We start from the raw sequence: 72,089 nt of genomic DNA, 5'->3' as shown, positions 1-72,089 counted from the left end.
ATGAGTCACTGGATAGTAAAAAATACGCAAGCATGATGGCGTACCTATTTTTATTCAGAATTTTCTTACAGATAAAGCTAACATTTATCGAGCCCTAATTATATCCCAGGAGTTGGAGTATGTTCAAAACAACTCTGAGTGGTAGGCACTAGGCCATTAAAAAAGGAAAAGTCCATTGTGTACATTTAAACCCTGGGACACTACACTAACGTCACCAGCGGGACCTGGGTCCTGCTCATTTTCCATGGTAGACTTAAACGCATTTGCAAAATGTAGATAATTCTTTGAAAGAAAGTTATGAAGATTAAATTATATATGTATGTGTGTATACACCAAAGTTAACTTTCATCTCTTTCCCTATTTTGAACAAAACTTCATACCTTAGCCGTTTTTCCATCTTGACATGATGTTCATGTTATTTCCCCTTGTTTTTCTCTCCCACCAAAAATCTTTATATTTTTGAAGAAAATATAGTCAATGTATAGGTTTTTTTTTTGGAGGCTGAAAGGAAAAACTGAAAAGGACATTTCTCGTTCAGTAAATGTGAGCATGGTGGGTGTTGGGTGATGTCAGAGACCTGTCCATTGTGTTAGATGTGATAACACGATGATCCAGGAAGTGCCCTGATTCCCAGAGAGTCACAGTAAGATACATCAGGGTGAAGTTTTTTTCATGATTTTCATTAAAGAACGCCAGCAAAAAAAGCGGGGGAGGGAGGGGAATAAATGAAGCCAAGTGTGACAAAATATTGATAAGTGTTGAATCTCGGTGATGGTGTGCAGACATTAACTTTATGTACTCCTTTTTGTACCTTAGTTGAAATTAAAAGAACGAGCAAAAGTCTTTCCCTTTATCTTTGTGCCCTGAGCTGAGGTTGCCGAATGGACTCTGCCTTCCACACCTACAGTTTGAATGGGCCCACTTACAGTTGAATGAGCGTATTTCTCTCTCCTGTCTTGTCTAAGGAGATGTTTTTGATTAGTCATTAGATATTTTTGATTTTGGGCTAGTTTCAAATTTCTTGAGTTTTGAGAAGCTAGCTATCATTGAACTACAAATATTAACTGTCCGCTTCCCTAGAATTGAGTGCAGGGGCCAGCCCTGTGGCCGAGTCGTTAAGTTCATGTGCTCGGCTTCGGCAGCCCAGGGTTTTGCCGGTTTGAATCCTGGGCACAGACACGGCACCGCTCATTAGGCCGTGCCGAGGCAGCGTCCCATATAGCAGAACCAGAGGAACTCACAACTGGAATATGCAACTGTGTACTGTGGGGCTTTGGGGAGAAGAAGAAGAAGGGAAGAAAAGAAGATTGGCAACAGATGTTAGCTCAGGTGCCAATTTTTTTTTTTTTTTTTTGAGGAAGATTAGCCCTGAGCTAACTACTACCAATCCTCTTCTTTTTGCTGAGGAAGACTGGCCCTGAGCTAACATCCGTGCCCATCTTCCTCTACTTTATATATGGGACACCTGCAACAGCACGGCTTGACAAGCGGTGCCATGTCCACACCCCAGATCCAAACCAGCGAACCCCTAGCCACCGAGAAGCGGAGCGTGCACACTTAACTGCTACGCCACCAGGCTGGCCCTGAAACCAGAGTGTTTTTAAAGAGACTGGCCAGCTAACAACAACAAGAGGGTCAGCTCTCCCAGATAATGCTGAGAAGCCCATGGACGTGAAAGGAGAGATGTGTCCATTAAAACTGGAGGAAGTGCAGGGTTTTTTAAAAATTAATTAATTAATTAATTTTTTTTAAGGAAGATCAGCCCTGAGCTAACATCTGCTACCAATCCTCCTCTTTTTGCTGAGGAAGACTGGCACTGAGCTAACATCCGTGCCCATCTTCCTCTACTTTGTATGTGGGACGCCTACCACAGCATGGCTTGCCAAGCGGTGCCATGTCCACACCGGGGATCCAAACTGGCCGCCCCGGGGCGGACGAGAATCAGAACGTGTGTACTTAACCACCGCACCACCGGCCGGCCCGGAAGTGTAGTTTTGGGTGGCTTTTGAGAGGGTAGGTTTGGCTAAGGTATCAGAGTTGAAGCAGGATTGGGGTGCTTTGTGCAGTAAATAGGTATTGTAGACATCTCTTAAGAAATTTGGCTTTAGGGGCTGTCCAGGGGGGCAGTGGTTAAGTTCGCATGTTCAGATTCTCGGCAGCCTGGGGTTCACTGGTTCAGATCCCGGGTGTGGACATGGCATCACTTGGCAAACCATGCTGTGGTAGGCGTCCCACATATAAAGTAGAGGAAGATGGGCACGGATGTTAGCTCAGGGCCAGTCTTCCTCAGCAAAAAGAGGAGGATTGGCAGCAGTTAGCTCAGGGCTAATCTTCCCCAAAAAAAAAAGTGTAAAAAAAGAAAGAAATTTGGCTTTAAAACGCAGGAGAAGGGGCAGAAGCAGAACAGGCTCAGGTTTTTATTAGTTTTAAACAATTGGGAGATGAAGACAACGGGAAGTTTGCAGTAGAGAGGAGAGGGGATAAGCTCTGTCTTAAGAGATCGGTTCTCAAAGTGATTGGAGGCCTCCAGAGATCTTGAGGTCTAAACTATTTTCATCATAGTAAGACGTTACTTGACTGCGTCATTCACAAGTGTTCCACAAGTTGTCCAGAGGCAACATGACCACCACAGCAGAGGGAAGGCAGAAGCAAACAGGAGAAGCCACGTGTCTTCTATTGAGCCAGACATTAAAGACGTTTGTAAAAGTGTAAAACAATGTCACTCTTCTCACTATTTATGTGTGATGGAAATACAGTTATTTTTCATTGAAATATTTTCCATGTTAATATTTGATGGATTTATTTTTTTTCCCCTCCCCAAAGCCCCAGTACAGAGTTGTATATCCTAGTTGTAAGTCATTCTAGATTTTGTGTGTGTATGTGAGGAAGATTGGCCCTGAACTAACATCCATTGCCAATCTTCCTCTTTTTGCTTGAGGAAAATTGTCCCTGAGCTAACATCTGTGCCAATCTGTGCCAATCTCCCTCTACTTTGTATATGGGATGCTACCACAGCATTTTTTTTTTCTGCTTTATCTCCACAAACCCCCTCGTACATAATTGTATATCATTAGTTGCAGGTCCTTCTAGTTGTGGCATGTGGGACGCCGCCTCAACGTGGCCTGATGAGCAGTGCCATGTCCGCGCCCAGGATCCGAACCCTGGGCCGCCGCAGTTGAGCGCGTGAACTTAACCATTCAGCCACGGAGCCAGCCTCCCACAGCATGGTTTGATGAGCAGTATGTAGGTCGCACCAAACCTGTGAACTCTGGGCCACCAAAGTTGAGCGTGCAAACTTAACCACTATGCCACCAAGCCAGCCTCCATTCTAGTTCTTCTGTGTGGGAAGCCACCACAGCATGGCTTGATGAGCAGTGTGTAGGTCCGTGCCCAGAATCCAAAGCAGTGAACCTGGGCCAATGAAGCAGAGTGCGCAAACTCAACCACCTGGCCATGGGACTGGCCCCAGTTTATTATTTTTAAGTGACAAATATTTTCAAGTGGCAAACTTTGTTAGTTGTAATTTCTCATTACAACTATTAATAGATATTATCCATATACACAAAAGCTCTTTTGGGGTCCTCATTAATTTTTAAGGGTGTTGTAGGGGAGGAAAAATAACTTTCCCTCTACCCTTGAGGTTCTTGGTTGAAACCCTACTAGTAATAAAAGATTAACATAAGAAAAGAAAGTTTAATTGCATACATATGTGTGTACATACGGGAGCCCCACAGATAGATTCAAAAAGGAGCCAAAAGATTTGGATTTATACATTGTTCTAAGCTAAAGAAAGGAATAGGGGTCTGGGGTTTCAAAATTGGGGGAGGCAGTTCATGAAGGCGAGATGAGGAAAAGGTTGACAAGCAAGGTTGCTGGGCATGCAGAGAGCTCTCTCAGGTGAGGTTAGCTCTGGTAATAGCTCTCTGCCTAGTTCAGACCCCCTTTCTAATGTAAATATCCCTCACAAAAGAGTAACTTCCAAGCTGTTTTCAGAGCTTCTCCTGTGTCTGGAATTTTTCAAAATAATCAGCTCAAAATAATCCTTATGCCACCCCAAACTGTGCCTCTTTGTCATAAGGATTATCTTGAGCTGGTTATTTTGTTACAAAAGTTATCCTTTTGTGAGAGACATTTACAACTATAAGGGAAATCTCCATTTGTAAGGGTGTTTCCCTCTGTGCACCAGGAAGAGCAGATGACTAAGTCTCTAGAAAATTCTATCAATGGAGAAGGCACGGACTTCAATCTGTATAACAACCTTACCCTTCTTTACTGTGCTTTTCCTGGTGACCTCCATAACTGGCTGCCTTCCCAATATCTTTTGTCTTTAGCTGGAGATGGTATTTAAGGTGGTGGTTTGGGCCATTTCAGGGATTTACTCAGTTTTCCTGTGTATCTCCCATGTATACGGGAGATACATATAACAAGTTTATCCATGTTATTAAACTTCTGTTTGTTTTTCTCCTGTTAATCTGTTATTACAGGGGATGGGGGTAGGAGGGAGAACCTAGAAAAACCCAGAAGGGTAGGGGGAAAGTTATTTTTCCTCCCCTATGTGGGGGATTGGAATTGGCCACCTGAAGACATGTCTCTTTGGCATGAGGATTATTTTGGGCTGCTTACTATTAAAAACAGCAGACATGAAACTGTGAAAAGTAGAAGTTACCCTTTGTTAAGAGACATTTACATTGTAAAGGAAATCTCCATCTGTAAAGGTGTCTCCCTCTCTGCACCAGGAAGAAGGGGGGATGACCTTATCTCTAGAAACTCTCATCAATGTGGAAGGCAAGGACTTAAGTCTGCATAATAACCTGACCCTCGTTTACTGTACTTGTCTGGTAATCTCCCATAACTGACTCCCCCCACCCCCAAAATCCTTCTTTGTAGCTGATGATGGTATTTAAGATGAGAACCTCTGCTATTTTGGTGAGTTACTGAGTTTGCCTGAATCTCTCCCATGTATACATGTTATAAAGCTTTGTTTAATTTTCTCCTGTTATTCTGTCTCTTGTCAATTTAATTCATCGTCTGGCCAGAAGGACCTAGAGTGGGTTGAGGAAATGTCTTCCTCCCCTACAACTACAAGTGTAAGGGGTCCTGAGACTAAAAAGTGAGAACTGGGCCAGCCCAGTGGTGCAGTGGTTAAGTTCACATGTTCTGCTTCGGTGGCCCAGGGTTTGCCAGTTCGGATGCCGGGTGTGAACCTATGCACCACTTGTCAAGCCATGCTGTGGCAGGCGTCCCACACATAAAGTAGAGGAAGATGGGCATGGTTGTTAGCTCAGGGCCAATCTTCCTCAGCAAAAAGAGGAGGATTGGCAGCAGATGTCAGCTCAGAGCTAATCTTCCTAAAAAATAAATAAATAAAAAGTGAGAACCACTGCCTTAAAGTTTAGAAGGAAAGAGGATGGAGTTCAGATCACAAGAGGAATGTTTAGCCTTTGAGGTGAAGAGGTAACTCCTTAACTTAAAAAGAAGGTGAAGAGGATGGATGATACGAGATTAGGGTCTTTTAATTCATTATAAGAGCTGGAGGGCTTTCCCCACCTGATAGACTCTATTCTTTAATCTACTTATTTATATATTTATCTACATATTTATTCACTTAAAAATTTTCTTCTTGGTATAGGGCCAGCCCTGGTGGCCTGGTGGTTAAGTTCGGTGCCGTCTGCTTCAGGCGGCTCAGGTTCCTGGGTGCGGACCTACGTCATTGTCCGTCAGTGGTCATGCCATGTGGCAGCTCACATACAAAAAGAGGAAGATTGGCAACAGATGTTAGCTCAGAGCCAGGCTTCCTCAGCAAAAGGAGGAGGATTGGCAGCAGGTGTTAGCTTGGGGCTAACCTTCCTCAAAAAAAGAAAAATCCCTATGAAGTCCCAGACAGCTCCTGAGTGGCTCATGCAAGAGGCAGATCCAAACATATAAAGAACTCTTAACAATCAACAATAAGCAAACAAATCAATAAAAAATGAATAAGTGATTAGACATTTAATCACAGAAGAGAATCAGATGGCAAATAAGCTCATGAAAAAATGCTCAACCTCCTAGCCATTGGTGAACTGCAAATGAAAAACACAGTAAGAGGCTACTACATACCTATTAGAATAGCTAAAATTTTAAAAAAGTAACAATGTCAAGTGCTGGTCAGTATGCAGAGAAACTGGAACTCATATGTTGCTGGTAGGAATGCCAAGCGGTACAGTTACTTTGGAAAACAGTTTGGCAGTTTCCTTTAAAGTTAAAGGTACACTCACCATATGACTCAGCAACCCCACTCCTAGGTACTCACTTGAATAAAATGAAAACTTCACTGGAGTGAAGGTCACACAAAAACTTTTATGCAAATGTTTATAACAGATCTATTTATCATAACTCCAAACTGAAGCAACCCAAATGTCCTTCAACTGGGAAATGGATAAACCAACTGGCACATCTGTGGAATACTATTCAGCAATGAAAAGGAATGAACTATTGGTACTGACCACACGGATGGGTCTCCAATGTATTACACTGAGTGAAAGAGGACAGACTTAAAAGGCTGCATACTGTAAGACTCCATTTATATGACATTCTGGAAAAGACAAGACTGTACAGATGGAGAACAGATCAATCCGTACCAGCAGGTAAGAGCTGGGCGAGGGTAGACTACAAAGGGGATGTAGAACTAGGATATTTTGGGAGAAAGGGCTGATGAAACTGTGATCTCAATTGCTCTAATAGTGTCCTACTGCTGCTATAACACAAATTTGTGGCTTAAGACAACAAAATTGGGGCTGGCCTGGTGGCATAGTGGTTAAGTTTGCGCTCTCTGCTTCGGCAGCTCAGATCCTGGTCATGGACCTATGCACCGCTTATCAAGCCATGCTGTGGCAGGCATCCCATGTATAAAATGGAGGAAGATGGGCACAGATGTTAGCTTAGGGCCAGTCTTCCTCAGCAAAAAGAGGAGGATTGGCAGCAGATGGTGGCTCAGGGTTAATCTTCCTCAAAAAAAAAAAGTTATCTTACAGTTCAGAGGTCGATTGTCCTAAAATCAAAGTGTTGGCAGGGCCACATTCTTTCTAGAGGCTCTAGGAAGGAAATGGATTATTTCCTTCTTGCCTTTTCTAGCCTGTAGAGGCCACCTTGGCTCATGGTCCCTTCCTCCATCTTCAAGGCCAGCAGTGTAGCTTCTTCAAATGTGACTTCCACTTCCCTGGTCATATCTCCTTCACTGACTCTGACTCTTCTGCCTTCCTCTATCCCTTATAAGGACACTTGTGATTACACTGGACCCACCCAAGCACTTTGAGATGATCTCCCCATCTTTCATGGTACTTAATCACACCTGCAAAATCCCTTTTGCCATGTAAGGTAACATACTCACAGGTTCTTGGGGTTAGACACGAAAATCTTTGGGGCGGGGGTGCGCATTATCTTGTCCACCACAGCCTGTCCTTGGGCCCCACATACAAAGATTCGCATCTGCCCCACATGCAAAATACATGATTCACCTCATCCGAACCTCCCCCAAGTCTCACCCTATCACTATAGTGGAATTGGTTACGTAACGTGATCTGCACATTGTTCACAAGTCATGGAACTGCATCTCCACAGTGAATTTTACTGAATATAAATGTTAAAACTGGGTATAGAAAAAGAGGAAACAGCAAAGGAGACTGAGGAGAAATCACCAGTAAGGTGGGAAGAAAACTAAAGATAGCGGTGACCTGGAAGCCAAGTAAAGAAAGCAAATCAAGGAGGGTGTGATAAACTTGGATGCTGCTGAGATCCAGGACAACGAGGGGTGAGAACTGGCTTAGCAGCCTGGAGGCCTCTAGTGACCTTGACGACAGTAGTTTCTGTGGAGCAGTGGAGGAAAAAGGCAGATAGAAATGTGAGTTCAAGAGAGAATTGGAGGAGAGGGTAGCCTAGAGACAGTTAACACAGACCAGTGCTATTCAGGCAGCCAGTCCTTGACTATCTGTTACTGGCCCTCCAGGAGATAAGGCGTTTGCACCAGAATGTAGACCAACACATCGCTTCCTTTACTGGGAAATCTTATTATGAGAAAAAAGTCAGCCGGATCTCAACGAGGCTTAGTGACAGAGTTGATTTACTTCTGGCTCAAGACTTGCCTTATCTTCCCATGGACTGGTGGCAGTTTGCCGAGCTGCACCAGGCCAGAGACCACACCTTGGGTGGGACTGGCAGCCTCCAGAAGTGCTTTGTTACTTTACAATCTCCACAATCTTTTTACAGTTGCTTCCTCTCCTTTCATTGTGAGTTTATACCTTAAAAAAATTCTTTACTATGATTTTAGTGGGGTTTAAGGAAGAAACAGTAGTAAATTTGTATATTCGATCCACCACCATCTTTTCTGGCAAATATCCTTTTCTTTGTATGTATGGCATATATTATTACTTAAAAAGCAGTTGTACTAAATATGAATTGTTACTTACATTTTTTATTTAATATATGTTGAACATTTATTAATTAGAAAATAATACACGGTCACTGTAAAAGTTTTAAATAATAGAGAAATAGAATAAAAAGCCCCAAATCCTTCAATTTTATTTTCTTCTCCTTGTTCAACACTTCCACCTTTCATTCTCCCACTCCATAGTCACGTACTCTTTCCAGTGTGAACTACTGTTTGTTTCATACGCTTCTGGACTTCCTTCTATCAATTTACACGCACATACACACACACACACCATTTTTAACTTAAGTGAGATGTCATGAAATTACACAAATATATTCAACAATCTTTTTTCACTTAATATTAGAGGCATTATTTCATGTTGGTATATATATATAAATATCTACATCAGTTTTTAAAATGCTGCAGCGTGTTTCATGCCATGAATCTGCCGTAACTTCTTTAAGGATTCACCTCCTGAATCTATATGCTATTCCATGTGCTTAATATGAAACAATAACGGAGTAAACCTTCACTCATAACTTTTCACGCATCAATACTTTTGTAGGAAAGATTGTTGGAGTCAAAATTACTGGGTCAAATTACCAATTATATGCCCACTGGCACATATCCACATGTCTATCTGTGCACACTCCTCCCAAACTGGATATAACTAATCTCTTCACTCCTGCTACTCTGGCTCGCAAAAACACCCGGTTTAACTTGTATTTCCCTGATGGATAATAAAGTGGCACATCTTCCTCATATATTTTTTGGCCACTGTGTTTCATTTATGAGCTGCATGTATTTATCCTTTGCTTATTGATTTTTTTTTTGGAAGATTAGCCCTGAGCTAACATCTGCGCCAATCCTCCTCTTTTTGCTGAGGAAGACTGGCCCTGAGCTAACATCCGCACCCATCTTTTTCCACTTTATACGTGGGATGCCTGCCACAGCATGCCAGCGGACCCCGGGCTGCCAAAGCGGAATGTGTGAACTTACCCGCTGCACCACCAGGCTGGCCCCCTATCCTTTGCTTATTTTCCTTTGCTTTTTTAAATCTCAAATTTAAAACAGTCAAGTTTCAAAATTCAAAAGGTAGAAAGGGATATACAATGAAGTCTCACTCCCACCCGTCTCCTAGCCACTCATTCCCCTTCTCAGAGGCAGCCAAAGAAAGAGACTAGCTTTTATAGTTTCAGTTTTTATAGTACAGTGCATATAGAAGGAAACGCATATATAAGGAAAATGTACACATATCTTCTCTTTTTACCCAAACGATAGCATGCTCTCCAGTGTGTACCCTGTTTTTACTTTTTTTAAAACATATTTGGAGCTTATTTCTTCTCAGTAAAAAGAAAGCTGCCTCATTCTTTTTGATGGTGTTATTTAACCAATCCTCCACGGATGGACATTGAATTTGCATTCCGATTTGGGCTATTACAAAGAATCATGTAATTAATGCTTTAGCATAAGTGGGAATATATCCCTAGGATAAATTCCTGGAAGTGGAATTGCTGGGTCAAAGCACATACCCATTGGTGATTTTGACAGATGTTTCTAAATTTGCCTTCCACAGGGGTCACCAATTTACATGTCCCAATAGGACACACGAGAGAGTGCTGGTTTACACAAATCCTTGCTCACAGGGAGTAGCAACACTTCCACATATCTGGTTTGCTATCTCACTGTAGGTCAACTGGCATCTCTCTTACTATGACTGAGGTTTATCATCTCAAAGGCCTATGAAGCATTTGCATTTCCTTTCCTGTGAACTCTGTCCATATATTTGGCCCTTTTGCTGGCAGTTTGTTCTTTTTCTTAGGATTTGTAGGAACATTTATATTAGAGAATTCTGCTCTTGTCTGTGTAAGGGAAAACATACTTCCTCCTGTTTCTTCTCTACTCTCAATTCTCTACTACAACACTACTTCACTTCTGGCATCAGATGTGTGGGTTTTCCACACGTACAACAATTCTGCAACATCAAGTGGGTGTCCTACAATTTAACTCAATTCTGAAACCATCTACCTGGAGATAGTGTCAGATCCCACAGGTTAAGGGTTCAGTCCTACAAGACTGCCACCCTCACCCACACACACATTTCTGAAGCCAACTGCAAGTCCTGTTTGTTACCTGTGATTCCCAGGACCCCTTCCTTGGGTTCGATTAATTTCCTAGAGCGGCTCACAGAACTCAGGAAAACGTTTTACTTACTAAATTACCAGTTTATTATAAAGGGATGTAACAGGAACAGCCAGATGGAAGAGAAGCATAAGGCAAGGTATGGGGAAGGGATGCAGAGCTTCCATGCCTCCTCTGGGCACGCCAGCCTCTCTCCATCTCCAGATGTTCACCAGGAACACCTGGAGGCTCTCCAAACCCCATCCTTTGGGGTTTCTATGGAGGCTTCATCACACAGGCATGACTGATTGGACCACTGTCCATGGCTAACTGCTTCAACCTCCAGCCTCCTCCTCTCTCCCCTCCCTGGGGATGGTGGAAGAGGGGCTGTAAGTTCCAACACTCTCATCGTATGGCTGGTTCTCCTGGCAACCAACCCCATCCTTAAGGACTTTTCCAAAAGTCACCTCATTAACAGAAACTCGAGTGTGGTTGAAAGGGGCTTACTATGAACAACTCTCCTTTTGGTGTTATGGCTCTGGAGCTATTTCAGGAATTGATGACAAAAGACCAAACATTACATCAAAAGATGCTCCCATTGCTCGTATCACTTAGGAAATTCCAAGGGTTTTAGGAGCTCTGTGCCAAATACATATTTATTATAAATCACAATATCACAGTCTGTGAAATGAATTGTAAATATTTTTTACCCAGTTCCTTATTTGTTTTATAACTTTTGTCTTGTTCATCTTATAACTGTGTTTGCCAAGGGGAAATTTTGATTTTTATGTAGTTAAATATACCAGGCTTTTCATTTATGGCTTCTGTGCAATCTTAGAAAGAGTTCCCTCACTGAAATGATTTTAAAAACCTCTCCTATTGTTTATTCTAATACTTTAATAGTCTCATTTTAAACAGTGAAATCTTTGAATCAGCTAGGGTTTAGGAGAGATGCACTGTCAGGGAGAGATATAACCTAAGTTTTTTCCCCTTGATGCTGTGCCCAGTTGTCTTAAGACCATTTACGGAATGAGCTAACTTTTCTGTGATTTGAAATGTCACCTTTTTTATACCAAATTCCTATATATAGTTTGGTTTATTTCTGTATTTCCTATTTTGTTTCATTGAGCTGATTATTCATGAACATTATCTCACTGTTTTAATTATTACTGTTATTACAATATGCCTAACACCTTATAGCATTAGTCCTTTCATAGGTCGATTAACTGAGGGAGAACCGCCAGCTTTGTGATGTAAGTTTCTAGTCGAGGACATGTCAAGCCTTTTTAAGTCTTCTTTCGCATCCTTCAGTAGTGTTTTTAACTTTTCTTCAGAAAGATCTGGGTATTTCATCTTTTTTGTTGTTATAAATGAGGCCTTTTCTTCAATTGTATCTTCTAACTGGCAGTGGTTTGTATTAAGCAACGGATTTTTATATACTAACTTTGCACCCAGCCACCTCACTGAATTCTCTTATTTCTGTATTTTTTGTAAGAGTTTTTCCAGTAGGTTCCTCTGGAGTTATTTGTGGACTCAATCATATTATCTGCAAATAACAATAACTCTGTCATTCCCTTGTCAATCTAGATAGCTCCACATTCTTTTTCTAATGCTTTGTTGGAACCTCCAGAACAGTCAGGGGGGACACACACATCTTGTTCCCGATGTTAATGGGAACATGTCTGATGTTTCCTACTAACTGTGTTTTCTGTTGCATTCTTTCTTTTGAAAAGAAATTCTTACATATGAATGCTTGACTCTGATATTCGAAATATTCTCCCATACTATTAGGCTTAGTCTTAATTTTGTATATGGTACTGAACATCTATGTCAGTATATAGAGACACACATTCTTTTTTTTATTTTTAAAGATTGGCACCTGAGCTAACAACTGTTGCCAATCTTCTTTTATTTATTTATTTTTTTAAATTTTTCTCTCCAAAGCCCCCTTGTACACAGTTGTATATTTTTAGTTGTGGGTCCTTCCAGTTGTGGCATGTGGGACCTGATGAGCAGTGCCATGTCCGTGCCCAGGATCCGAACCAGTGAAACCCTGGGCTGCCGAAGCAGAGTGCTGGAACTTAACTACTCGGCCACGGGGCTGGACTCTACACACATTCTTTTTTTTTGAGGAAGATTAGCCCTGAGCTAACTACTGCAAATCCTCCTCCTTTTGCTGAGGAAGACTGGCCCTGAGCTAACATCCATGCCCATCTTCCTCTACTTTATACGTGGGATGCCTACCACAGCATGGCTTTTGCCAAGCAGTGCCATGTCCGCACCCAGGATCCAAACTGGTGAACCCCAGGCCACAGAGAAGTCGAACGTGTGAATTTAACCGCTGTGCCACCTGGCCGGCCCCTACGCACATTCTTTTTAATCACCTGAAACTACTCCAGTGTTTGTATTATTAAATCCACTTATCATATTGAAATATTTGCCCCTCCCTCATTTTTCACTATTATAATCATTACCGCCATGATTCTCTTATGTCTTTGGGTAGCTGTGTATTATGCCAGAGAATGCTTTCATTTTTTTACTTTTAAATCTTTGCTACATCTGAAATTGATATTATATTCTAGTCAGGGGAGAAAGAAATAAAGTCAGTCAATTATATAATATGGTGAGTGGTAAGTGCAATGGAGAACAAATTAAATAGGGTAAGGGAGATGGAAAGTGCCAAGTGTGCGGAAGGCTGAAGTTGTAAACAGTGGTCAGAGCAGGCCTCACTGAGAAAGTAACATTTGAACAAAGACTTGAAGGAGATAAAGGATATGTGGGAAGTGATCATTCCAGGCAGCGGGAAAAGCAAGTACAAAGGTCCTGAGGTGGGATGTGTCTCACAATCCAAAAAATAACATTGTGACTGAAGCAAAGTAAGCAAAGGAAGAGTGAGAAGAGATGAAATAGGGGTGAGAGGTGGAGCAGATTTTCTAGAGCCCTGGAGGTCACTGTCAGGACTTGGCTTTTCACAAAGATAAGGAACCATTAGAGTAACATGATTTGATGTACGTTTTAGAAGGATCTCTTTGGCTGCTGTGTTAAACATTGATGCTTTTTGTTTTGGGGTGTTTTTTCTTTTTTTTTTTTTTTTGCTGAGGAAGATTAGCTCTGAGCTAACATCTATGCCAATCTTCCTCTACTTTATATGTGGGTCCACCACAGCATGGCTGACGAGTAGTGTAGGTCTGCACCCAGGATCTGAACCTGCAAATCCGGGCCACTGAAGTGGAGCATGCTGAACTTAACCACTATACCATGGGGCCAGCTCCTAGACATTGATGTTTTTTATGTGTGTGTGTCAGGGGGAGGTAGGGGTGACTAGAAGCTGAAAGACCACTTAAGAGACTATTACCATAATTCATGTGAAGATGACGGATTCTGGATCTATTTTAAAGGAAAAGCTAGCAGGATTTGCTGATAAGATGGTATCTGAGTGTGAGAGGAAAGGAGCTACCACAGTGGAGATGGAGAAGGCTATGGAAGACAGCTCAGCTCTGGATGTATTATGTTTGAGATGTTTTTAGACAACCAAGTAGAGATCTAGAGGGGACAGCCGGGTAAATGAGTCTGGAGTTCAAGGAGAAGACCTGGCTGGAGATGCACATTTGGGAGTGGACAGCTTGTAGACTGTATTAAAGCCATGAGACTGTGTGAGATCACCAAGGGAGTGAGTGTGGATGGAGAAGAGAGAGGCCCAGGGTTGAGCCCTGGAGCACACTAACATTAAGAAGAAAAGGAACCCGCAAAGGATACAAAACAAGAAGCCAGTGAGGGTGGAGGAAAACCAAGAGACAGTAGTGAACTGGGAGCCCGCATGAAGAAATTAATCAAGGAGGGAGTGATCACCGGAGATGAACGCTGCTGATCAGTGAAGAGAGAGGAAACTACGCACTCACCTCTCCCTTAAGCAATATGGAAGGAAGGTAACTGGTAACCTTGACAAGACCAGTTTCAGTGCAGCAGGAGGGTAAAAAGCTAAACTGGATTAGAGAGCCCAGGAGGAGAAGAACCAGAGACAGGCTTCCCTGGTTTACAAATAAACCATTCTCCTTAGGAAACCTAGGGAATGTTTTGAGATTTTTGTGATTTGTGATTGTCATATATTCAAGGTTTGTTTCCTCAAGAATTCAAGATCTAGCAGACGGGAGTTTTGTATTCAAGACTTTAAAAAGCCTCTGATCAGGCTGTGAGATCATTAAAGTAACAGTCTTTTCTGTAAAAATGATAGGGAAAGGAGAACATAAAGGTCATTTCATTTGCCATTTGATTTTCTGAATGGTTATAATACATAAGTTAATTTTTTCCATAAGTCACATTAACATAAGAGTTCTCTATGAGGTTGAACTTACAGAAGAAGAATCAAATTTATTAAGCCCAGTCGTTGGTTTATTTGTCTCTTGCGTTCACTTCCATTCTCCCTCTACTCCCCCCACCCCCTGCTTCCCTGCACCGTAAGAATGTAGATTCTATGAGAACATGAACCTTCTCTGTCTTATTGACTCCTGTATTCCCAGCACCTACAACACTCTCTAAAACATGGTCAGCTCTCCATTAAATGTTAAATGTTACATGAAATGAAATGAATGTGTATGGAGACATTTTTCGTTGTTAGAACTGGGGGCTGCTCTGGGCATCCTAGTAGCCAGAAATACTGCTAAACATCCTAAAATTCACAGGACAGCCCCCCATAACAGATTATCTGACCCAAAGTGTCAATAGTGCCAGGGTTGGGGAACCGTGCCTTAGAGGAAAAAAAGAGAAAGAATTAACTTAAGTCCTCTAAGACTTTGGTTTGAATGCCTGGAAGAAGAAAAAAGGCCTCCAGCAGAAGCCTGGGTATATTAAAATTCACTCGAGCCCCTGCTGGCTCTCACACGACAGAGGACATCTGATATGGCTTCAGGGACTCATTTGTGTGAACATCTTCACCAGCGCTGAAGTGTTCGAAGAGCCATGGAAAAGAACTCAAAACCAACCAGGAAGTGTGTGCAACACATATGAACTGAGGAATGTCCCTATATATTAAGGAAGACTAAGTTTAAGAAAAAGAATAGCCTAGGAGAACAATAAGCAAAACGCTTGAATATGCACATCACAAAAGATTCATAAAGGCCAAAGAATATGCGAAAAAAGGCTCAACCTCATTAATATTCAAAGAAATGCAATTTGAAACAATGACTGACTTTTTTTAATCCATCAGATGGGCTAGGATTAAAAAGACTCATAACACCCTCAGTCGATAAGGGCATGGGACAACAAGCAGTATAAATTAGTGCAATCTCTTGGTGATGGGATTTCAAATAATTTTTTCCTTTATATTTTTCAATATTGCCATTAAAAAATAACGAGCTTTTAACTTAATAACTCATGATGCTATCTTCATTTGAAATAAAATCCCAAAATTAACAATATAGAAATATACACATATACACACATATTTACTTTTAATAAAATGTTACTATGGCCGCCTGAGTTCAGGGCCGTACCTTTGTGCCGCCCACCTTTCCCCCACATTGTGCTACAGTCTGAGCTCTGCCACTTCCTTGCTTGAAACTCCTCAGTGGCTCCCCCTCCAGTGCAGGCCCTTCAGCACAGACAGCGTCAAGGCCCTCCAAGATCTGACACTGTCCACCTCTCCTCCACGTCCTGCCTCACACTTTTGGTTCAAGCTGTCTCCCATGCTTATGTCCGGTTTGCAGCTGTTTACCTTCTTTCCTCATTAATTTGCGTGGAAATCCTGCAGCCCCCTTCCTCCCTAGGGCACTGTGCAACCTGGAGCTCCTACAGCACCTTGGTCTGACTGCCATTATTTCACTTAGCACAGATCCTAGAAATCTTAGTCCTCTCCCTCCTTAGAATGGAAACTATAAACCAGGTTCTGTCTTACTAATTTTTGTATCCACTGTGCTAGCATAGTACCTGACTGATGAATAGAAAGCTTAACATTTAAATTGTTTTATTCATTTTTCTTTTTTGCTAGTTCTAATACTTACTTTCATTTTCTTTTATTGTTTGACTTGTTCAATATTGAGTTTAGAAAAGAGTACTGGTGGGGCCGGCCAGGTGATGCAGCGGTTAAGTTCACATAATCCGCTTCTGGCGGCCCGGGGTTTGCCCATTCGGATCCCGGGTGCGGACATGGCACCACTTGGCACGCCATGCTGTGGTAGGCGTCCCACATATAAAGTAGAGGAAGACGGGCACGGATGTTAGCTCAGGGCCAGTCTTCCTCAGCAAAAAGAGGAGGATCGGAAGCAGTTAGATCAGGGCTAATCTTCCTCAAAAAAAAAAAAAGAGTACTGGAGGTTATACAGACACCACATCACAACTATACTTTTCTCTATAAACCAAAGTTCACCCCATAAACCTTAGAAACTAAGGTCCAAATTGAATTTAAAAATAAATAAGAATTAATTATCGGTCACCAGTGCTTTCCTCTTGAAACACAAAACGGCTGAAGGGAAAGTTTATAGGCTCTTCCAGAACATAGACACAGATTTCTGGAAAGCAATAGCTTTGAAAGGTACTCATTAAAAAAGGAGGAAAGAAGAAGGGAGGGAGGGAGGAAAAGTCAGGAAACTTGAATACAATCTGAATTATAAAAATACAATTTTGGGTATGGTTTGTGACTGTTGTCATCTTGGGGATTCAATAGTATTACCTGTAGAGGACACGCCATTGCCTTTATTTTAGTAGAAAACTTCCAGAATGCCCCAGCAATGGCTGTAGCTAATGTTTGCCCTCCATAACAGTGGATGTGACCAAGTGAATAACATCCCTTGCTAAACAGTTGTGTCTAGCTCAAGAGTTTTCAAATCACATATTGACCATTCAGCTAACGACCAAATACAATTAGCAGCATACATTCTCACAAGATCCCCTCCCCTCGTCATGTTAAGCTTTCAACCAAAAGTCTTTCTAAGGCAGCATGTGAAGGTGCCAATAGCAAATTGATCACTTAAAGGGGCAACCAGGAAAACTGGAGAAATAATGCCATTTACTCATAGAATGTTGCACTGTATCTGGAGAATTAGACATGTTTAATATCTGCATATAAGTTGATATGACAGTTTATTTCCACCGTAATTTTTAAATATAATCGAAGACTAAAAAAGGTGTCCCTTTTTTTCTTTTTAGACAAACTTAAAGCCTCAAAAGATCCCTTTCCTATAACTGAACTTACAGATCCAGTGAGGTTTAGTCAATACTGAAATACAGGGCAACTTTTTGAAGAAGGGTGAAAATAAAGAGAAAGTTTAAAGTCTTCTCTAAGTATTTCAGTTGTTGCCAATGGAAAGTGCTGCTGATGTAACAAGCAGCACTGGTCAGTCTAACGCTGGTCCGAGTCATTTCCATCTCTTATTTCTGGAGAATGGGAAGCTGTAGGAGTTTGCATAGTAAATCACCTAGTGACACCCTGTCCTAAGTGAGGAAATTCTTTATAAAAGCTACACAGGCCAGGCTGTCCTCCGACACCACACAAGCATATAAAACACATGACAAGGCTCCATGGGAAAAAACATTAACCACAAGAAATAATGACTTCTCTCCTCAGTTTAAAAGTGGGAAGATCTTATTTGATCACAGCCCTGTTTTAAATAGATTGTCATGTCAGACTTCCTCTAGCAATAGCCAAATTGTTAGAGGGTTCAAATGTCATGTGAAAGAAGTGTTGGCCAAGGAGATGTTTAAACGATACTTTTGATCTTAGGATAAACCAAGAGTTAAATAATTTCAAAATGTGCAAAACACTGTCCTTGAGTTATCAAGGCTCTACAAAGTATCTTTCAAATGATCCGCAAGCCCTTACATATTAAACAGCCACATAGGTGAGAACCAAATTCAGGTTTCCAGCAAAAGCTGTAAAATGCTACTTGGCAAAAGCTGCAATTCCCTATGACAGCTTGTCAGGTAGTCAGTCTTAAATTCCTCTGGCTTCCTCTGCGATCGCTGTCTGGACCTTGAGGCTCTCACATTCTACTTGGCTGAGAGCCTACGTCACAGGAAGTCAAAGCCAACAGCCGCTTACTCAACAGGGCATTGTGCCGCTTCAAATATACTATTATGTCTCCTTGCTTCTCAACAATTTCTTCTAGGCTTGAAATAGTCCTGCAAAGAATCAAGATATTAATGATGACATATATTCCCCGATACTTGTTAGTCTCTTTGCGAATGGGTCCCTACCAGTTTTCAGTAGAGCATATTGTATTTGTTACTTTTTCTCAGATGTTACAAGCCAAGGCATTATTCCAAAATGGGATTGGTTTCACCACAGCTGAAGGGAAGTAAACAAATCAAACATAATTTTAAATGCACACATGCAAAGTTATAAACTACAAGCATTAGAATGGGTTCTAGATTTCCAGGGGGAAAAAACTTTTAATTCTCTTTCTATAATCTTTTGCTCTCCACCCACAGCTTACCTGAATCCAGTCTCTGAGGTAATATTGATGGGGTGAGCATAGATTTTTTCTTCTTCAAGTACATCAGGCTGAGGTTTGGATTTATTAAATCTTCGAATTTTCACTAAAATAATAAAGTCATTATTATCAGTTTATCTAATTATGAAAATTTTTCTATTTCCATTTATTCCAACTACATTAATTGGCTATTCTTTTCAAATAAGTTAATATGCAAAAAATTGCTTCATAAAGCAAATAAACAGATTTGTTTATTGAGGTACTCAAACATTTGAAAGTGTACCATGTGCCAGGCCTGTACTGAATACTGGGAATACAAAGGTTATCATTATTATTGATAACAATAGTAACAGCTATCATTTTTTGTGCACTTAAAACACAGAGGGCACAGAGGAACTGTTTCACATGGACTGCCTCGTTCAGCTCTGAGAACCACCCCCTGAGGTGGGTGCTCTTATTTCTCCTGTTTCCTACAATCGAGTTAAGTGAAGCCCAGGGAAGTCAGAGAAGCAGCCAGGGCTCTGATCCAGGAAGCATGACTTCAACACCCCCGCTGTTGGCACTACCCTCTGAAAAGAGCCACTAGTCAAGGGGAAAATACAGACGATAAGCCCACATTCCAAGACAGTATGAAATGGACCATAAATCGAAGCTTGCACAAGGAGCTATGACAGCCCCAGAAAGCAGCCCCTTACTCAGCGGGAGCGGGGGTGGGAGGGAGGGTCAGAGAGAAGGAAGTGGGTAGGGCCTGAGTCCAGCCTTGAGGGAAACACAGGAATTAATCACACAGACTAGGCGAGTGGAGAAGAAGGTGTTTCAGCTGCAGGAAGAGCCTGAACAAATGCTGAGGATCTTGAGGTGCGTGTGCGTGTATGAGGGTTGTGGGAGGGGGGCATCAACAAGGGGCGAGGCTGGAAATTGGGCAGGGAAGACATCATGAGTGGCTGGTGGGGCACGCCGAGGCATTTAGATTTTATCCTGAGAGCAAATGGCAGTCACTGAAAGGATCTCACCATCACCGTGAAGAGTAGGGATGGGCAGGGGCCAGTTCATGGAGAGCCTTTTATGCCACACTAAGATTTCAGCTTTTCTCCCTTAGGCCATTAGAAAACTCTGAACATGGAAGTTGTTAATGATCAGTTACTCATGAACGTGATCACGCTGGCAGAAGTAAGGAATGTGAATCAGAGGACAGAGGGAGGGAGACCAGCAGTGTGCCTCCTGGAATTACCCATGCAAGATGTGACGAATATCTAACCAAGGCAGTGGCAGTGACAAAGGAAAGAAGACGGATTTGAGAAGCAGGTGGACTGAACAGGACCAATGGCTGATAGATGGAGAGTAAGGTGGAAGGAAGAATCCAGGATGACACCTAGGTAGGTGCACGCTGGCACTGTTAGCCGAGATAGGGGAGGAGGGGGAGGATGGAGGAAGGTTTTGAAGAAGAGGAGAAAGATGCTCAGCTCAATTCTGATCTTGTTGGTACCTATGGGACACCCCGATGTTAATTATCACTAAGCAAATGAATATAAAGGTTCTGTTCATTAGGGGGCTGCCCACTGGTGTATAGATGGTAACTAAATATGGAGAATGAAAAAGGATGAGTCTGGTGGAGAATGCTGATACCCACTCATATTTAAAAAGTAGGGAAAAATCTGCTAAAACGGAATGGAAATAAATATCCAGAGAGGCGGGAGGAGAATCAGGAAAGAGCAGTCAGTGTTCACTGCCAGAAAGGTGAAGACATGTAGAATCTGATCTGGTGAATTTGGCAATTTGGAGGTTACTGATGAACTTGGCAGTTTTGGGGGATAAGTGGTATGATGGACTGAATTGTGTTCCCCCAAAATTCATATTTGAAGCCCTAACCCCCAATGTGACTGTCCTTGGAGACAGGGACTGTAGTGAGGGAATTCAAATTAAATGAGGTAATAAGGGTGGGGCCCTGATCTGATAGAGGAAAAGGCACAGGGATGCAGCGCTTGCGCTGACCAAAGGCCATCTCGGGACACAGCAAGAAGGCGGCCATCTGCCAGCGAAGGAGAGAGGCCTCAGGAGAAACCAACTCTGTCAATACCTCTGTCTCGGACTTCTAGCCTCCAGAACGGTGAGAAAATATCTTTGTGTTGTTTCAGTCACCCAGTCTGGGTCTTTTGTGATGGCAGCCCTAGCACACTAATCCAAGTGGGCAGATAAGCAGAAACGATGAAGGCTGTCCCCAACTTCTCAGGTCTGAAGACAGACCGAGCAGGACAGCTTGCATCTCTGCATAACAGCTACTGTCCTGTCCGAATAAGTCTGGGACCGGCTGGAATGAGTAGTTTCCACCAGAGAAGCCTACAAGAGGAGAAACAGCAAGGGCTGAGCCAGGTCTCAATGAAGGCAGTGACTGTCAACCCAGATGAACATGAGAATCATACATCCAACTCCAAATGAGCCAGAATATTCAGCATGTGGGGAGGAGGAAGGAAGGGGGGCTAGACCCAGGTACCAAATGTTTAAAAAGCTCCATGTATGATTCTTTCCTTTTTCATAACAACTTTTGAGATATAATTCATGTATCATGCAATTCACCCATATAAAGTGTAGAATTCAACAGTTCAGGATATTCAAAGAGTTGTGCAAACCATCTCTACAATCTATCTTAGAACATTTCATCACCCCAAAAAGAAACCTGGAATCCACTAGCAGGATTCTCCATTTGCTGCCTGCCTCCCCAGCTCTAGGCCAGCACTAATCTATTTTCTGTCTCTGTAGATGTGCCTGTTCTGGGCATTTCACACACATGGAATCCTACAACACGTAGTCTTTTGTGACTGGCTTCTTCCACTTAGCATAATGTCTTCAATGTTCATCCACGTTGTAGCATGTATTAGCACTTCATTTCATATATTCAATCCTTTTTATGGCTGAATAATATTCTATTGTAAGGATATAACACATTTTGTTTATCTACTCATCAGTTTATCCTAACATCATTTAGGTTGGTTCCACTTGGCTCTTATAAATAACGGTACTTTGAACATTTGTGTACCTGCTTTTGTGTAGATGTGTACATGTTTCCAGTTCTCTTGGATACAGACCTAGAAGTGCAAGCGCTGAGTCATATGATAAGTCTATGTTTAACCCTTTGTGGAACTTCCAGGCTCCACATACGATTCTGATGTACACTCTCAGCTGAGAACTAGGCTGAAGAAGCTTAAGTGAAGAGGTTAAAGAGAAATGTCAAAAGGTTAGGAGATATGCAGAGGGTTCATCAGAAAGGACCATGAAGAACCAGGCAGTACGATGCCAAAAGAAGAAAGTCAGGTAATGTAACTAGAAGCCCTTGACTTTCAGGTACGGCTAGAAAGTTAGAAATGAGAAGCACCTATGGCTTCAAAGGGCACAGGCACAAAACCTGAGGTGTTATAGCTCCCAGGTTGGAGGAGACCGAGAATGAGCCCTGGGGCTCCACCACCAACAGATCAGGGAGCACACTCAACAAAGGAGAAGATGGGACCCCAGTGAGACAGGCAGAAAACGAGGAAAGCCAGAGTCCCAGAACATTTCAAGGAGGGAGCGATCAACCGTGTCAGCTGTCATGCAGTAAGATGAAGGCGGAGAATCAAGTATTATATGAGGGCTGCCAGAGAGTCTGAGTTGTTTATGTTCATATCTTCTCTCTCTAAAATGCTGTCTTCCACATAATAATTCCTAAATAAATGAAGAAATGCGGAACAATTCTAAGTGTCTTGAACTGGGGCACAGGAGATGATAAGCACACAGTATTAAAGTAAAAGTTAAGAGGCAGAAATAAAAGACATACCCATAGTCTAACAATATAAAAACGTCCGTCTTTCAGACTCATCTTTTCAGTATTTAAAATAAATTAAATTGGATGCATTCAGGACTTTTTAGATCACAGGTCAGGCATTAACCCCAATGCAAATCACATGGAACAAGAATCTTCCACTCTCTCCATAGTAACTCAAGGAATGCATGCATGCAAGATCAGCAAAGCACTACAAAGACAGGTGGACCCATGCGCCGTTTACATTTTCTTCCATCTTGTACTGAAGCTCTTACAACTTCAGGGCAGTGTTACTGGGTGCTGGAAGGCTGATAACTGAGCAGCATTTATTGACTATGTTACTTATTTTTAAATGGACAGAAAGCTAATCAAATTTAGTAACCTGAAAATGTTTTAAATTTTACCTTCCTAGTTTTCCCGTATAGACGTAGTCAAGCAAATTAGTGCCCAAAAAGAAAAGTTTATCTTGGTGTCTAGAGATTAACCACATACTTAGAACGCAAATAAATTAGTCAAAGTCAGGTTAGAATTAGTCTATCAAAGAATCATGTCTTAAAGAGTTACTTTCAACATTATCAAAACTAGCTATCTTCTAAAATCTTTTTTAGTATAGAGAAGCAAGAAAGATGCATATATCAGGAAACCAACCTTAAATTTTCTGTGACACTGAACAAAAGCCACTTTTGTCCCTGGAAGCTATGCCCTAAAGCTCTTGTCAGAGCCTACAGTACATTTAAAGGAACATTATAATTTAAAAAGTAAGCTTTGAGAATATGGAGGAAAAATAGTCACACTTGAACCTTCTAAAGAAATCCAACATTTGCAGAGACTCTACCCTATGTAAATTTATAATTACCATAATAATTATTAACCTTTCCTGTGTAAATCATCTATTTATTTTGCAAGTCTGAATTACCAATTATCAGTTTTTCTTAAAGTAGGAAGTATATTAATTTGAGATTTTAAAAGACAATTTGAATGGTGTATTTTATTCAGATAAAAAAATTAAAAATTAATGTAAATAAAGATGAAATATGCTTCTAAGTCTTTGACTACAGACCAAAGCAATTCTTTTTAATTAGGAAGACAATGGATTAAAATAAGTGATGCATGCTAAAGGAAAAGGAAAATTCTTTCTGCTCAAGTCTAGGCATCATGTAACTAATATATTTCTGCCCAACTGTAAAAATTACCTCCTCTCAGGATTCTTGGACATCTGCTTCCTCCACCTCCTTCCAAACAGTCTCAGGTTTTTGTCATTTTGTTTTTAACATTACCTGTCTTATTTACAGTGTAATTAACTTTAAGTGTTACAGGAAATCCTTTAAAAAATGGTACAGTAAATCCTAGAGAAATAAATCTTGGACTACATTTTAACAGTATTAATTTCCCTCTATATACATGATGACATTCACACAATCTTTGGAATATTGTTGTCACCTCCTTCTGTGTCACAGAGCATCTTATAGGTATTACAGAAAATACTTTACTGAAGGCTTGTACCCCTTGTAGTAAATAAAAGTTGTAGATATTATAAAATAATATGAATTCTACTGCTCAGATCTAAATTATAACCCCATTTATAGTGCTTGACAGACACGATATGAATGGAGTGGATCTCAATCAACAAGATAATTCAACGTTCGTTTCTGTCACATGGATCACTTTACTGAAGAAGTGAGCTGTTTCCTATATTCTGAAAAATTAACCTTACTTTAAAGTCTCATCCCTTTTTATGAAGTTAAGTATGTGGTGTACATTTCTTTTTTTTCTTTTTCCTTTTTCTTTTGCTGAGGAAGATGCACCCTGAGCTAACATCTGTTGCCAATCTTCCTCTTTCTGTATGTGAGCTGCTGCCACAGCATGGCCACTGATGAGTGGTGTAGGTCAGCGCCTGGGAACCGATTCCAGGCCACTGAAGCAGAGCACACCAAACTTAACCACTAGGCCAGCGGGGTGGGCCCCTGTGCATTTCTTTTTTTAGAGTGAGGTGCAAATGTGATTCTCTACCTAATTTGGCTAATTGTTAGCTGATAACTACAGAAAAATTTCTAAAAGTCAATTAAGAATGCAACATTCAGGGGCCGGCCCGGTGGCGCAGCGGTTAAGTTCGCACGTTCCGCTTCTCGGAGGCCCGGGGTTCGCTGGTTCGGATCCCGGGTGTGGACACGGCACTGCTTGGCAGCCATGCTGTGGTAGGCGTCCCACGTATAAACTAGAGGAAGATGGGCACGGGTGTTAGCTCAGAGCCAGGCTTCCTCAGCAAAAAAAGAGGAGGACTGGCAGTAGTTAGCTGAGGGCTAATCTTCCTCCAAAAAACAAAAGCAAACAAAAAAAAAAGAATGCAACATTCATTCACATTCACAAACTAGTCACTCGATTCATATTCTAAATACTGTTCTCTAGGCCTTAAGGAGACTCAGCAAAAAAATCAGGAAAATGAGATGAAGCTAAGGCCCAGATGACTTCTTCCTTCTTAACTAGAATAATGATTGCTTTCAAAATGACTAGATAAAGTATGCTATTGTCACAAAACATTGGTGCTCAATGCCACAAAGTTAGCTATTATTACGGGCAGATTAAACGTGCATGTCAGCATGGCAGCAGGAATGAAATCTCGATTTCTCCAGGGCTTGAATTTTTTCCTGTTCAAGTATCTTTCCTTCTATTTTTCATATTAGCATATCTGAAGCTTACTTTACCACTGAGAGTTTTAAGAGAGAGCAGACAGACAGACAGACAGACAGACCAACCAACTCTCAGGGAGCTCTAGATTTAGAAAGAAGTGGGTTCTTAAATGGTTTATCCCAAAGCAAGTCTGAGCTAAATGCAGTCTTGCATGCATTACTTATTTACTTATTTTTATTTTGTTATTTTTAATTTTAAATGCCAGATTTATATTTCAGTTGTTCTTGAGGAAGCAAAAGTTTGTGGGCCTTTTTAATTTTTTTTGTTTTGTTTTTTTAATGAAAAGGCTTCACTTTAGTTGACAAAAATTTGTTGATGACAAATTTAGAACTGTGACTCACTGGTATTTTCCTGATGGTTTGAAATTAGAGAAGTCTGGATGTGGTCAGCAGTGAGAGCTATAGACGCTAAATAGGTTCTCAGCTACGCAGACAAATTTCCTTGTCGCAAAGATAACGGGGTAGGCTTCAGGTGGGGATGAAACAAGCAGTTAAAGGTCTTTATAAGAACAGCCTAGTTGTAATTCTCACCTGTGTAAGTGAGCAGACACATCAGGGAACAGACCAGTTCCAGGGCCAGGACGGCCAGAATGAGGTCAAGATACAGTCTGCTGGGCTCGGGGAAGGAATGCTGCATGCACAGGATGAGGAGAAGGGCTGTGCTGCCTGAGAAGGAGAAATGCCAACACGGTGTTAGCCAGAGCCCAGTGCCGACAGCCATGAGGGCCTGCACACACCCAGACACACTTTATACTCAGCAGAGAAGGAAATTAAAGGATAAAAAACAAAAACTACTCATCTTTTGAGGGGGAAAAAGACCCACATCTAAGAGTTAACGATGCCCCATAATACAAATATACATATAAGAATCTGGACTTTCTTAAAAACTAAGGAACGATTTTTTGCTTTACGGAATGATGGATAATGACATTCCTTTGGGTCTTGTGTGCATTTAAAAAATGAGGCAGTTCTTAGAAATTTGCATCATCCCAGTTCTTCAGGATCCAGAGGCACGTGAGGGCCTAGCAGCCGGTTCTGGTCACATCGTACAACAGCAGCAGAGCTGCTCCAAGGTTAACATTGCAATGATCGAGGCTGCCTGAATGAAGAACCCGGACACACTGCTACCCTTGGACAGATGACCCAATGCCTCTGCTTCTCGACTTGCTCATTTGAAAAATGGGGATAATAGCACCTTCCTCACAGTGCTGTTGTGAGGAGCCAATGAGTTAATATGTATGAAATGAGTTAATATGAATGGTGCCTGGGCCTATCAGTATTCAATAAATATGAGCTATTTCCATCCTGCTCAGCATATCCATTACTGATTTCTGAAGGCTATTTTAACCTCGTTCTGCACTTTTATTCTAAAGAATGTCAAGGAAAAGTTTAGGGGCAGAAGTGATTCCTATAGCATCTTATCTTCGAATTTCCTAAAACTTATTTAACATATTTATCTAAGTCTGGTCATAGTGGTGGGGTATGCTTATCTGACTTATCTTCTATTTCTTGGTACAAAATGGATAACTGTAAGCCAAACAGCCATGTTTAAATGATCTATCAGAAGTCACTCTACGCAAAGCTGTGTTCTAACAAGCCCAAACCCCTCCCCTTACACTCACAAATGTCACAGTGTTCTAGTATGCTGACGGATTGCTAAATTTGTAAGTTAGTTTTGTGGACAAATATAATTTTATAAGATTTAAGGGGAAAAAAACTAGGAAAATAAACCTCTGTATAGAAAGTGAAGATAGAGTTTTCAGAGGATTTTGTGCGTGTGTGAGGAAGACTGGCCCTGAGCTAACATCTGTTGCCAATCTCCCTCTTTTTGCTTGAGGAAGATTGTCCTTGAGCTAACATCTGTGCCAATCTTCTTCTAGTCTATGTGGGACGCCACCACAGTGTGACTTGACATGTGGTCCTGGCTCCACACCAAGGATCCGAACCTGCAAACCCCGGGCTGCCGAACTGGAGCACGCAAACGTAACCACTACGCCACCGGGCCGGCTCCCAGAGGATTTCTGATGTACGGGGCAATGCCTATGTGTCAGCAGTCTGTGGGTCACAGGGTGTAACTCGAGTTCTAGGGAGATGAAGTCTGCAGCCCAGTGGGAGAGGCATACTGAAATAAAACATTCCCCTAATGGGTCATGCCGCGGCCATTATACAAGTACCCTCGTTGAGGCAGCCCTGCCCAGGACAACGTCTTAGTTCAGACTGGGATCACCTGGCCACTGGCTTACTGCAGCAGCCTCCCCATCAGTTTTGCTCCAGCCAAACGCACTCTCCAGCTAGAGCCCACGGATCTTTCTAAATCTCACAAGTCTCAACAAGCTCCTCCGGTTCGATGGCTCCCCTCCGGCACCCCTCATGGTCTGGCCCTGGCCTAGCTCTCCAGCCTCCTCCTTCACCGTTCACCCCTCCCAGCTCACTCCTGCTGGGTGTTGCCCTGCTTACTCTCTCGGGGCCCAACAAATACCCGCTACATGGCAACAATACATGGTCAGGTGTGGGGTGTTTTCTTTTAATGGTTTTATAACCATAGGCATAAGCCTGTTTCTTGTTTTATTCCATTTGCCACTGAAAAAGGATTCTAAAAGTTAATGGAATACTTACTATTCATTAAAAACACGGGGAGAGGGCCGGCCCAGTGGCACAGCGGTTAAGTGAGCATGTTCCACTTTGCCGGCCCGGGGTTCAGCAGTTCTGATCCCGGCTGTGGACACGGCACCACATAGCAAGCCATGCTGTGGCAGGCGTCCCACATGTAAAGTAGAGGAAGATGGACACAGATGTTAGCTCAGGGCCAGCCTTCCTCAGCAAAAAGAGGAGGATTGGCAGCAGCTAGCTCAGGGCTAATCTCCCTCAAAAAAAAAAAAAAAAAAACTCAAGGAGGAACCAGGTCCCTGTGGGCAGGGAAGGCAGCAGTCATGCCTGAGCGCAGACAGCCAGGAGGCCCTGGCTCAAGGGTAGGACCTGCCACTTCTTAGGAACTAAAGCCATCAGCTCACCCTGAGCCCCACACTCCTCCTTTATAAAACTGGGGAATAACACTTTTCACACAAACCCTGTTGTAGAAGGAAATGAACTAACAATGCCTAAGTAGTGTTGGGGCCCAAAATATCCCACAATGGCATATTGATTATTTTCTGTTAAAGTTACTTGAGAAACAAAAAGGGCTTTCTGACCCTCCTGTCTCTGTTCCCCCAAGGGCAGGAAACAAATTTCTCACGTGAAAGGTGCTCTTCCTGCATCCTTATCACCAGAGCAAGGGGATTCTGGTGGCCAAGAAGCCTGCTAAACCAACTTTGCTAATTTACTACCTCAACCTAAACTCTGCTTAAATTCCTCACTTATTACCCACCTCAAATCTAAGTTTCTTTGTCCTGTCACTCCTCACAAATTTATTGTTTCTTTCTGTAAAAGATATGTAATATATATACTGCCTGTGTTCACCCTCTGAGCATCATTTCTCTATGATCTCTAATTCGTATGTATTAAAGTGGGTTTTTCTCCTACTAATCTGGTCCCGCGTCAAGTTTATTATTGGTCCAGCTATAAGAACCTAAGAAGGGTAGAGAGGGGATTTTCCTCCTGCCCCAACAGTAAGTATTCAATAAATGGCAAGTATCAGCACCATCATTATAGTAATTCTAGTTTTACAGAATCTATTGCAATTCCAGGCACATGCCATCCAGCTCCTCCTCCAAGAAAGGCACCTTCCCCCGACCCCAGACCCTAAGTGGGAGCTAAGGGTGTACAGAACACAATCTCTCTGACCGAGGGTCCTAGATATTCCTAATCTGGGCACTCGACTCACTTTTATAAGTAAGTATTCCTTGCAAAATTTACAGTCCAGAGTAACCCCCTCTAGCTGCACTTTTGCATGTCCTCAGTCTCTGGATACACCCTTTCAGGGTGCAGAGAGAAACCTGTCTGGGCCCATCTGACAGGCTGAAAATTGAAGCTTTTCAGTAAAGGGCCAAGTTTGCATTTCAATGGGAAAAAACCACTAACAACTAAATATGAAACTTGTTACGCAACTAATAATATTTTATAGAGTTCAAGATGTATTTGGATCTAAGGAAAGAGAACAGATAAATCAGATAAATATTTTTGACTTATCTGGAAGGAAAGCAAAGCCCCTTTGCCCATCTCCACAAAATAAATTTATTTTTCTCTCTCTAGAGAATAACAAAAAGTATCAGAATGAAGTTAATCAATATTCAGCAATACTAGCACGAGCAATAAAAAGCAGAGTTAGGGGCTGGCCCAGTGGCACAGCGGTTAAGTGCGCATGTTCCACTTTGGCAGCCTGGGGTTCACTGGTTCGGATCCCGGGCACGGACATGCACTGCCTGGCAAGCCATGCTGTGGTAGGTGTCCCACATATAAAGTAGAGGAAGATGGGCGCAGATGTTAGCTCAGGGCTAGTCTTCCTCAGCAAAAACAGGAGGATTAGCAGCAGTTAGCTCAGGGCTAATTTTCCTCAAAAAAAAAAAAAAAAAGCATGGTTACAGCCTTTTGATTAGCTGGAAGTTTTATATCCTCAAAGATTTACCTTCTTTTTCTTCAAATAAGAAAAAAAACTTCAAGGAAATAGAAACAAGGTGAACGCCTGCCCCAATCTCTTTGATTTTCTGGGTCCTTTTATGAGCAACATAAAAGTGATGCCATCTGTTAGTAAACTAAGGGTCCAATTGTTTAGACACTGAGTATGATTAGTGTCACACGTTTAGCAAGAATGTGAAAGTCAGAGGAAAGGTAAAGATCAGACAATCTCTTGGTGGGCCTCAAAAATTCTATTTCCAGACCATCACCTGAGAAACAGCATAATTTTGGGCACAGCACATATAAGGTCTTTCAGTAGTCAAAAATAAGTTTCTGCTTTTATCTCTGTCGGGGGAAGAAAGGTTACAGGTGACATCTTCTGGCCAAAAAGGAGCACTACACATCAGCAGTTGAACAGATAAACCAAGCCCTTCCTCAGGGAGCAGTAAGTGTCGCCCCTTCAAGATGAGTCAAGATCAGCCATCTCTGTAAAATGCTGCCTTCTCTGCTATAACATGGCCTTCAGCTTCCACTGAGAACACCACTGAGTGGATGAACTCGCAGCTTGCCCTTTAAGAAAATGCCCTAACAGAACACAGAAGAAAAATAAATGTTAAATGCTGTAGAGCTATTTTTCTGGGGAAGAAATTAATTTCTAATCTGGTTTCAAAATGTTTCAAGATTTCTTCTGAGCTCAGATTAAAAAAGAGGATCTTTTAAAAAGGTAGTAACTTTGACACTAAGGCAAAAATACCTAAAGAAGTTCAATTTAATTCCATCAAACCTTTAAAATATCTGCAACAATAAAGGTAGGCAAGTGTAGGGGAGGAAGACATTTCCTCTACCCTCTCTGGGTTCTTCCGGCCAGAAAATGAATTAAATTCACATGAGACAGAATAACAGGAGAAAACTAAACAAAGTTTTATGACATGTATACATGGGAGAGGCTCAGGAAAACTGAGCAACTAGCCAAAATGGCTGAAGCCACCACCTTAAATACCTCCCTCCTCTAAAGACAAAGGAGGATGCAGGGGGTGAGGGGAGTCAGTTACAGGAGATTACCAGACAAGTGCAGTAAACAAGAGTAAAATGATTATGCAGATTTAAGTCCTTTCCTTCCACATTGATAAGAGTTTCTAGAGATAAGGTCATCCCCCTTCTTCCTCTACAGAGCGAGACACATTTGCAGATGGAGATTTCCTTTACAATGTAAATGTTTCTTAACAAAGGGTAAGTAAACTCTGCTTTTCAGAGTTTCTTTGCTGTCTGCAGTTTTTAAAAGTAACCAGCCCAAAATAATCCTCATGCCAAAGAGACATTTCTTGAGGTGGCCAATTCCAGTCCCCTATACAGGCATTCACACACTCTAAGTCCTGTATGGACTTTCTGATCTTGCCTTCATAGATTGTTCTGGAAGGTTTCCATTTTGGAGAATGTATCATATTACGTAACAGTCTCTCTCAATGCAAGAAAAACACTGAGCTTCATGGAAATAAAACAATTCCCTCTTCTTATCCTACAAGTGCAGCATTTATATCTCCTTGAGATGAAAGCCTCTGATATGAAAAGGGGGGGAAATTCTACATTTCACACAGGGACACCAAGTTCATAAAGAAGGGGAACAGAAAATGCCACCCCAAAATATACCTTTTGGGCTCAAGGATTATTTAACTGATTATTTTGAAGAAGCAGCAGACACAGGAAAAGCTCTGAAAACTGAGTAGAAGTTTCCCTTTTGTAAAAGACATTTATACTTACAAGGGAAATCTCCATTTGTGAGGGTGTCTCCTCCTCTGTACCAGGAAGAGAGGGATGACTCTAAATCTCTAGAAACTCTCAGCAATGGAGAAGGCAAGCAGCTAAATTTGCAAAACAACCTTACCCTTATTTACTGTGCTTTTCCTGGTAATCTCCCATAACTGCCCCACACACAACATCTTCTTTTGTCTTTACCTTGAATGGTATTTAAGGTGGGGGTTTGGGCCATTTTGGTGAGTTACTCAGTTTTCCTAGGGCTCTCCCATGTAGACAGGAGGTACACATGTTATTAAACTTGCTTGTTTTTTCTCCTGTTAATCTTTCTTTATTACAAAGGGGTCTCGGCCAAGAACCTAGAAGGGTGGAGGGAGATGTTTTTTCTCCCCTACAACAACAAACACAGGTTTCAAAGGAAAATAAGGCTGCATATACTGTAAAAAAAGCTTCAAGACATTAAGGTGATCCAAATTTCAGTGGTCAAAACATACCTCATTATTACAAAAATGAGAGAACATCTTTGATTATAAAGTCAAACTTCGAGTTTTCTTTCTGTTGTCATTTTTGCCACTCAAGCAAGCCACAGACGAGCAGAGCAAGCCACTTAACTTACCCATGGAGTGTATCATCAGTGCCAGTCTTTTAAGATGCCTCGTCGATCGGTAGATCATGTTATAGCCTCGGCTCCTGACCTTGCTGTGGTGATACTGGATGTAGCGTTCAAGAAGGAAATGCAGAATCCACAAAATGACTTTTCCAAGGATTATGACCGTCTGAACTTTCAGTGGGTTGGTATAGTTTCCTGGACACTTGTCCTCAATTGGATTAGGGTAAGAACAAAGTACACCTGTTAAAAACGCTAAAATAACAAACACAACCTGGCGGAAAGGAAAGCAGTAGGATTAATAGTCGATATTTGGATTTAAGCAAGAACAATCACCATCCCAGCACATTCTTGCAAACCTATGACTCACAATCCTATTTTTTTTTTTTTAAGATTAGCACCTGAGCTAACAACTGTTGCCAATGTTTTGGTTTTTTTTTTCTGCTTTATCTCCCCAAACCCCCCTGTACATAGTTGTATATCTTAGTTGTGGGTCCTTCTAGTTGTGGCACGTGGGACGCTGCCTCAACGTGGCCTGACGAGCAGTGCCATGTCCGCGCCCAGGATCAGAACCCTGGGCCACCGCAGCGGAGCAAGTGAACTTAACCACTCGGCCACGGGGCCAGCCCCTATCACTATCTTATTTTTATAAATGACTTTTAAAACACATTTTTTGCCATTTTTTACAAATGTTTTAAACAGAAAATTTGGAAAGTATAAAATCACAAATAAGAAAACAAAAATCATCCCAAATCCCACCTAACAGAGATGAGTACTTAACAGTAAATGTAGTTTCCTGCCCACTTCTCTTTTACTGAAAACATTAACAACAGTTAATTTAGCGTGTCAAAGGTAACTAATAAGAATCATGGCTTAAAAAAGTTTATTTCTTGTTTCAGTTGTAAGAGAGCAAGAATAACTATCCAATTAGATTGACAAAAATTTAAAAGATTGGTGCCAAAATACAGGCAGACACCCTCATATATTGCTAACTGGTCTGGGAATTGCTGTTGAAAAATAATTTGGAAATATCTATCCCTCAGAAGTAAAAGCACTAGTGCCTAGGACATATGGGTACGAATATTTACTGCAGTATCCTCTATGTTTGCAAAAAACTGAAAATTGCCCAAGTACATGTGTCCATCCATAGCAGACTGCTTGAATAAATTAAGGTACATCCACTCATATAATAGAATATTATATTCTGCTATAAAAGAATTAACTAAATCTCTGTGTATTAGTTTGGATTGATGTCTATGACATGTTAAGATTAAAAGAAGTAAGTTGTAGAGTTGTAGATCAAAGTGTGGTTTCCAGACCAACAGCACCAGCATCACCAGGGAACTTGTTAGAAGTGCAAATTCTCAGGCCCACCCTAGACCAGCTAAATCAAAATCTTTGGGGGGTGTGGCCAAGAAATCTAGTTTAACAAGCCTGCCAGGGAGTCTGATGCACGCTGAAATTTGAGAAACACTGCTGTAGAGTAATAAATACAGTATTATCCAATTTTTTTTTTTTAAGAAATGGGGAAATCCTTTTATATATATGCTAATCTTTTTGTATATATTTGTATGCACTTAAGAAAAGGCAATGGAAAGAGCTACAACTGGCCCCATTTATTAACTCAGAGAGAGGGGCTGAAGCAGAGACAAGGGAAGATTATGATTTAATCTTTGTACACTTCAGTAAGACTTTGTTACAATAAGGAAGTATTATTCTGCATTTTAAAAAATCAAAGAAAAATTTAAATGCTATCATTGGCATCCATCGCCAAGCATCCAATAGCAAGCAATCTTATATAATAAATCTAGGTAAAACATATGTGATTTGTCAAAGTGATTTGTCAAGAGCAGTAATATTTGCTACAGTAACTCAAGGTGCATGTCACCATGAAGCAAAAACTCAAAAAGTCAATATATTCCCTATGAAGTAATACATTGTACATTGAATCCAACTGATCCATTTCATGTAAGTAAAAAATAAAAACATTAATTTTTCTTGTTCTTTAACATAAGATTTTCTTAGTCCTAAAGTTAGGGACAATCAATCCCATAGTATCAAAGGCATGCAATTTAATATAAAAAGGTTTTTTAAAGAGGTGTATGCATGTGACATATATACATAAAGAGTATGTTATACAAAAAGTAAAAGGAAAGAAGAAAAACAGGCCAAAATCCAGGGACCAGGAGGCTACCTCTGCCATGTGGCGGTACCAGGAAGAAGTGCTTTGGTTGATATCTGGGGACCAGGAAGCCATGGCAGAACCAAACCAACCTACTAGATCCACACAAGGAAAACAAATACACGGCTCTCCTCAACGTGCTCAGTTCTGAATTCGTCTCCCACAGTGCACCTCACTGGAGCAGCTGCCGAGTGAGTTCATCAACCACATTTACTGTCCTCATAAACACACAGGGAGGGGCAAGAATTTGCCCTCTTGACTTTCCATATTGCAGCAGAAAACAGCAATAACACCCAGGGCTTCAGATTGCAATAACCAAAAGGGAGGAAATGAAACAGACTTGGAGCAGAGCCATCGATAAGCCTACAACAGAACTGCTCATGTGTGTGTTTTTGTTTTCATTTAGGGGTCTTTTTTTATTGATGTTGAATTTATTCATTTTTATTGAGACATAATTGACATGTAACATTGTGTAAGTTTAAGGTGTACAACTTGCACATTTATATATTGCAATAAGATTACCACTGAAGCACTGGCTAACACCTCTATCCCGTCACATAGTATCATTTCTTTTTTGTGTTGAGAAAAATTAAGGTATCTAGTCTCTCAGCAACTTTGAAGTTTATAATAGAGTATTGCTGACTATAATCACTATGCTGTGTATCAGATCTGGACTTATTTATCTACTCATTGCAACACATACGCTTTTTAAAATCCTCAGACATTTGTAATTTTATTATCATATACATGGGGCAACATTATACACATTGTTCTGGTGTAACCTGATTTCTCTGCTTAACATTATTTCCTAGGTGTGAACAAATTGATAAATTTTTGTGTCAAGATATATGGATTTATCTGTATCTTTTTTGTTTTTGTAATGGGAAAAGTAATATATGCACATGGTAAAAAAAAAATTCAAATAGTATGAAAAGTAAACAATAAAATATATTAGGTGTGCCTTCCACCGAGGCCCTCAGTGCCAACTAGTGTTAAAAGGGTCTTGGGGCTGGCCCTGTGGCCAAGTGGTTAAATTCTCATGGTCTGCTTTAGTGACCCAGGGTTTACGGGGTTGGATCTTGTGCTCGGACATGGCACTGCTCATCAAGCCATGCAGAGGTGGCGTCCCACATGGCAGAGCCAGAAGGGCCTACAACTAGAATATACAACTATGTACTGGGGGGCTTTGGAGAGAAGAAGGAAAAAAAAGAAGATTGGCAACAGATGTTAGCTTAGGTGCCAATCTTGAGAAAAAGGGTCTTTAACACTAGTTAAAAGGTTCATGTAACAATTCCAAGGCCTGTGAATGCTGCGAGTGGGGTGGTGGTGGGCGGGGGGGGAGAAGGGTGGGGGAAGTCGCCCACACTAACAAGCAATGCTTCAACATCAGCTGGGTGTCCTACAATTGAACTCAATTCTGACACCATCTACCCAGAGACAGCATCAGACTCCAGAGGTTGCCCTCCACTTCAGATGCCAACCGCAAGCACAGCTTGTTACCTGTGCTTCTTACCAACCAGCCACAAACCAGATGTTCCCATGACCCCCTCCTTGGACTTCAGACACTAGTCACAAATCTAGGCTGTTACCTGTACTTCTGACAGGTCGCCTATAAATGAGAGGTTCCCACGACCCCGTCCTTGGGTTAGATTCCTTTGCAAGAGCAGCTCACAGAACTCAGGAAATCCATTTACTCACTAGATTACCGATTTATTACAAAGGATATTAAAGGATATGAATCAACTGCCAGATGAAGAGATACACAGGGCAAGGTCCCAAACAAAGGAGCTTCTGTCCTCATGGAATTTGGGGCTTGGCACACGGAAGGGTTCTGGTTCACCAACCTGGAAGCTCTCTGACTCCATCCTTTTGGGCGTTTATGGAAGCTTCATTACACAGGCATGACTGATTAAATCACTGACCACTGGTGACTGATTGATTCAACCTCTAGCCCTTCTCCCCTCCCTGAAATCAGGGACTGAAAGCTGGTTGGTTCCCCTGGCAACCAGCCGCCATCCTTAGGTGCTTTGCAAAAGTCATCTCATTAATATAAACCGAGTTGTGGTGGAAAGGAGCTTGCTACGAATAACAAGATACCCATTTCACCTTTATGTCTCTGAAGCATTTTCAGGAATTGAGGACAGGAGCCCAAATATTATAACAAAAGACGGTCTCATTGCTCCTATCACTCAGGAAATTCCAAGGGTTTTGGAAGCTGTAAGCCAGGAACAGTGGACGAAGACTAAACATCTATGAGAAATATATTTCGGTCATCTGAATAACCAAAGATATATATTGCTTACAAATCACAATATCACACACATACACACCAGCCCTCTTGACTCCCTTTTGTAAATAGGAACATTCTGGACACACTGCTGTAAACCTGCTTTTTTCTACTCAGCAATGTAACTGTGAAGGCTAGTCTACATTAATACATACACATCCACCCCACTTCCCTTTTAACTGTGGCACAGCATTCCTTCAAATGGCTGGGACAGATGAAGTGTCATGTGAGTGGTGGTGGTTTGCAGTCTCTTCATATTATAGACAACATGCTATCATAAACAGTATCCTTACACGTGTGCAGATAGGCCTACAATAAATTCTTTGAAGCAGAGATGTGAGTAAAAAGTATGCACACTTTAAATGTTGACAGATATAGCCACATTGGCCTCTGAAGAGCTTGTGTATTTTTTAAGAATATCACCTCTGGATGGATCACTTTCACCCAGCCAACTTACGTGTATTAACGAGAGAAGATTTGCTATGATGACTGTAGGAAGAGGATGGAAGCTGCGCCTAAAATGAGCGTGTAATGAATGATGTGGGAGATGCTGGGTGTCCAGAAGGGGGTCATCTTCAACACTCTGGGTGAGATCCACAGAACCCTAGGGCGCAGAAAAAAACAAGCAAGCTATAATTACCACTTCCTGGATTATGTTTCTAAGACAAATCCACTAAACCATAAAGCTTTAAAAACCATTACACAAGTAATGGTTACGTACCATTGGTTACCAGTTGGTGTACCAACAGCTACCATTACACAAGAGGCAGGAAAACACACTCTCTATCTGAAGCCAATTTTGAAAAAACACCATAAACCTCTAGATAACTACTGTATACAAATTGGTGGAAACAATTATTAAAACAGGCAGAGGAAATCTTAATTCACTTATCTTCAAACAAGGTAATATATAATGAGATTAAAGCAAATAATTTTCTTCAAGCCCTCAAAACTTGGAGATTGACTTAACATTATTTATACTATTGATAAAATAATTACATATGGTTGTGTGGTGGATGAGAAGTGGCCACCCCAAAATGTGTCTCTTTGGCTTATTCTTTAGAACAAAAGACTCTGAAAGAAACTTTGACCTTTCCCCTAACTGCCTAAAAGCATTTAAAATAGAAGGGCCTATTCCAGGAAGGAGCTAATACCATAAGATAATAGCAATGTAATGAAAATGTGTCTCTCAGGTCACATTGTCTATAGTTGGCCCATTTGCATTTCCATCTCCATGTAAATTGCCTTCCTCCCCCTTGAAGTCCCAAACCACTAACCCCAAACTCCTCCTTTGTCTTTAGTTGAAAATGGTATTTAAGGTGGTGTCTTCAGCCATTCTGGTGAGTCACTCAGCTTTCCTGGGTTTCTCCCATGTATACATGTTACAAAGCTTTGTTTGATTTTCTCCTGTTATTCTGTCTCATGTCACTTTAATTCATAGACCCCAGAAGGACCTAGAGGGTAGAGGAATTGTCTTCCTCCCCTACAGCTGCAACTCTTAAACTATATCTCAATGTTCTACAAAATTTTGGAAAGTTGGTGGAGGCTTTACTAAGGGGTCTTAAAACAAACTTTCAACTATGACAGAAATATTTTAGAGTACTAATGAAAACAGATAGACCCTCGAGGAGACTAGTGTGTAGATGCCAGATTCTTAGCGAAAACAACTAGGTGCCATTCCCTGAAGTAGCCAGCAAAGGTTGAGCTGCAACCTCAAAGTCTAGTTAGCCATGATAAACGTATTGTCTCAACAGGAACAGTACCTTCAGGTCTCCAGTGCATACAGCGACCTCGCAGTCTCAGACCCTCACTGAAACTATTATATATAAGGCACTGTGCCTGAGATAAAAGGACACAAGACAGACTCTGTTCAAAAGGAGATTATGTTGTGATGAATAAATGAAAAGCAACAAGAAATGTTAACATATGGAGGTATATGAAGAAGCCATTTGGTTTAAAAACCAACTCAGCCTGACTGTTTTTTCCAGAATGGCCTGACATGGTCTGTCCAGCATGCACTGTACATCTGCTTTAAATATTTACAATATGCCAAAGCAAAGAATGATGCCCTTAAAGACAGGGATGTATGCCTCCCTCCCATATCAGTATTTCTTCCTTTCTTTCTTTCTTTTTTTAGTGAGGAAGACTCACCCTGAGCTAACATTCGTTGCCAATCCTCCCTTTTTTTGCTTGAGGAAGATTTGCCCTGAGCTAATGTCTGTGCCAGTCTTCCTCTACTTTGTATGTGGGATGCCTCCACAGCATGGCTGATGAGTGGAGTAGGTCCACACCTGGGATCCAAACCTGCGAACCTGGGCCGCCAAAGTGGATGCGCAGAACTTTAACCACTCGGCCATGGGGCCGGCCCCCAGTATCTCTTTATAGATAAGCATTTCTTCCCAGAACCTAAGGGTCAAACTCACCTACTTGTAAATCTTGTGACCACTGACCTACTGTGCTCATTTTGTGACCCACTGACATGCTACGCTAGCAAAACATCTTGTGACTGTAGTCAAAGAGACATTCCTGTCATATTTGATGCATGTTCCTTGTTCTGAGACAGTATGGAAGCATGATGTCCACCTCACTTCTTCGGAGTGCTTCCTTCCTTAGGGAAGGTCATCCGCTCAGGCTATATAGCCCTCAGACTGGCTCATATAACAAACTCACCCCAATTTTGATTTATAGATTGATTACTGATTTGCATCAACAGTTTTCATTAGAGAGGTTATGAACAAAGGCTTGCAGAACTAAACAACAAGAATATACAATAGAATATAGTGCCTAGAATACTACAGGGAAGTACATAATAAATTAGCAAAGGAATAGCACAGATGATGCAACAAATGTAGATTAGCTAACTGCACTAGAACAAGAGCGAAATGAACAGTCCATGGGAAAAAGGGGAAGCCTGAGAATAGGATTTGGAGACAGAGGATAAGGGTCTTGACTTTGGAAGGGGTAGAGAGTGGGACAAATGGTGTAAGTGATGGCTGTTGGGCACTCTGATTACAGAGATAATAAAGTAACCTGGGGCATGACCCCGATCCAGGGTGGGCTTCTTGATTTCCAATCTCAGGCATTGAATACTGCTTTGCAGGGCTTTTCTTTTTTTTTTTTTTAACTCAATGCCTACATAGCTTCCTGTCTGTCATAACTCATGGTGCAATTCTGATTATTTCTGTTCTTTTCAAGACTCCTCTGCCTCCAGCTCTTTCTCAGTCAGCAGATGTCCCAGCCTCCACAGCTCTTGGCTCAGCTAATGTTCATGCATCCTTCTGGGCACCCAAGCATCTGGAGCATGCCACCCCTCCAGGTCTTCCCAAGCATTCTGTGTTCACCTCGTTTGATACTATTCTGTGATGGTCTTCTTACTTGCCTGTCTTCCCCACTAGACCTCAGGAGACCCACTAACTCCCCACTTCTGTCTTTGTAATCCTAGCGCCCAACAGTGACTCATGGTCAGCACTCAGAGAACATGTGATGAATGACTGTTCAAAGCCTGTCCTTGCAGCGTTCCCTAACTCAGTTATGGTAGCATCAAAGACTAATCAAGGGCTCATCAGCAGAGAGCTGTGGAGAGAATCCACTCTGACCAGAGGCAGTAAGTGCTGTGGTTAAGGGAGGCCCCTAAGACAAACTGCCCTGGTTCAAATATAAGTTCTACTGCTTCTGAGCTGTGGGCAAGTACTTCATCTCTCTGTGCTTCCATTTCCTCATCTTTAAAAGGAGGATAATAATAGCACCTGCTTCATAGCTTTGTTGGGAAGATTAAATGAGAAAGCATTACTACACAGGAAAGTGCTCAGAACGCTGCCTGGCCCAGAGTAAGCAATCAGTAAGTATTAGCCACTGTTATCTCGAACTCTTGTTTTTCCCATGCTCCCCGCAAAAGATTCATTACCATTCTAACTCCTAAATCTGTTCTTTCCTTTCTATTCTACCTCAGTCCAGGCCCTCATCATTTCTCATGGCCTTTGCTAGTACGTTCCAATCTCCAGACCTGAGCAACCTCTCTCACTAGAGTCAGAGTTCTTCCAAAATGAACATTTCTGTTTCTCTCCCCAGATCTTGGGTACCTTGCCATTATCCTCAGGACAAAGTCTGAATTCTTGGTCTGCCTATCTGCCTTACGATCCATTCCCAAGCTACTTTCAGGGTTCGCCTCTCGCCATCTCCCTCCCTCCTGATGCTGACTGCTCGTTGTTCCCATCTCTCATGAAACCCCTTCAAACTCTGGGCGTCTGCTTCTTCTTCCCACCTGTCACATGCTTGTCTCAGCCAAAATGCTGCCTTCTCTGATGCCTCAACGCTGTTCCTACTCCCTTTGCATCTGACATTGTAGTTTTCATCTCTACAAGTTTGTCTTGGATCTATTTTATTTCTTCCATATGTCTCTTTAAACTTTTGAACATACAGAAAACAGTTATAATAATTTAATGTCTTTGCTATTTCTAGCATGTCATCTCTGAATCAGTTTCAACTGACTTATTATAGGTCTATTTTCCTGCCTCTTTGCATGCCTGACAATTTTTTCCACTTTATTGAGATACAATTGACATATAACGTTGTGTAAGTTTAAGGTGTACCACGAGTTGATCTGACACACTTACATATTGCAAAATGACAATCACCATGGCAGCAGCAGCATTAGCTCACACCTCCATCATGTCACATAATTACCATGGTCTGGTAATTTTAGACTGGATGCCACACATCACACAATTTACCTCGTTGGGTGCTAGACACTTTTATATTCCTATAAATATTCTTGAGCTTTGTCTGGGATGCAGTTAAGTTACTTAGAAACAGTTCAATCTTTTTTGTCTTGCTTTTAAGACTTATTAGGTGGGAGCACACCATATTTGGTCTAGGGCTAATTCTTCCCCACAAGTAAGGCAAAGCCTTTCTCACTGAGTATTCTACCTAATACCCCGTGAATTATGAGGTTTCCAGTCTGGCTCGTGTAATCGGCACTATTCCTGGCCGCATGTGAGCATCAAGTACTGTTCCTTCTAATCCTTTCGAGTGGGTCCTTTCTAGACCTCGGGAAGTTTCTTCATAGGCACACACAGAACAGGACTCTGCTGAATACATGAGGACTCCGCACATCTTCAGAGTTCTCCCTCGGTGCGGCTCTCTCCTCTGGGGGTTCTCTGTCCTGTGAACTCTAGTTGCCTCAGTCTCCCCAGACTTAGCTCCATCTCCTCAACTCAGAGTCCGCTGAAGCTCTGCCTGGGTCCCTCTTCCTCTGTCACAGTTTACAAACTCTCTCAAGGCAGTAAGCTGGGGCAATCAGAGGGTTCACATCATTTGTGTCCCATCTCTCAGAGAGCACTATGCTTCATTGCCTGATGTCTAATATCTGAAGAAGTGTTGTTTCATATATTATATACAGTTTTTTGTTGTTTTAGGCAGAAGAATAAATCTAGTCCCTGTTACTTCATGTTGGCTGGTAAAGAACACACACTCTTACACATCTCTATTGTAACTCAGAATACTAAGCACAAGGTACCAAAGTGGTTGGAATAAGGTGTGCTCCACAAGGGCAGGGCTCTCTATTATACTATGTTCTTTGTACCTTTAGCACTGGATATATGGCAGGTGCTCACTGTGTGCGTGAAGTGAATGAAAGACTGCCCAATATCTTGAACACTTGAGACCTGGGAATTTAAACAAAGCTAGCATTGAAACCTCAACTGTTAAGACAATGGTCTACTTTATTTATCTCCCACTTCCTCCTCATGCCCCTTCTCATCTAGCCTCAATGACCTTTCTGGAGTGCCCCACAAATATCCCCTTATTTTTTTCACAATCAACTCATCTTTCAAGGTCCCAACCAAGACTTACATTCTCTATAAAACTTGTCCTGCCAAGTGTTTTCTTTCTCCTTTAAAACTCCCATAAAACGTACTGCCCATAATATTAATTTGGAATATTTCTTATGCTGCCTTGTGTTACTTCCTTTTTTGTGTATGCCTTTGGTTTTTCCTGACTACACTGAAGAGGTTGGAGACTATAATATGGTTTCTTCTCTGTTTCACCTATTAGATAGTCAGTAAACACTACATATTTGGTGGCTATAGCAAATACACGGCCCAACGGATCCTATAGGAAACGTAGTATAACCACACACACAGCACCCTGTCATTCTCTGCAACTCACATCTGCAAGTGAAAGGTGGAAAGGAGAAGACTCCTTAATCCAAATAATTTCTTCATTTCCACTATTAATAATACATTACTACCCGAAAAAAGAGAACTGCTGTTTTTGCTCACATGGTATCTCTTCCCTCTTCTTTCACGACAATAACTCTATTTCCTTTGGGGACCCACCATCTGCCTCTCTGCATTTAGTCTCAATGAGAACGTCCTTCAATACTCTTCACCCTCCTCTGGCCTAGGGGTGTCAAGGAACCAAATAGGGTTGGGCCAATCCAACTCTCTGCAAGCAGCACAGCAAAGGGAGACCACCGCTGAGGCAGATTCATTCCAGGGCAGGCCCTGAAAGGACTCCTGTCACTTAGTTCCCTTGCTCAGGGCCTTTCAGAGGCCAAGATGTTAGTCAACCCTATATCCTTTCAAATAAATCCCGTTATTCCTTATATCAGCCAGAGTCGGTTTCACTGCTTGCAAACAATGAACCCTGACTAAAAAGCTTTTGCCCCTTTTAACTCATTTAAGTGTCTGGGCCTATGACATGGCCCATAATTTTTAGCTTTCTACTGAATGGTAGAAATTATATCCACAAAATACCAAAAGCAGGCAACTTCCTAAGTAATTGTTTGGTGAAACAGATTTCTAGGGTTGTACTCATCCTTAAACTAAAGGCTACAGATTGAAAAACCTGGGGCAGCTTTACACCAACCAAGAAGCAATGCCGTATGCATTTTTTTAAGTCTCTCATTTTCCTCTTAGATGTTCACTTTTTCCATAAATTGTCAACCCATGAATCTCACTCAAAAATTCAGAAACAATGAATTTAAAAATATATATATATGAGTCTCAAACCTACTTCCAGGTCTTAATGTTAGTTTCCATTTTCTCAACTGAAAAGAAATTTTTTTTAGTCTTATTGTTAGAAGTTGTTTGGTCTTAGTCAAGATAATTTACGCTCACTGCACAAGAATCTAAGCTCTTGTAAGGCTTGAACGATGTTGCATGTGTCTTGCCTGATCCACCTCATTCACTGATAGGATCATAGAAATATTCCTATTAATTTATTAATCCAAATTAGTGCTTTAATGTAAGCGTCAAATTCGCATTTCACAGGGCAAAAATTTTATTATGTGTCAATGGGGCAACCCAGTTATTTCTGGGCACAAATACATGTTTCCCCTAAAAATGTTTTAATATACTTAAGCAAAGACTTTTGCAATTACGCTATCACTCCGTACTATATACACTGTAAACCAGGCCACTAGTTTTTTTAGGAATCTGGTTTGGATCCATCTAAATAAGGAGATTTAAAAATCCTTTCATTCCTTCCATGTCTAGATTCAAAACATCACGACATTGTTTTTCTCCAACGTGGGTTTCCGGGTGATGACAGCGACAGGTCTGCCCGTGGGACGCCGGCGGCCGGCCTGTGTGTCGCAGCCGCTCCAGGTCCACAGCCCTCCAGGGCAAAGGCAGGGGACCCACGAGGAGGGGAGATTCGCCCCCGCACCCCAGGAGCGTCCGCGCGGAGCCCAGCGGCCCGGCGCCCAGAGACGCGCCCCGAGCAAGGGCTGTCAGGCCAGGCGCGTCACGTGAAGCTCCCAGTTCCGGGATCAAAGACGCGCGCTGCACGTGCGCTGGGCGCCCGTCTGGGAACCCCGCGCCCGCGCGCCCCCAGCCCCGCAGCCCACGCCGGCCACCCCCCGGGAAAATAAGCCCGGAGCCGGCGCGTCGCGGACACCCCGCCGCCCCGGCGCCTTTTCCCTCAGCTCGGCGCCCCCTCCCGCCCCGCCGCGCCAGTTAAGGGTGGCTTGCCCCCGCAGTCTCCGCCCAGCGCGCCCAGCACAGGAAGAAGCGGATTTCGGGGCCAGCCGCCCGCCACTTCCGCGCACTCACGTCCTCCATCCTGCCCCCCGCCGCCATTTCCCGACGCCCGAGACCGAAGCAGCGGCCAGCGCGGCCTCTCCACCTGCGCCCGGGCGCCGCCGGCCCAGGAAAATCGCCACCTTTTGGGACCTGCCCGCCCCCACTCCGGACACACCCCCTGCCGCGCCCGCCCCGCCTCCTCGCTCTCGATTGGCCCAGGCGGAGGGAGGGGCGTGTCCCGCTCTAATGACCGAAAGTGTGGGCCGCAGCCGCGGCTGCAGCTGGGACCTCAGTTTCTGGGGATTCCCTACGTCTCCGCCCGGGTCCGCTGTTGGCCGGAGACTTGAGCCTTCAAGCATGCGTTCCAAGTCCAAGAATTTAACTATTTTCGCCTGTCACTTGCTTCTTTTTAAAACATTAACTTTCTTCCGTCTTGCTTAGTGTTTGTTTACAGCTAGGTAGAAGCAGCTGTAGAATCCTAGGGTTCCCATTTATGGCTTGAAACTCTAGTGGGATACGAGGGTCCCGCTCCAGAGGGGCACGATAGAATAAAGATTCCAATTTCGATGACATATTTACAGATTTCACCATGGGAAATGAAGCGGTTCAGAATTTTTAGGGCCTTTGTTATTTTTCCAATGGAATTTTTAAAAAAGAAAATTTTCATGAAAATTTCTCAAAGTACACAATCGTGGTAAAAAGGTAAGGAAAATAAAATGTTCTGTTAATACAACCACCCAGAGACAATAACTTTCATACTTGTGTGTGTGTGTGTGAGAGAGAGAGAGAGAGAGAGAGGAAGATTAGCCCTGAGCTAGCATCAGCTGCCAATCCTCCTCCTTTTTTTTTTGCCGTGGAAGACTGGCCCTGAGCTAACATGCATGCCTATCTTCCTCTGTTTTATGTGGGACACCTGCCACAGCATGGCTTGACAAGTGATGGGTATGTTGGCTCGTGGGATCCCAACCGGGAACTCTGGACCACCAAAGCTCACCGTGTGAACTTAAGCACTGCACCACCAGGCTGGCCCAAACTTTTATATTTTTTAATGCTTATTTGTACATTATGTATAGTGTATTCCTGTTTATGCCTTTGGTGAAATAAAATCATTTAAATAGCAGCGAAGGAAAAGATAGTATAAGACTCCACCAGATGCTTAAAATTTCATAGTCCTGAGATTCTATGAATTATTTTTCAAGAGCCTTTTCTAGACATGCATTCCCCCTCAACAGTTTATTCTGAAATTTTTCAAATCTACGAAAATGTTCAAAGACTAGCACAGTGAACATCCATGTATGCCTCACATTGATTTATCAGTTGATAATATTATGCTGCAGTTGCTGTGTGTGTATGTTCACACGCATTTTTTAAATGAACCATTTGAAAGTAAGTTGTGGATATTCATTCCTGGATACTTCATTGTCTAAAAATAAAGACATTTTCCTAGTTAACCATAATAACATTATCACACCAAAGAAAACTAACAGTAATTCCATATTTGCTAATAACCAATCCATGGCAAAAAGTCTCCAAATTGTCCTCAAAATATCTTTTCTAGTTGCCTTTTTTTCACCATCCAGGATCCAATCAAGGTTCACACATTGCACTTAGTTATTATGTCAAGACATATACTTTAACTGGTACAGTATACTGGTTAAGACCGGGGCTCTGGAATTAGTTATGCAGGTTTGAATTCTGCATCTTCCTAAGGGTGCGGTCTTGGGCACTTTATTGAAGTTCTCTAGGGCTGTTTCCTCATCTATAAAAATAGAACTGTTTCTAGTTCCAATTTCAGAGAGATTTTTGATTAAATGAACTAATGCATGTAACGCTCTTGGTCCAATGTTGTCTCTACTTAAACACTCAGCAAATATTAGTCACTTTTTTGTCTAAGGTTTACTGAAGCATTATTCACACACATAGTTACTGTTTGTTTTTTAAGATTGGCAACTCGCTAACATCTGTTGCCAATCTTTGTTTTTTCCCATCTTCTTCTCCCCAAAGCCCCCAGTACATAGTTGTATATTCTAGTGGTGAGTGCCTCTGGCTGTGCTATGTAGGACCCCACCTCAGCATGTCCTGATGACCGGTGCCATGTCTCTGCCCAGGATCCAAACAGGTGAAACCCTGGGCCACCGAAGCAGAGCGCATGAACTTAACCACTCAGCCATGGGGCTGGCCCCCAAAGTCACTGTTTTAATAATACATTAAAATATTACGATATAGTTCAGCAAATCTCTTTCCAGAGGTTGAAATTTTTCAAAGTAAAAAAACTTTGGGGGAAGAAAAGATGATAGTGTATGTAGTAGGTTAAATGATTTGCTTACACTTTAGGGGAGGAATAATCTGTAACTATCCAGCATAAACCAGAAGGGAGCAATGGTGTTTGGAAGTAGAATTCTGAACTTTACAAAGTTGTATAGGAGGGGGTTAGTGGGAGAGTGAGGTTGTCAGGCTAGGAGGTGTGGTTCAGTAGGAGACATTGACCTCCAGGAAGCAGAATGAGTGGGAGAAAAGGATGCTCTATAGAAAGATAACGGTGAATATTTAGAAGGAAAAAGAAGAATAAGATCTATCTTTGTCTCACCATTTTGTTTTGGCCTAGCCGTGCAAGAATGAGTACTATGTCACATTTACTATATCCGGGTAAAAAGTTAAAAATAAAGAGAAATAGATAATTGCCACTAAAAGTCATCAATATTCATACTCAGAGAATGTCAGCAGCAACAATGGACTAGGTGCAGGAATACAGTTCTGTGGAACTCTGTCCAAAACGGACCCTCCCAAAGGAATTTTTATAGAACTCGGGCACAGACGGTATGTATGGGGAATTAAAACTTAGTCATTATGAGGAAAGATTATTAAAATCTTATGTCCTATAATGTTCTAGCGATAGTCAAAGCAACTTAAATAGGCAAAGCCCTGTAAAGAAATTTTATTTATAAAAGTGTCTGACACTTCATTTTTGCATAATTGAAATATTTTTAGTAAAAATTCTTGCATTTGTTTACCCCATGAGGAGTAAGAGGAGACATAGAGAATCTGTTTTTCTGCCAAACAGTTCACCTTTAGAAGATTTGAGTCTGAACCTCCATCTTTCCTGTAAGTGTTGTCACCTTCAATATTATTCCAAGCACTGTGCTTAGCCCATTACAGATGACAAAGTGTTAATAGCTTATTGGGTTTTTCCCATATCAAACTAATGTGTCCTTAATTCACTTTGCAATGTTACTAATGTACCTTCCGTTATTCAGCCTATGTACCTAGTGTCACGTATCATGCAGACAATAGGTGCCTGATTAATATTTATTATTGATTTTAAAGTGGGATCTCTTTAGCTACTGATACTGATTTTAACTTTTCTTTTTAATCAGTTTTAGATTGAATTGATCCTAGCTAGACTTTTCTACAATTCTCTTAAGCTTCCCTGTACCTCTGTTAGGAATGCGCATTTCCTAAACTCAGGCTTTGGATAGTGCTTTGTAGCTAAGTCTCTCTTAGATACCCAGAGAGATGCCACTGAAAATTTCCCTCTCAATGAGCAGATGGAAAAAGTAAGTTAACAGTTATTTTAATGTATCTAATTATTTTTGGTTTATATACTTTTTCTAGAAATTTTTTTTTAAGATTGGCGCCTGAGCTAACATCTGTTGCTAATCTTTTTTTTCCTTTTTCTTCTCCCCAAAGGCCCCCAGTACACAGTTGTATATTCTAGTTGTGAGTGACTCCGGTTGTGCTATGTGGGACGCTGCCTCAGCATGACTTGATGAGTGGTGCCATGTCTGTGACCAGGATCCGAACCAGCGAAACCCTGGGCCATGGAAGCACACACACTTAACCACTCGGCCACGGGGCCGGCCCTAGAAGTTTTTTCTTTTGAGAGAAGGATTTGCCATGAGCTAACATCTGTTGCCAATCTTCCTCTTTTTGCTTGAGCAAGGTTGTCGCTGACCTAACATCTGTGCCAAGCCTCCTCTATTTTGTACGTGTCTTACCACCACAGCATGGCTGCTGATGAGTGGTGCAGGTCTGCACTGGGGAACTGAACTCGGGCCGCCGAAGCAAGGCATGCTGAACTTAACCACTAGGCCATGGAGCTTGCTCCCTAGAAAATTTTCTTTCTACAAAGAAATTTAAAGATATCGTGAGCAATTGGAAATATTCTACAGTTTCCATTTATTTGTTCCATACATGTTTATGTCTTTCAGAGCACCATGTGCCACAAATCGAATCCAATTATAACCAAATTTCAAATTTGGGTGAAAAAAATCCATTATTGGTCCTTAGAATCTGAGAAATTTCAGACTTGTTATTCAGCACCTCTTCTCACATTATTAGATTGTATCCTGCTAAAATTCTTGTGCCTGACATTTAAAAACACACTTGCCTTTGAAGGCAGAGCAATTTTATTTTGGTTTCACTGACTAATTCAGGAGTGGGAGAACGATTTTGCTAAAACTTCCAAAAACATAATTTATCTTTGTATAAGATACCAAATATGTGAAGTTTCACACCAAAACCAAAATTTCTCTGAAAGTTTTAGAAAAACATTTACAGAAACTCAGGATGAAAATAAATTTTGTAAACTTCATGAAAATAAAAGCTACTACTTGGTAATTCTAGAGCTGATCTCATCTGATTCTATTCCTGATTCTACTCTATGCTAAGTTCCAGCCTCTACGGTCCAGCCAATTTAGTTTCCAGCATTTTCATGGGAAGATTTCCTTATTTCAGAAATAACCAGAAGATGGGGCGTTCAGTCTCATTTAATTAAGTTCTAAACATTTAAGGAGTAAAATTTATCTTTTAAAATACAATTCATAATTCTGTGTGCTGAGTTTTAAAACACATTTGAAAGTGTCCCCCAATAACTTATAAGACAATTATCTTGACTTTCCAATATTTAGAAAAGTTTGGTACTTCGGAGTCTCTTTGGAATTTGTTTGGACTCAGGTGAAATAAACTAGGCCAGGCAATGATTTGTTGTCTGCAACACCTATGTTAATATAAGCTAGAGATGGATTTATTTTTTAAAATAGTGAAAATTAAGTTACTTAAAGTGTTAAGAAAGAGTAAAAACAAGTAATATGTAACTTTGTTCCTAGGTGAGTGCATACCCTGCCTGTCTCTAGGAAGGATCCTAGGTACAGTGTTTGTGTGGGCGTGACAATTTACAAAGCACACATCTTAAAGCAACATTTCCATTTTGGGCCTTATGACAATCCTCAGAGGTAGGGTTGTACAATATTATTACTTACATTTTATAGTTGAGAAAATTAGTAAGGGAATTTAAATGATTTGCCCAAGGTCACCTATTAATACAGGGAAAACTGGGGGCTGGCCCGGTGGCACAGCGGTTAAGTGCACACGTTCTGCTTCAGCGACCCAGGGTTCGCCCGTTCGGATCCCGGGTGTGGACATGGCACCACTTGGCACGCCATGCTGTGGCAGGCGTCCCACATATAAACTAGAGGAAGATGGGCACGGATGTTAGCTCAGGGCCCGTCTTCCTCAGCAAAAAGAGGAGGATTGGTAGCAGTTGTTAGCTCAGGGCTAATCTTCCTCAAAAAAAAAAAAAAATAGGGAAAACTGGAGTTTGACTTCATGTTCAACACTCACTCATTCATTTATTCATTCATCAATAATTATTTACTAAAGTCGTCCAATATGGGACACTGGTAGGGACTATAAGAAACTAAAAGATCAATAGGCCAAGTCCTGTGTTTCCTTGTTTCTGTTCCTGGACTCCTGCCTAGCCTTTGTAAATGCTGACCTCGTATTTCACCCTTAGACTCTCATTTTAGACTTAACTTCTACAGGGACTGAGTAAATTGCACTCACTAATTCCCATCAGATCTCAACTTGCTCCTAATTATACTCTGAGACCATGTTCTGGTTTCCAGCATCAGCCCAATTCTCTTGTATCTCCTTTCAGCTCTTTCCCATTTCCAGCTTTCTGTTCTCAGAGCTGGCAGTAGAAAAGGATAGCTGGATGTTCTGATGTTTGTTTGAAGTAGAGCAGAAGCAAAAAACAGAAACTTTCAGAGAACAAGGAAATATTTCATTGTGAATGGGGTGGCAACTGAGTTGGATTTCAGAGAGAAAAGTAGAAAGGGAGGGCTATTTGGATTGAAGGGCATGAGTAAAGAACTCAAGTTAGAAGCCATGGTCTCGCACACTGAGCTGAGCAGCAGCTCCCTAATCCGGCTGATTCAGTTCCAAATGATAAGCAGCCTTCAGCTTCTTTCAGGAGCCTCACTGTCCTGAGTCTGAGTTTTGTCTGTATAATCCTTCTAGGAGTAAAAAGCTCCTAGTCCTTTTTCAACTTGAACTTATATTTCTTTTATAAGTATTCCCCAGTTGATAGATTACTTAGTGAATGGTGTTGGAAAAACCAGGAGGCCGTTTAGAAGAGAATGAAATTGGCTCACTCTAACATTCCTTAAGCCAAAATAAATTGCTAAAGGTTTAAAGAATTAAAGATAAAAAATAAATCAACAAAAGTTCTAGAAAAGAGAGCATTTTTAACATAGTCTTACAGTAAAGAAAGACTTTCCATGCATGACCCCAAACTCAGAAGTACTAAGGAAAAAAATGTAATAAATTTGACTACATAAAATGTTTGAAACTTCTGGGCATGGGAAAAAAAAAAAGACAACATAAAGTTAAAATATAAATACTAAATGCCAAGTAACTGGAAGCAACCTAAATATCCATTCTGTGTGGAATGGTTAAATAAACTATGGTAGCTATAATTACAATACTATTCAACAGTTTAAAAAATGAGGTAGATATAAATATGCTGGCAAAAAAAGCAGCTCTGTAGTATAATGTGGCACAAAAGCAAGCTGTGAAATAATACTCATGCTATAATTCTATTCACGAAAAAGAGTACACACAATGCAAAAAGAAAATTTTGATATGCAAATATATGTTATGAAAGTATACAGAGCTGGAGAAATTAGGACGAAAAAGAAATAGAAGGCATTCAAATTGGAAAGAAAGAAGAAAAAGTATCTCTATTCACAGAAGACATGATATTATATCTAGAAAACCTTAAAGAATCCACAGAAACATCATTAAGGTTAATAAACAAATTCAACAGAGTTTCAGGATACAAAATCAACTCACAAAAATGAGTTGCATGTCTATACACTAGCAATTATTATTCCAAAATAAAAGAAATTAAGAAAATAATTTCAGGGGCCAGCCCAGTGGCACAGCAGTTAAGTGCACACGTTCTGCTTTGGCAGCCCAGGGTTCACCGGTATGGATCCTGGGTGTGGACATGGCACTGCTTGGCAAACCATGCTGTGGCAGGTGTCCCACATATAAACTAGAGGAAGATGGGCACAGATGTTAGCTCAGGGCCAGTCTTCCTCAGCAAAAAGAGGAGAATTGGCAGCAGATGTTAGCTCAGGGCTAATCTTCCTCAAAAAAAAAAAGAAAGAAAAGAAAAGAATTTCACTTACAATAGCATCAAAAAGAATAAAATACTTAGGAATAAATTTAACCAAGGAGGTGCAAGACTTGTACACTGAAAACTAAAAAATATTGCTGAAAAAAAATTAAAGAAGACAAATAAATAGAAATACATCCCATGTTCATGGATTGCCATATTTAATATTGTTAAGATGATAATTATATCCAAAGTGATAAACAGATTCAATGCAATCACTAAGAAAATCTTAACAGTATTTTCTTCAGAAATGGAAAAACCCATCCTAAAAATCATATGGAATTTTAAGGGACGCAGAATAGGCCAAATAATCTTGAAAAAGAAGAACAAATTTAGAAGACTCGTCCTTCTTGATCTGAAAACTTGCTACAAAGCTATAGTAATCAAAACATTGTGATAATAGTATAAGGTTAGATATACAGATCAGTGGAATAGAATTGATATCCCAGAAATAAACCCATACATCTATGCCAATTGATTTTCAGCAAGGGTGCTAAGATCATTCAATGGGGGAAGAATGATCTCCTCAACACATTGTGCTGAGAAAACTGAATATCCTCGCCATATACAACAATTACTCAAAATAGATAAAATGTCAAATTTTTTTTTTTGGTGAAGAAGATTTTCCCTGAGCTAATATCTTTTACAAGTCTTCTTCTTTTTTTGCTTGAGGAAGATTTGCCCTGAGCTAACATCTGTGCCAATCTTCCTCTATTTTGTATGTGGGTCACCACCACAGCATGGCCCCTGATGAGTGGTGTAGGTCTACATCCAAGAACTGAACCTGGGCTGCTGAAGCAGAGAGCACCGAACTTAACTGCCAGGCCATGGGGCTGGCCCCTAAAGATCTAAATTTAAGAACTAAAACTATAAAACTACTAGAAGAAAATATAAAGTCAAATCTGCATGACCTTGGATTTGACAGTGGTTTTTTAAATATGACACCAAAAGCACAGACAACAAAAGAAAAAATAGATTAATTGGAATTCATTAAAATGAAAAACTTTGCATAAAAAGATGCTATCAAGAAAGTGAAAACACAATCCATGGAAGGAGAAAATATTGCAAATCATGTATCTGATAAGAGTTTAATATCCAGAATATAGAAAGAACTCCTACAACTTAACAACATCAAAAAATATCCTAAACACCACAATTAAAAAATGGGCAAAGGGGGCTGGCTCCATGGCCGAGTAGTGGCCCAGGGTTCGGATCCTGGGTGCGGACATGGCACCACTTGTCAGGCCACGTTGAGGCGGTGTCCCAGATCTCACAACTAGAAGGACCTGCAACTAAGATATAGAACTGTGTGTGTGGGCGGGGGGGGAGGGGGGGAGGGGGGTTGGGGAGATAAAGCAGAAAAAACAAAAGATTGGCAACAGTTGTTTGCCCAGGTGCCAATCGTTAAAAAAAAAAAAATGGCCAAAGGATTTGAACAGAGATTTCTCCAAAGAAGATATACAAATGACCAATAAGTGCATGAAAAGATGCTCAACATTATTAGTCATGAGGGAAATGCAAATCAAAACCACAATGAGATGCCACTTCACACTTAAGTATGATATTGGATGGCTATACTCAGAAAAAGGGAAAATAACAAATGTTGGCTACAATGTGGAAAAACTGGAACCCCCATACATTGCTGATGAGAATGTAAAATGTTGCAGCTGAAAATAGTTTGGGAGTTCCTCAAAAAGCTAAATACAGAATTACTATAAGACCAAGCAATTCCACTCCTAGGTATATGCCCAAAGGAATTGAAAGCAGGCACTCAGACAGGTACTTGTACTATAATGTCCATGGTAGCATAGTTCACAATAGCCAAAAGGGGGAACTCTATTTTTTTTTTTTTTTGGCCATTCTCCATGTTTATTTTGGAATTGCAGACAAGAAAGACAAACATCATTACATAGGGTGAGTAGAAATAATAGCAGTCTGGTTAAAGGCAAATAATGGTTATATGTGCATACATATATTATACATATAATTATTTACACTGTATATGTACACATAGGATAGACATTATGTATGAAGGGAGTCAGGGAAATTTAATCTCTGATTTTTCAGCTGGAGTTATGATTTCCTGCCGCAGAAATTAGGAAGGCTGACAGATGAGGCTCTGAAAACACCACAAATTTAAATGAATGGAGCCAAGAGCTTTAGTGCTGAGCTGTTCCCCGGTGCCTAGCAAGATACTTGGGGCAGTCATAACGTGCACGTAATTAACTGTGAAGTCCTCTATTTACAAGTCCATTTTTAGCAATTTCTGTGCCAGTCCAGCCCCTAGCACCTGACCTGAACCCCTTGGATGTCTCTGGAGCACTAGACTGTCTCTGCAGGGGTGAGGGTCTGAGGGCTGGGCCTCTCCCTTCTAGCCGCTCCTTTCACTCACAACCGAAGTGTCCATCAACAGATGATTGGATAAACAAAATGTGGTATACACATAAAATGGAATATTGTCCAGCCACAAAAAGGAATGAAGTTCTCGTACATGCTACAACATGGATGAACCTTAAAAATATTATGCTAAGTGAAATAAGCCAGATACAAAAGAACAGATATTATCTGATTCCACTTATATGAAATATCTGGAATACGCAAGTTCATAGAGACAGAAAGTAGATTAGAGGTTACCAGGGGCTAGGAAAAGGAGAAAGTGAGGTATTACTGTTTAATGGGTAAAGATTTCTGTTTGGAGTGATGAAAATTTTTGGAAATAAATAATGGTGGTGATTGCATAATATTGTAAATGTAATTAATGCCATTGAATTGTAAGCTTAAAAATGGGTAACGGCAAATATGTTATAAATATTTTGCCACAATAAAAATATAGTTTAAAAAAAGTCTAAATACACACACAAAACTGCTTACCAGGTCATTATGAATCGTTGCATGATCCTAACCTAACTCACATGCTAAGGGGCTAATTTCTTTATTATACAAAGAGTGCTTCAAATCAACGTTAAAATAAAAAAAGTTTAAAAGTGGAGGGGGGCAATGAGAAGAACTTTAACAAGGAAGAGTAGAACTTCACTTGTCATGTTAAAAGTACAAATTAAAACAAAAGATGCCATTTTACTTATCAGATCGACAAAGATGAAAAGTATTGGTGAGCGTATGAGAAGCATTCACACACTGTTAGAAATTGTGTAAATTACTGCAGCATTTTGAGAACAGTTTGGCCAAATCTGTCAAACCTACCAAATCAACATTTATCCAAGTTTTAAATATTTATCCTTTTGACTCTAGGAATTTTTCCTGCAGTTATACTAGAAAAAGTGAGAAAGGTATTTGTTTATGGACATTTGTTGCGACGTTGTTTCTAAAACCTCCTGTTTGGGACTGGCTCCATGGCAGAGTGGTTAGGTGCACACGTTCTGCTTCGGTGGCCCAGGGTTTGAAGGTTTGGATCCCGAGTGCGGACATGGCACCGCTTGGCAAAGCCATGCTGTGGTAGGCGTCCCATATATAAAGTAGAGGAAGTTGGGCATGGCTGTTAGCTCAGGACCAGTCTTTCTCAGCAAAAAGAGGAGGATTGGCAGCAGTTAGCTCAGGGCTAATCTTCCTCGAAAAAATTAATTAATTAATTTAATTAAATAAATAAAACCTCCTCTTTATTAAAAACAGTAACAGTCTAAATATCCACCAATAGGGGACTAGTTAATAAAATATTGTACCGATGAAATTAGCAATTAAAAGCATAGCTATACATCTATATGAACTGGTCTGTATGTGCCGCAGAGTGATATAGCTAAGTTAAAAAACTTCAATTTGCAATTATATATATGTTTCCATCTGTGAGAAAATAGCTATTTGTGTATTTGTTTTTGTATACTTACAAAAATTTTCTGCAAGAATATACAAGAATCATTCACGGTTACCTCTACTGAGTATGTAGAAGAATGTTTTCTTTCCAGTTTAAATTTTTCTGCACGCCGAAATCTTTACTATTTATGACTTTTTAAATTTAATTTATAATTTTTTAATTAAACAGGTAAGTCATGATTACACAGTGAACAGTTTGGTATTCCTCCAGACATTTTTCTGTATACTTTTGTAGCATAACCCCAGGCTGCCAAAGCGTAGCGTGCGAACTTAACCACTATGCCACCTGGCCAGCACGACACGATTCTATATGTAGAAAACCCTAAAGAATCCAGCAAAAAAACTATTGATTGGGGCTGGCCCAGTGGTGCAGCAGCTAAGTTTCCATTCTCCTCTTCAGCGGCCCGGAGTTTGCCAGTTTGGATCCCAGGCACGGACCTATGCACCACTTATCAAGCCATGCTGTGGCAGGTGTCCCACATATAAAGTAGAGGAAGATGGGCATGGATGTTAGCTGAGGGCCAATCTCCCTCAGCAAAAAGAGGAGGATTAGCAGCAGATGTTAGCTCAAGGCTAATTTTCCTCAAAAAAAAAAAAACCTTAGAAATAATCAGCAAATACATTAAAGTTGCAGGATACAAAATCAACATACAAAAATCAGTTGCATTTCTATACACTAAAGAACAAAGTAGTAGAAAGAGAAATCAAGAATACAATCCCATTTACAATCGCAACTAAAAGAATAAAATTCCTAGAAATGAGTTTAACCAAGGAGGTGAAAGGCCTATACACGGAAAACTATAAGACATTATTGAAAGAAATCAAAGAAGACATAAGGAAATGGAAAGATATTCTATGATCATGGATAGGAAGAATAAACATAGTTAAAATGTCCATATTACCTAAAGCAATCTACAGATTCAATGCAATCCCAATCAGAATCCCAATAACATTCTTCACAGAAATAGAAGAAAGAATCCCAAAATTTATATGGAACAACAAAAGACCCCCAATAGCCAAAACAATCCTGAGAAAAAAGAACAAAGTTGGTGGTATCACACTCCCTGAATTCAAATTATACTACAAAGCTATAGTAATCAAAACAGCATGGTACTGGGACAAAAACAGACACACGGATCAATGGGACAGAATTGAGAGCCCAGAAATAAACCCACACATCTATGGACAGCTAATCTTTGACAAAGGAGCTAAGAACATACAATGGAGAAAGGAAAATCTCTTCAATAAATGGTGTTGGGGAAACTGGCCACATGCAAAAATTTGCCACATGCAAAAGGATAAAAGAAGACCATTATCTTTCATCATACACAAAAATTAACTCAAAATGGATTAAAGACTTGACTGTAAGACCTGAAACCATAACAATCCTAGAAGAAAATATAGGCAGTACATTCTTTGACATCAGTCTTAGCAGTATCTTTTTAAATACCATGGCTACTCAGGCAAGGGAAATGGAAAAAATAAAGAAATGGGACTATATCAGTTTAAAAAGCTTCTGCACAGCAAAAGAAAATACATGTATACACAATGGAATACTATTCAGCTGTAAGAAAAGACAAGATTGTGCCATTTGCGACAACATGGATGGATCTTGAGGGTATTATGCTAAGCGAAATGACAGACAGAGAAAGACAAATACCATATGGTTTCACTCACATGTGGACGATCAACAAACAAACACATAGATAAGGAGAATATATTAATGGTTACCAGAGGAAAAAGGGGTAAGGGGAGGTTGAAATGGGTAAAGGGGTACATGTGTATGGTGACAGATAAAAACTAGACTTTTGGTAGTAAACATGATGCAATCTACACAGAAACTGAAATATAATGCACACCTCAAATTTACACAATATTAAAAGCCAATGTAAACTCAATAAAATAAAATTAAATCAAATTTTAAAAAGAGAGAAACAGGACATTATGGAAAAGAACATAATTTTGAAGCAGCAGCAATAGAACTCCTAGAAACACAAAAAAATATTCAAAATTCAGTACCAGAAAGTATCAGAAACTCAGTAGGTGGGTTAAACACTGGATTTGAAAAAACCAAAGAGTGAATTAAAGAAAGTAGACTTGAGATTGTTCTCAGAGTGCAGCACAGTGACAAAGAGATGGAAAATATGAGAAAACATCAAGAGTTGGGAAGCATTCACGATACTGTCCTATGGAGATCTAATAGAAGTTCTGGAAAGGAGGAAATAAAGAGAATGGAAGAGATAAATTTTTGAAGAGATACAAGCTGACATTTCCAAAATTGATGAAGAGGACATTTTCCAAATACAGGAAGCACCAGTCAGAGAAGGACGAATAAGAATAAGTCCACACTAATCACATTCTGAGACTGTAGAACACCAAAGACAAAGCACTTTAAAGCCAACTAAACAAAAAAGACAGACTATCTGAAAATAAGGACAGTTATAAGGACAGCAAACTTCTCAACAACAAAACAGAACACAGAGAGCAGAAGAGGGAAATCCCCAGTGAGCTGGGAGAAACTGACAAAACCCTAGGTGTCTTCCAGTCTCTTAATCTTTGCCTTTTCTGCCACAAACCCATTTAGTCCCTTGGTGAAGCCAATGGGTCCTTTAGAATAATGCCTTTAAATGGATAAAATAAACTTCAGACAAATACAAAGGGAATTAATTAAATTGAGCACATTCTAATCTATTATGTAAATTGAGGGTGAAATAAACATAGTTTCAAAAAAAAAAACCTACCTTAGAATCTATATGCCTGAAACATGGTCGGTTTTCGAATTACATGTATTGAATCAAAGTTGGTGAATTGCGGGGCTGGCCCAGTGACACAGCGGTTAAGTGCACACGTTCTGCTTCGTCAGCCCAGGGTTCACTGGTTCAGATCCCAGGTACAGACATGGCACCACTTGGCAAGCCATGCTGTGGTAGGCATCCCACATAGAAAGTGGAGGAAGATGGGTAGGGATGTTAGCTCAGGGCCAGTCTTCCTCAGCAAAAAGAGGAGGATTGGCAGCAGATGTTAACCCAGGGCTAATCTTCCTCAAAAAAAAAAGTTGGTGAATTGTAACTGGAGAAATAAAGAAAAGGAAAACAAACATAAACAGAAATGTGGGGAGGAGTCCCCCGGAACTGCAGAGAAGGGGAAGTCAGAGAGTAAAGTTTTCCTCAGCAGCGAGCAGGCTGTGACTCAACAAGAAAGACAAAACTCGTTCATCAGAAACAATGCCTGTCCACTCTGTAACACGCTGACAAGGGCGGTAACATGCCAGCTCCCTCCTCTTTCCCTAATAGCAGCCTTTCTCCAGCCACTTGAAAGTAACAAACCTGAATTAAAAAAAAAAAAAAGGTATCTTTTGTCATACTTTTCACATTTATAATTGACCTTTATCCTTTAGTGAGTGAGAAATTAGCAAAGTTTAAGCCTGGGATTCAGAGTTTAGAAGCTCAAAAAGAAGACAGCATTTCTCATCTCTTAGATCCTAGTTCACACTATTTTTCCATCTGACCTCCAATAACAATAATTTCCTGTCACCACCAGGAGTTTCATGGTTATATCTTATCCTCCTACCTAAACCTGAGACGCTTTAAAGAGTGATCCATCACACATAACCCAGAACTGACCCCCCCGCAACACTTGGTGGCTGAATGGAACCCAGTCAAAGAGAAATAAGCGGAAAGGTGTAAAAATCAGATACTAATGAAGGTGGGATAAACAGAGTGAGAAACCCCGAGGTTCTGGGGAGAGGTATGGAGAGGAGGAGGAGAGATGAGAGGAATGGTGGAAAAAGAGAAAAGAGCACTTGCAGGAGTGCAGGAGAAGAGGTATGGAAAAGCAGTGAGGAGAGTCCTGAGGGGCCCTGAACTGGGGAGTCACTCGTACTCTTTACTAATTAGATCAAGATATGGGTGAGAAGATCCATGTGAAATACCCAAAGGGCTGGCATGCGGCACAGGGAGATAAATACTGTAGGGAGACTGAGGCAGGGAAGGGGAGACACCAAACACATGCTCAAACATGTGGCAGACTGATGCCAGGCGGCGAGTGAATGGCCACACGGGTGACAGGGTCCTCGGCTGGGCATCTCAGCACATTGCTGGGCCAACAGCAGTGGATTTCTCCCTTGGGTAGGATTGCTGTGGCTCCTGCCATAGCCTTGCAGCTTTACTCCCAGAATGCCCTAGGGTCTGTGGCAGATTCACTGTACAGTGTATGTGTAAGGATTAAACCCTAAAGGCTACCTCAGAATCTCTGAAATAGCCTGGTGGGGCAGAAGGAAAAGGGGCAGCTACTTCTTAGGCCGCTGCTTTACGGTGCACCTCAAGCCTGAGATAATAAAGTGTTTTAATCTCAAATTTTAGGATCTGAAAAATGTGTTTACAGGACTTAATTTCTTTGATCCCAAATCATGTATGACATACATATCTCTGCTTACCATCCCCAAATGCTTAGAAATCATCTTATCGTTTTAAGGAGGGCTTTTATTTGGAGCCCACTTTCCTGTGTCGGCCTGTCCTTCTCCTGGAGGCAGTGTGGTGTAGAGGAAAGAGCCTTGGAGTCAGAAAACTCAGCTTGAATTCCAGCTCTACAACTTGCCCCTCTGAGCCTCACTTTCCTTATCTATAAGATGGATCTACAAAATGATACTTATCTCATAAGGTGACAGTAAGGATTAAATCACCCGTCGAACCCCCATATGGGGCTTGGCACATCTGAGGAACTCATGAAATGTTAGCTTCCTTCCTGTCTCTGCCTCTGCCCCTCCACTTCTCCGTATTGTAAACAGCTGGAGAGGAGGGGCCGGGTGCACAGAGTTCTCTCTGTGGGCATCCAGCACAGCACTGCATGTGATTAAGTACTTAATAAATGCTTTTTGATTAAGTTCAGCATCATCATAGCAGGCAAAAAGCACTTTGCTCAATCACTCTGATTAGATGTTTTTTCTTGGCAGAAGTTCAGATGGCACCAGTGCTAAATTCAGTGGTGTTTTGGCAGATCACATAATGATACTTCAATTCATTTCTCCCCCAAGACAGGATGATAATTCTCACACCTGTCTCACAATTTTGCCTCTGTACCTTTGGACAGGCACATATCTAGAATTAAAGGGCCTGCCTTTTGGTGGGTAACATAGTTATCTAACAGAGAGGCCAAGAGGTTAAGCAGGGGCCAGGCAGAGAGACTGGTGGAGTGGTTTGTTGTTCATTACCATCACCCACTCCTTCAAAAGTCAGGAAGAGAGAGTGGGCTAGGCAGATGTGGCTTTAAGAAGGACCCCAGATGTTAGCTCGGGTGTCCTTGCCCTTCTCCTGTCATTGATTACAAAAAACTATTTATATCAGGTGTTGGTGGATTCTGCGGAATTTTCTGAAGATTTGGGGATGTCTGGGGCTTTCTGCCATTCTACTGGCTCAGCCCTTTTTATCTTCTCTGCTTTCCCCTCCTTCTTCTCAGGAGCAAAAGAATTGTTTCTCCTCGCTTCATGCATATCTGTTTAGCTTACCTTTTTGTTGCCCGATCAGACCCCTGATGGCCGATCATCCTCCGCAAGTAGCTTCTCAAAGTATTTCTTCCAAACAAACTCCAAGCTCTTTTTAGGAGAAACTCTGTGGGATGAAATCTTCTTCACCTCATAACCCCAGCCTATTCCCTTTCTACTCCACACCACATCCCCTACATGGCTCTGGTGGCTGCTCCCTAGGAGCACGCAATGAGGTTTCAGCAGGACAAAGTGCCCATCCCAATGCTTTTAGGATTGCAAGCTATCTAGAAGCTTTCAGGAACTGACTTGTTTCATAATAGCTAAAAGATTTGGATGTAATTTCCCCCAAACCACTCGTGGATTTAGAGGCGCAGTTCTCATCCAGCCCACTGAGCAGTGCTGTTCCTCTGTTCGTGCGATGGAGACAGTGGACTCACAAGTATAATCTGTCTCGTCAAATGGGACAAATATTTAGTGTTTCTGGCTAAGCTTTTACAGACAGATACTATTTCCTTTTACTGACGTGTATGAAGAGGCTCTTCAGTGGATACTAAATAAGTAAGGCGAGCATTTTATTTTATTTGAATAGCGCTTAGAGTGGATCAGGCATTATGTTAGGAGGTTGACATTCCTAAGTATCTAAAGACAGAATTTCAGAATGTGAGAACTTAACTAATGTGCCTCAACTATGATCACCATCATCATCACCATCATCATCCTCATCATCGCTAAGGCCAGACTCTTAAGTACTACATTAAGCTGCTGCTGTTTACCTGGATAGTTGATTCTTTGTGCAGGTGGCAGAAGCATGAAGCCAGATAACATAACCAAAATTCTTTAACTGGGAGTTTGAGTGCCTTTGTGGGTGACTTTGTTTTCCCTTTCTCAAAAAGGAGAGCAAGGAAGGAGGATTGATATTTCTTAAATGCCCACTATACGTTACATATTATGTTGCTGTCTTATAAACACTATCTCATTAAACCTCGTAACCTTTTAAGGTAAGTGGTATTATGCTCGTTTTACAGAAAAGGAAACCAGGGCTCAGCTAAGCCAAATGACTTGACCAAAGTCACACAGCTACATCAAGGTGTAAATTCAAATATATGTGACACCAAAGTCGTGATTTTTCACCATACACATGCACAACAACAACAACAAAGGGAAGGCAGATGTTTCTTACAGGAGAGAATATTTTCAGTTTTCTGGAATTATTTTAAAATTACAAGATTAGGAAATTTGAAGAAGGTTATTGTGTTGTTTAAAAATGAATGTTGCACATTCATTTTTTAAAACTATTTTCTCCAATATTGCCTTTAGAGAAATCTTAGATGATGGAAGACTTCAAGTATGAAGCAATAGAAAACTGTTTCATAGCAGATTTTGAGTTCCAGTTCATTCTTCTAATTATTCAGCAGATATTATATTCAAATGGACTCTGTAAATTTTAGGGAGCTTCCTTTTTGCTCTAGGGAGAGATTAAATGACTCTTACGTACTAACATAGCAGCAAAACACAGATAGAGGCATCGTTTCACTTGGTTCTCGGCTTCAGGTTGTCAGCCTCTCAAGAGAGAGTTAAGAAGGGAATGAAAGTTGTTTCCTAGCCAGAGAATCTGACTGATTATTAGAATATTTCTTTTCCCTCCACTGTTTTCGTGCTACATCTGGGTACGTGAAGGACTGGGGGGTATCTGATGCCTGTTGCAGACATCCTTGACAATCTCAGTGACTTTTGTGAGTACACACCCCCGTTAACTAAATAACGGTGCTGAAATCCATCAAAACCAAAGTTGATTGGAATATAGGTATTGCAAATATTTTCTTCTGCTTCAGCCATTTATAAACAACTCTTAAGATTTTCTAGCTTCTGTTTCTGAAAGGGGAAGGAAAGGGAAATGATTTGCAAGTATTTGAAACATGATGTTTAGACTTTGGTTTAATCTCGCGTTTCTGTGGTATCTTCGGTCTGGGAAAGAAGGCTTAGCTACTTACCGTGGCTCCAGATCACTGGGGAGTTTTCTAACAGGACTGGAGGAACACGGGATGAACTGTTTTCATGACACAAGTATTTCTGAGCTCCTTTTGTTTGCAAGGCGTGATATTAGATGCTACATGAGGAAGTATATCAGTGTGCTTGCGCTGCCATAACAATTACCACTGAGTGGGTGGCTTAAACAATAGAAATTTGTTTTCTTACAGTTCTGGAGGCTGGGACTCCGAGATCAAGGCGTTGACAGGGTTGATTTCTTCGGCAACCTTTCTCCTTAGCTTAGAAGACAGAGATGGCCATCTTCTTCCCCGTCCTGCCTCAGTCTTTCCTCTGTGTGCATACACGTCTGCATCCACATTTCCTCTTCTTATAAGAAGACCGGTCATACTGGATTAGGGCCCACTCTAATGACCTCATTTAAACTTAATTACCTTTTCAAGAACTTATCTTCAAATATACCTCCATTCGGAGGTATCGAAGGTTAGGACTTCAACATATGGATTTTGAAGGGACATAATTCAGTCCATACCAGGAAGAGAATAAGTGAGCAAGAAAGATATCACGCAAATACTTACAGAATTTCCAATCTAGGGGAGATGAAAGAAATAAACAAGAGATGATGATTCAGTGTGATAACTACCATAACAGAAGGCAGTACAGAGCTATGAAAGGGAGTCTTCTCACGGGAAGTCATATCTAAACTGAGGCCCGAAGAATGAGTAGGGGCTGGCCTGGCAAAGGGTAGAGGTTGGTGGGGGGAGGGTTAGGAGAAAGGAGTATGTTCTAGGTTGAAGGAACAGCCTACAAAAGGCTCAGAAGGTAGTCGGCCCCGTGGCCCAGCGGTTGAGTTCGCACACTCCACTTCGACAGCCCAGGGTTTCGCCGGTTCAAATCCCGGGCTTGGACATGGCACTGCTCATCAGGCCATGGTGAGGCAGCATCCCACATGCCCCAACTAGAAGGACCCGCAACTGAGATATACAACTATGTACTGGGGGGATTTGGGGAGGAAAAAGCAAAAAAAAAAAAAAGACGAGATTGGCAACAGTTGTTAGCTCAGGTGCCAATCTTTAAAAAAAAAAAGGCTCAGAAGGAAGGGAAAGAATAGGCTGTTTGAAGAACTAAAAGCAGCAGTGTGATTGGAGAGTAATAATGAAAGCTATGCTGTTAATTGAGTGTTTATCGGGTGCTAGGCACTTTGTCACAGAGTTTGCATATATTATCTCAGTTTATTCTCACAACAACTTTGTGAAGTGGATACTATTACCATTCTGATTTTACAGATAAGAAACTGAAGCACTAAGAGGTTGTGTAAATTGCTCAAGGTCACACATCTGAGTGAGTGGCAAACAGCCAATTAGTCTGACTCCAGAGGTAACACGTTGAATTTCCACACCAGGGTGAGTAAGATTGCGTGTAACCGGGGAAGCAGCAGACGGAGAAGGACTGAAGGGGGAGATTTGAGAGGAGGTTGAAGACAGGCAAGAAAGGAATTTTGAGAGGTAGGTGCCTGATCAGTAAGAACCTTGTCACCCACTTTAAAAGCTGGGATTTTATTCTATAGGTGATAGGCACTCAACTGAACGATTTAAAACGGGTAAATAAATTTAATGTAGAAAGATCACTGTAGATTCACTGTGACAAATAGATTTTGTATGTGTGTGTGTGGGGGGGAGAGGGATGTGGATGGAATGTGGCAGGAAGCCCAACAGTGTATTCTCGGAAATCAGATAGGAGTCTGGCAAAAATCCAAATGAGAGATGATGGTGCTGATCTATGGCGGATGGAGCACCATTGGTTGGATGGGAGTGAGGATGGGTAACAGGGAGGTGAAAAGATGCTCAGATAGCTGACTGGGGCAGTTGATGGTATCAGTCACAAGGAAGGAGATAACAAGAAGAGGAATAGTTTTGGGGAGAGTAGAAATGACTTCAGTTTGAGTTACCTGTGGGATAACCAAGCAAAGATGTTGAGTAGGCGGTCAGATGTATTTTTCTGGAGCTAAGTGAGAGAGATCTGGGCCAGAGATTAAGGTTCAGGAGGTATCAGCATAGACATGATTACTAAAAGCATTGGAAAGGATGAGATGACAAGAGAGAATGTTTACAGCAAAAAAAAAAGAAGGCCCAAGATAAAAACCTTAGGAATGACAATACTTTAAAAATGGAGATGGAATAAATGGAGCTGCAAGTAACTACACTGTCAAAGAAATTAAGATAAAGTAAGGTGAGTCCAAGTAAGAGAGTGTTTCAAGGAGGGATTGATCTACATTGTTGAATGCTGAAATTTCATGAAAAGAACCAAGCCACATCTGTTGTATTTAACAATAAGAAGTTGTGAGAGACCTTGACAAGAGCAACCCAGTGTAGTTGTGTGAGTGAAAGTTACATTGCCAAATGGAGTAAAATAATCACAAGATGGAGAATTGGAAACAGTCGAGTGGGACAACTAGTTTAAGTTTGGTTGCAAGGGATAATAGAGAGATAGGGTACTAGGTTGAAGTCAAGTTGTTATTTTAAGAAGGAAGATGTGGAGATTACCTACATGGTAACAGGAAGAATCAATAGGGAGAGAGAAGTTGAGGATGTAGGAAATGGAGGAACAGCTGATAGAGAAAGATCCTTGAGATAAAAAGAGGGAGGAGTGGCAACCTATACCATGAATGTGGGAGAGGTGCTAAGAGATTATGGTAGACTCATATGGGTGCCCCAAGGAGCCACGTCATTCTTATACAGTCCCTTCCCACATTAACTTTTAGCTTAGATATGTGATTTGTTTTGGCCAATGGAACATTAGCAAGTGTGATATAAGCAAAGACTTTATAAGTATTTGTACACTGGGACTTGTGCTCTTGGAACATTTCCTTTTGAAGCATCAAGCCACCACATAAAGAGGTTCAGCTATCCTGCCAGAAAGACTATGTAAAAAGAAAGCCATCTGATCAGGCCCTAAGCTGTTCCAGCCATTCCATCTGAGGTGTCAGGCATATGAGTGAAGCTATTTTGGACTTTCAGCCCTGTTCAAGCCTACAGATGGCTGCGTCCAACACCATGTGGAAAAGAACCACCCAGTTAAGTTCAACCCAAATTGCAGAATTGTGAGCAAATAAATGGTTGTTATTTTAAGCCACCAAGTTTTGAGTGGTTCATTGAAATAGCAGCAGACAACTGAAACAGAGATCTATGGGGAATTATGGTTCCGGTAAGGCAGAGTAAGCTAATAGATCAAACTGCCTGCAAGTAACAATTATAAACTCTGGAAAATATATAAAAACAACTACTTGAGGGCTACGAGGAGTGGACAAAAGCAGTAAGTTTTTGTAGAAGAGTTGAAACTCCGAGGAAGGGACTATGACAGGGTGAGCTTCCTGTTTCTTTGCAGATTTTCCCTGAGTACAGGCCACAGCCACAACAGGGGGCAGAACAGCTGAGACTACAATAGAAAACTAGCCATAATTCTGGTCTGAAGAATAAGTTTGGGGCAAATAGGGGGCAGCCAGAACATGAGAGGGGAATCCCATAAAGGAAAGTGCTAGAGAAGTGAGCCAAAAATTTTGTATATAAACTTTGTCCACAACTTTGGCTGAGTCCTGAACTATCCATTGTGTCAGACTGCAAGCAATGAAGTTAAAGACAAAAGAATAGAACTGATATTTGAGCTGCTACCCACTGCAGGTGAAATTAAGTTTGCATTGAGTCTAACCAAACTAGCTACTAAAACAAAACTGTCTACATTCTTCAGAGAAATATAATAGAACCCAGAATCTCTACAACACAACGTCTACAATATCCAGCATACAATCCAAAATTGCTTGACATACAAAGAACAAGAAAAATGTGAGCTATTCTCAAGAAAAAGATAATCAACGACGGTCAACTGTGAGATGACCCAGATGTTGAATTAAAGGGACTTTAAAGCATCCATTTTAACTGTGTTCAATGGGATAAGTGAAAATGCACTCAAAACAGAGATCTGTAGGTAGAAGAAGGAAATATGGATAAAATAGGGACAAATGACATACACAGACAAGTTCTTCCCTTTCTTCTGTCAGGCTCACAGAAAGCATTTAATTGACCTTTCACCTTTGGCAAGGGTAAGTATCTTGGAAAGGGCAGTGTGTATTCTCTTTAGAAAGACTGTATTGATAGAAAAGTCATTGTTTCAAGGTAGAGAAAAATGGGTCAAATTTGAATGGGTATTGTGGGTTGGTAGGAGGAAAAACACAAAGCAGCACCATGGTGTGGAATCTGAAGAGCTAGAGTATAGCCTAGCTTAAAACCATCAACTGATTATATAATCTACACATATCACTTAACTTTTTTGAGCCTCAAATTTTCTCACTTGCAAAATGGGGATATTAATAACACTTGCTTCAAAAAGTGAGACCAACTACATAAATATAATGTATGTGTAAGTGTATTTTGTAAAGCATCATGCCTTAGACATGTTAAACACAACACCAAATTTACTGGAGGATATAAGATAAGGGTTTTTTTTTAAGAAGATTTAGGAGTAACAAACATAAAAATAAAATAAGTGGTTTCAGCAATGTTTTCTGTTGGACCATTTTGGAGAAAGTTCTTTTTCTTCCTGCTGAAAATCCAATTAAAGAAATTTAATTTAGCTATTGAGAAATACAGTTAACTTTAAGTATACTCTACAAAGAAAATTTGTGGCTTTTTTGCATGTAAAAAAGTCTGACTTTAAAACATTTTTTATATACTATATTTTTCTCACACATTCTAATATGGTGCTATGATTTTTGTGTCTTTATGTATTTCCTGGTAAAGTTTTAGCCTGTAAAAATATTAGCTACCACTCTCTTCATCCATATTAAAAAGCTACCATCATTCATTGAGCAAAAGGAAATGAGTTTATTTTAAGTACCATTTTACCAACTATCTGTTTAATCTAAGAACATATTTAATCCAAGAAATTTCTTTTGCAAAGTGATAAAATGTCAAGATACTCATTGACATTTCTATAAGAATGTCTGCTTCTTGAACATTGAGATTACCATGCGGGCTGACTACAAGGTTCTATAATTACCTACTTATGTCTTATGACCCAAGCAGCTCTTAGATGCCCTTTTTATTCACCCCAAATTGGGGTCATATGGATATTTGAAATTTTGCCACCAGAAAATGGCATGACGCTTTCTCCCTTATTGAAATCAAACTATTTTTAAGGAGAGAATGTATAAAATTTCCCCCATAATTTGTAGCTTGATGTGAGTTGAATCTTTGCCTGAGAACGTGGTGGGAGGAGGAAGAAAAAAAATGTAGGTACCTCTCCTCTAAATTACAGACTCATATTTAAATGTCTACTTCATGTTGCCACTTAAATGTGTAAAGGGCATCTCAAACTTAAAATATCCAAAAAAAGAACTCTTGATTTTCTACCTTTCCCTTCCATGGACTTCTTCATATTATTGAATAGAAAAACTACCTTTCAATCAGTTTCTAAGGCCGAGAAACTTGGAGACAGCCCAAATCAAGCTATTATCGAATCCTATTGGCTCTAGTTGTAAAATATATTTAAAAATCTATTTCCCACTGCCTCCTGTACCACCTCCCTAATCTAGACCATTATTACTTCTCACTTGGACTATTTCAATGGCTTTCTAATGAGTTTCTCTGTTTCAATCCTTACCCTCATTCCAATCTATTTTCTACACATCAGCCACAGTGATCTGTGAAAAGCAAAAATAAAATCATGACGTTCTCTGCTCAAATGCTCAAATGGCTGCCATCTTACTCTGCATAAAGTCAGAAGTCCTACCACGGATTTTACATAAGGAGAGCAAAGCATCAGAGCTCACTTTAGTCTGAGAGATTCTAGATCTCTACCCACAGAATTCCTCCAGAATCACGATGGTCCTAGACGATTTAGATGAGGCATTCAGGGTAACATACCTTAGAACTGACACAATGAGACAAGACTCAGAACCTCCAAATTTTAACAATGGAAGGAGAATTTCTAGGGAGAGGCGAGTAAACAAATCCACTTGCCTTCTTGAATTTTACTTTAAATTTGGGATCTTCCTGCAATTTATTTTACTTCTGCCACCATCAGGCTGGTCGTGTTTAGATTAGGAATTAATTTCCTCTTTTTGTAAATGGAGGTACTAAGAATACCTATCCCACAGGGTTGTGGTAAAATTTAAATGAGTTAGTATGTATAATGCTTAAAACAAATCCTAGGACATTGTAAGTACTCAGTAAATTTTAGCTGTTATTATTAGAACAATTCTATCTTAATACCTAACCATAATCACTGCATGCATGTAATATAATTGGTCTTCTCTCAAGCAGTAGCTAATTCCATTTATTTTTCACTGCTCATAGGCAGTCATTTACACGGGCAAAGATAGAGGCTAGGAGAAATTTATCCCAAAACATTTTGATGAGAAAGTAACCCTACCTAAACTCACTGTGTACATACTGGATTACAAAGTCATTACTTAATCCTCTACCTGTAAGTTCACTTTAATTTTGGATGAGAACATTGATACCATTTTAATTATTTTTTACAGATTAGTAAGTACTATTTTTAAAGAATTCATTTTCATTATGTTTTATGAAATAAGCCTTTGTTTGGAAGAGGGTCTGACTTAGTGAAAACGTTAGTGCTTGGTTACCTGTGTAACTAAGACTTACCCATCACACCTCATTTAGGAAACCCCATCCCATCATTCTGTAATATGGCAAGAATTCAAACAGTTCATGTACCACTCAGAGAACAAAGAGAAACGTAAGCTGCGTGATCAGCAGCTAACAAGCAGAGAACAAGTATATTGTCAGAGGGATAAAAAGTCCATTCTGTTTTAGGGACCATTAATAATTTAGTTTTGTTCTAAAATTTGTCTTTAACATCAATTTCCATGGAAAGCACAGGATTCTGGGAAAGAGGATGGCAGGCCGGATCCACTCTGGGACAGTTACCAGGGAGGTCAGGTGCGGCTTAAGCACTTTTCTACTTCCCTGAGGTTTTCTGTCCTTTTTTGACGTTCCCCATTCCTCTTCCTTCTTCTCCCTATCCCAAAATCGGACCCCCTGCTAACCTATCATAAACCCCAAACACCAATGCTACCTTCCAGTTATTCAGGACCTAGCATGACTTGGTCCGTTCTTGACCATTGCCCACCTTCTCACCACTATGCCTTCCCCTATAACTGTCCACATTGAAAAGAACTTATTCTTTTCTATCATATTTTCTCTCCTCAAGGTCCTGACAAGTGACTGATGCTCACAGGATAAATTAACTAAAGGAGTGAACAGCCAACACTGGCTTTTTATACAACCCTGCAAAATGTGTTTGCTTATTAATAGGGGTTTCCAGAAGCAGCAATGCCTTAAGTAAAAGACCAATTTCTCCAGTAATAGATTTAGAGACATTTTCGGCATGGCAGTTGGGGAGAGATTTCTTTTTTCTGCATTAAATCATCAACAAATTTAATTTTATGACATCATGCTCTACTTTAAACATATATTACTTAAGTGGCCAGGTTTTTGTTGTTTTTTCTATTAATTTTTATTGAGGTTTAATTTATGTGCCATAAAAATCACCAAAGTGTACAATTCAGTGGTTTTTAAAAATATTTACAAAGTAGTGCAACCATCACCACTATCTAATTCCACCATGTCTCCATCACCCCAAAAGGGGAAATATTTTTGAATAGGAAAATCTTTCGAGACATTATGTCTCAAAACATTCCTACTTTACTTTATAAGACTGTGCCTAGAAAAATAATTACTTGGAATGCCCTTTACAAGATTTAGAATTCTTTTGAGTAAGAGGAATATCCAAGGTAATCATACAATAACATCTTCCCACAATTAAATTGATTACATTTACTAATTGAATTGGTCACATTTACAATTAAATTGATTACATTTCCAAGAACAGTGTGATAATAAATGGTTTGCAAGTATTTTGCTCTGCTAAAGAAAAGAGAGCACATGAGATAAGGGCAGTAGGGGAGAAAATAGATCCATTCCTCACCAGTTTAAAATAATTAGCATCTTTATTTTCAGGTAGGGTGGTAGAACAAAGAATTTGGGTGGTTGTATTATTTAGAATTCTCTTGTTTGCAAGCATTAGAAACCAACCCTAGCCAGCACTAAGAAGAGAGATGGAGAGAGGGCGAGAATGAGAATCTGAGAAAATTGATTATAAAGATCTAGGCAGGGACTTATGCCAGCGAACTGAAACTATGGCCTGCAGCATCCTAATGAACTAAGGAAATATTTTGCACCATTTCTCATCTGCTACCTTCTCTCTACTTGCTGACCAAGTTTCTCTGTTCCCCAAGCCACATGGCAGAAAACTTGGCTACCAAACATCCCAAATTTTTGTGAGCCTAAAGATCCAGCCACCTCATGAGAGAATTTTCCAGTTCCCAAGGATTGGGATTAGTCCAGTTTTGGACAATTGTCCACGACAGAACTAATCTGTTGGTGATAATTTAGATAGACTGCATGGGTAAGAAGAGCAGGAAAAG

The 72,089-nt window shown here is 40.8% G+C and overlaps 1 protein-coding gene across 2 annotated transcripts; it reads right to left on the bottom strand.

Annotated features, from left to right (window-relative positions):
* Positions 1-16,491: 16,491 nt before the first annotated feature.
* On the bottom strand, positions 16,492-45,033 carry TMEM192 (transmembrane protein 192). Of its 2 annotated transcripts, XM_008543716.2 has the most exons (6): positions 44,862-45,033; positions 37,265-37,411; positions 32,348-32,612; positions 25,960-26,094; positions 18,952-19,054; positions 16,492-18,637 (listed from the first exon to the last, which is right to left on the bottom strand). In XM_008543716.2, exons 1-6 carry the CDS (start codon positions 44,886-44,888, stop codon positions 18,499-18,501), a joined length of 816 nt encoding a protein of 271 aa, XP_008541938.2. In that variant the 5' UTR covers positions 44,889-45,033; the 3' UTR covers positions 16,492-18,498. The 2 variants fall into 2 exon arrangements, with proteins under 2 accessions (XP_008541938.2, XP_008541994.2); XM_008543772.2 differs by lacking the exon at positions 25,960-26,094.
* Positions 45,034-72,089: the final 27,056 nt, after the last annotated feature.

This window comes from Equus przewalskii, chromosome 2 (genome assembly GCF_037783145.1).
Source record: "Equus przewalskii isolate Varuska chromosome 2, EquPr2, whole genome shotgun sequence".
Taxonomy (NCBI): domain Eukaryota; kingdom Metazoa; phylum Chordata; class Mammalia; order Perissodactyla; family Equidae; genus Equus; species Equus przewalskii.
This window is presented reverse-complemented; position numbering and strand designations above follow the sequence as displayed.

What these genes read in the sequence shown, in the direction of transcription:
- TMEM192 (XM_008543716.2), bottom strand. Translation starts at nt 44,888, where the DNA reads ATGGCGGCGGGGGGCAGGATGGAGGAC. An exon ending in CGGGGGGCAGGATGGAGGAC is followed by an intron (nt 37,412 to 44,861) that starts GTGAGTGCGCGG and finishes TCTGCGCCCTAG; the next exon opens with GGTTCTGTGGATCTCACCCA. An exon ending in ACCTCAGAGACTGGATTCAG is followed by an intron (nt 18,638 to 18,951) that starts GTAAGCTGTGGG and finishes GATTCTTTGCAG; the next exon opens with GACTATTTCAAGCCTAGAAG.